General features: G+C 45.4%; 2 protein-coding genes across 11 annotated transcripts in view; one reads left to right on the forward strand and one right to left on the reverse strand.

Moving 5' to 3' along the window:
- Positions 1-5966: 5966 nt before the first annotated feature.
- Positions 5967-49425, reverse strand: LOC125431150 (trifunctional purine biosynthetic protein adenosine-3-like). Of its 4 annotated transcripts, XM_048493834.1 has the most exons (23): positions 49374-49425; positions 44856-44875; positions 42411-42555; positions 38018-38113; positions 35370-35544; positions 35131-35242; positions 33523-33591; positions 32570-32695; positions 30638-30725; positions 29795-29880; positions 29354-29522; positions 27305-27536; positions 24669-24763; positions 23587-23696; positions 18045-18243; positions 17071-17322; positions 16313-16465; positions 14928-15131; positions 14265-14378; positions 12439-12569; positions 11200-11341; positions 9340-9455; positions 5967-7228 (listed from the first exon to the last, which is right to left on the reverse strand). In XM_048493834.1, exons 3-23 carry the CDS (start codon positions 42553-42555, stop codon positions 7031-7033), a joined length of 3012 nt encoding a protein of 1003 aa, XP_048349791.1. In that variant the 5' UTR covers positions 44856-44875; positions 49374-49425; the 3' UTR covers positions 5967-7030. The 4 variants fall into 4 exon arrangements, with proteins under 4 accessions (XP_048349791.1, XP_048349792.1, XP_048349793.1 ...); XM_048493835.1 differs by lacking the exon at positions 44856-44875 and having other exon boundaries at positions 49374-49424; XM_048493836.1 differs by lacking the exons at positions 5967-7228; positions 9340-9455 and adding an exon at positions 10564-11065.
- A 4788-nt stretch (positions 49426-54213) lies between these two features.
- Positions 54214-71650, forward strand: part of SON (SON DNA and RNA binding protein) — a 40586-nt gene continuing 23149 nt past the window's right edge. For 5 of the 7 annotated variants that reach the window (XR_007244264.1, XR_007244265.1, XM_048493423.1 and 2 more), the window contains exons 1-3: positions 54214-54382; positions 61543-61706; positions 64797-71650. The exon at positions 64797-71650 is cut by the window's right edge and continues 1027 nt beyond it. Coding sequence is in view for 5 of the 7 variants with exons in the window: in XM_048493423.1 (XP_048349380.1) it covers positions 54303-54382; positions 61543-61706; positions 64797-71650 (7098 nt within the window). In the remaining 2 variants the exon portion in view is untranslated. The remainder of the gene's footprint in view (positions 54383-61542; positions 61707-64796) is intronic. The other 2 variants (XM_048493422.1, XM_048493421.1) reach the window with 2 other exon arrangements.

The raw sequence follows: 71650 nt of genomic DNA on the forward strand, positions 1-71650 counted from the left end.
CCTTTACTTACCATCATTTTCAGTTTTCATCAGGTGGCCTTTGCAACATGAATTGGCTGACTTTAGAACAGTGGTGTGCATGGCCTAGGCCATTGTTGGTACCACAGCACTGGCCAAAATAACAAGGGGTGGGAGTAAGGGTGTGTGGACTGTAAGGAGGTTCCCCTAAGCCAGTGGTGGCGAACCTATGGCATGGGTGACAGAGGTGGCACTCAGAGCCCCCCCCCCCCCCCCCCACCCTCCCCCCCCCCCCCCCCAACCCCCCCCCCCACCCCCCCCCCCCCCTACCCCCCCCCCCCCCCCCCCCCCCCCCCCCCCCCCCCCCCCCCCCCCCGCCCCCCCCCCCCCCCACCCCCCCCCCCCCCCACCCCCCCCCCCCCCCACCCCCCCCCCCCCCCACCCCCCCCCCCCCCCACCCCCCCCCCCCCCCACCCCCCCCCCCCCCCACCCCCCCCCCCCCCCACCCCCCCCCCCCCCCACCCCCCCCCCCCCCCACCCCCCCCCCCCCCCACCCCCCCCCCCCCCCACCCCCCCCCCCCCCCACCCCCCCCCCCCCCCACCCCCCCCCCCCCCCACCCCCCCCCCCCCCCACCCCCCCCCCCCCCCACCCCCCCCCCCCCCCACCCCCCCCCCCCCCCACCCCCCCCCCCCCCCACCCCCCCCCCCCCCCACCCCCCCCCCCCCCCACCCCCCCCCCCCCCCACCCCCCCCCCCCCCCACCCCCCCCCCCCCCCACCCCCCCCCCCCCCCACCCCCCCCCCCCCCCACCCCCCCCCCCCCCCACCCCCCCCCCCCCCCACCCCCCCCCCCCCCCACCCCCCCCCCCCCCCACCCCCCCCCCCCCCCACCCCCCCCCCCCCCCACCCCCCCCCCCCCCCACCCCCCCCCCCCCCCACCCCCCCCCCCCCCCACCCCCCCCCCCCCCCACCCCCCCCCCCCCCCACCCCCCCCCCCCCCCACCCCCCCCCCCCCCCACCCCCCCCCCCCCCCACCCCCCCCCCCCCCCACCCCCCCCCCCCCCCACCCCCCCCCCCCCCCACCCCCCCCCCCCCCCACCCCCCCCCCCCCCCACCCCCCCCCCCCCCCACCCCCCCCCCCCCCCACCCCCCCCCCCCCCCACCCCCCCCCCCCCCCACCCCCCCCCCCCCCCACCCCCCCCCCCCCCCACCCCCCCCCCCCCCCACCCCCCCCCCCCCCCACCCCCCCCCCCCCCCACCCCCCCCCCCCCCCACCCCCCCCCCCCCCCACCCCCCCCCCCCCCCACCCCCCCCCCCCCCCACCCCCCCCCCCCCCCACCCCCCCCCCCCCCCACCCCCCCCCCCCCCCACCCCCCCCCCCCCCCACCCCCCCCCCCCCCCACCCCCCCCCCCCCCCACCCCCCCCCCCCCCCACCCCCCCCCCCCCCCACCCCCCCCCCCCCCCACCCCCCCCCCCCCCCACCCCCCCCCCCCCCCACCCCCCCCCCCCCCCACCCCCCCCCCCCCCCACCCCCCCCCCCCCCCACCCCCCCCCCCCCCCACCCCCCCCCCCCCCCACCCCCCCCCCCCCCCACCCCCCCCCCCCCCCACCCCCCCCCCCCCCCACCCCCCCCCCCCCCCACCCCCCCCCCCCCCCACCCCCCCCCCCCCCCACCCCCCCCCCCCCCCACCCCCCCCCCCCCCCACCCCCCCCCCCCCCCACCCCCCCCCCCCCCCACCCCCCCCCCCCCCCACCCCCCCCCCCCCCCACCCCCCCCCCCCCCCACCCCCCCCCCCCCCCACCCCCCCCCCCCCCCACCCCCCCCCCCCCCCACCCCCCCCCCCCCCCACCCCCCCCCCCCCCCACCCCCCCCCCCCCCCACCCCCCCCCCCCCCCACCCCCCCCCCCCCCCACCCCCCCCCCCCCCCACCCCCCCCCCCCCCCACCCCCCCCCCCCCCCACCCCCCCCCCCCCCCACCCCCCCCCCCCCCCACCCCCCCCCCCCCCCACCCCCCCCCCCCCCCACCCCCCCCCCCCCCCACCCCCCCCCCCCCCCACCCCCCCCCCCCCCCACCCCCCCCCCCCCCCACCCCCCCCCCCCCCCACCCCCCCCCCCCCCCACCCCCCCCCCCCCCCACCCCCCCCCCCCCCCACCCCCCCCCCCCCCCACCCCCCCCCCCCCCCACCCCCCCCCCCCCCCACCCCCCCCCCCCCCCACCCCCCCCCCCCCCCACCCCCCCCCCCCCCCACCCCCCCCCCCCCCCACCCCCCCCCCCCCCCACCCCCCCCCCCCCCCACCCCCCCCCCCCCCCACCCCCCCCCCCCCCCACCCCCCCCCCCCCCCACCCCCCCCCCCCCCCACCCCCCCCCCCCCCCACCCCCCCCCCCCCCCACCCCCCCCCCCCCCCACCCCCCCCCCCCCCCACCCCCCCCCCCCCCCACCCCCCCCCCCCCCCACCCCCCCCCCCCCCCACCCCCCCCCCCCCCCACCCCCCCCCCCCCCCACCCCCCCCCCCCCCCACCCCCCCCCCCCCCCACCCCCCCCCCCCCCCACCCCCCCCCCCCCCCACCCCCCCCCCCCCCCACCCCCCCCCCCCCCCACCCCCCCCCCCCCCCACCCCCCCCCCCCCCCACCCCCCCCCCCCCCCACCCCCCCCCCCCCCCACCCCCCCCCCCCCCCACCCCCCCCCCCCCCCACCCCCCCCCCCCCCCACCCCCCCCCCCCCCCACCCCCCCCCCCCCCCACCCCCCCCCCCCCCCACCCCCCCCCCCCCCCACCCCCCCCCCCCCCCACCCCCCCCCCCCCCCACCCCCCCCCCCCCCCACCCCCCCCCCCCCCCACCCCCCCCCCCCCCCACCCCCCCCCCCCCCCACCCCCCCCCCCCCCCACCCCCCCCCCCCCCCACCCCCCCCCCCCCCCACCCCCCCCCCCCCCCACCCCCCCCCCCCCCCACCCCCCCCCCCCCCCACCCCCCCCCCCCCCCACCCCCCCCCCCCCCCACCCCCCCCCCCCCCCACCCCCCCCCCCCCCCACCCCCCCCCCCCCCCACCCCCCCCCCCCCCCACCCCCCCCCCCCCCCACCCCCCCCCCCCCCCACCCCCCCCCCCCCCCACCCCCCCCCCCCCCCACCCCCCCCCCCCCCCACCCCCCCCCCCCCCCACCCCCCCCCCCCCCCACCCCCCCCCCCCCCCACCCCCCCCCCCCCCCACCCCCCCCCCCCCCCACCCCCCCCCCCCCCCACCCCCCCCCCCCCCCACCCCCCCCCCCCCCCACCCCCCCCCCCCCCCACCCCCCCCCCCCCCCACCCCCCCCCCCCCCCACCCCCCCCCCCCCCCACCCCCCCCCCCCCCCACCCCCCCCCCCCCCCACCCCCCCCCCCCCCCACCCCCCCCCCCCCCCACCCCCCCCCCCCCCCACCCCCCCCCCCCCCCACCCCCCCCCCCCCCCACCCCCCCCCCCCCCCACCCCCCCCCCCCCCCACCCCCCCCCCCCCCCACCCCCCCCCCCCCCCACCCCCCCCCCCCCCCACCCCCCCCCCCCCCCACCCCCCCCCCCCCCCACCCCCCCCCCCCCCCACCCCCCCCCCCCCCCACCCCCCCCCCCCCCCACCCCCCCCCCCCCCCACCCCCCCCCCCCCCCACCCCCCCCCCCCCCCACCCCCCCCCCCCCCCACCCCCCCCCCCCCCCACCCCCCCCCCCCCCCACCCCCCCCCCCCCCCACCCCCCCCCCCCCCCACCCCCCCCCCCCCCCACCCCCCCCCCCCCCCACCCCCCCCCCCCCCCACCCCCCCCCCCCCCCACCCCCCCCCCCCCCCACCCCCCCCCCCCCCCACCCCCCCCCCCCCCCACCCCCCCCCCCCCCCACCCCCCCCCCCCCCCACCCCCCCCCCCCCCCACCCCCCCCCCCCCCCACCCCCCCCCCCCCCCACCCCCCCCCCCCCCCACCCCCCCCCCCCCCCACCCCCCCCCCCCCCCACCCCCCCCCCCCCCCACCCCCCCCCCCCCCCACCCCCCCCCCCCCCCACCCCCCCCCCCCCCCACCCCCCCCCCCCCCCACCCCCCCCCCCCCCCACCCCCCCCCCCCCCCACCCCCCCCCCCCCCCACCCCCCCCCCCCCCCACCCCCCCCCCCCCCCACCCCCCCCCCCCCCCACCCCCCCCCCCCCCCACCCCCCCCCCCCCCCACCCCCCCCCCCCCCCACCCCCCCCCCCCCCCACCCCCCCCCCCCCCCACCCCCCCCCCCCCCCACCCCCCCCCCCCCCCACCCCCCCCCCCCCCCACCCCCCCCCCCCCCCACCCCCCCCCCCCCCCACCCCCCCCCCCCCCCACCCCCCCCCCCCCCCACCCCCCCCCCCCCCCACCCCCCCCCCCCCCCACCCCCCCCCCCCCCCACCCCCCCCCCCCCCCACCCCCCCCCCCCCCCACCCCCCCCCCCCCCCACCCCCCCCCCCCCCCACCCCCCCCCCCCCCCACCCCCCCCCCCCCCCACCCCCCCCCCCCCCCACCCCCCCCCCCCCCCACCCCCCCCCCCCCCCACCCCCCCCCCCCCCCACCCCCCCCCCCCCCCACCCCCCCCCCCCCCCACCCCCCCCCCCCCCCACCCCCCCCCCCCCCCACCCCCCCCCCCCCCCACCCCCCCCCCCCCCCACCCCCCCCCCCCCCCACCCCCCCCCCCCCCCACCCCCCCCCCCCCCCACCCCCCCCCCCCCCCACCCCCCCCCCCCCCCACCCCCCCCCCCCCCCACCCCCCCCCCCCCCCACCCCCCCCCCCCCCCACCCCCCCCCCCCCCCACCCCCCCCCCCCCCCACCCCCCCCCCCCCCCACCCCCCCCCCCCCCCACCCCCCCCCCCCCCCACCCCCCCCCCCCCCCACCCCCCCCCCCCCCCACCCCCCCCCCCCCCCACCCCCCCCCCCCCCCACCCCCCCCCCCCCCCACCCCCCCCCCCCCCCACCCCCCCCCCCCCCCACCCCCCCCCCCCCCCACCCCCCCCCCCCCCCACCCCCCCCCCCCCCCACCCCCCCCCCCCCCCACCCCCCCCCCCCCCCACCCCCCCCCCCCCCCACCCCCCCCTCCCCCCACCCCCCCCCCCCCCCACCCCCCCCCCCCACCACCCCCCCCCCCCCCCACCCCCCCCCCGCCCCCCCCCCCCCCCCCCCCACCCCCCCCCCCCCCCACACCCCCCCCCCCCCCCCCCCCACCACCCCAGCCCCCCCCCCCCCCCCCCCCCCCCCACCGCCCCCCCCCACACCCCCCCCACCCCCCCAGCACTCCAGATGTTATGGACTACAATTCCCATCAGCCCCTTCCAGCATGGCCAATTGGCCATGCTGGTAGGGGCTGATGGGAATTGTAGTCCATAACATCTGGAGTGCCAAAGGTTCGCCACCACTGGCCTAGAGACCCCAGGTGCCAGTTGCCTCCGTCACATGGTGGGCACATTTGGCTGCCTGCCCTGCTTGCTCACCACTCACTTGCATGCACCAGTCCTGCTTAGTTACCGGTCCTGCTTGCTTGTACGGGGGCCAAGGAGGAAGGAAGAACTTCCTTTGGGCAGAGGTGGCCTGTTCCTGGGGATCTCATCTCTCTGTGGTAAAAGCGGGGGGGGGGGGGGCACAATGGCACATCTTTAATGGGGGGATGCAATTCATAACTTGCTCTGGCTACCATTTTCTGAAGGTTTGTCACCATGTTAGATCGTATAGCTGACCACAGTTTAGGTGCTGTATTATTTTCCCATGACAAAAACTCTGGCTGAAATCCAGGTACAACATGCAAGTTTGTCTCCTTATATAACCTTGTGAATCGGCTTAAGACTTTTGTTTAGAACCTGATTCTCAAAACCAGAAGCTTGCTGGCTTGTTTAGACACCTGCCACTCTTGCCAGCATCCAGTCTCTCATGAATGCCTTTTTCATAGACACCAACACACTTGGCAGGTCCTTTTCAATTGTTGCAAGGAGACAAATATTTTTAAACGTCTATAATTCTTTAAAAAGCATACTTTCATATGGATGAAATGTTTTATTAGAAGAGACATGAAATCATAGAACATTTAGATGTAAACATGGAACAGAAATGTATGTGTGGTTGGTGTCCAGCTTCGATTGGAGCTTGACAGCAATAGCAAAAAGTTCTGTGCAGCTTACATATCCATTAGTTCCTTTCACCAGACTGGGAAATGCTTCATGAATAACACAAGGAATATGTGATATCAAATTCTTTTTTGCTTTCAAGCAGGAATTAGACAAGTTTCTGAGAGTTCCAAGTTGCTTACTAGCCGTGATAAAATCAACACCAAGAAAATGTTTATATGCTTTCCCAAAGTGATCAATAACTGAAGTATTCATTCAAATGTGTCACAGCATTTAATATCACATATTTGGAAATGGGGGAGGGACTAGAAGTGCAATCCTTCGAAGAGTTACTAACTAAAGCACTATAGTTTTTTATAAAATTGCAGTGGGTTTTTAAAAATTCTTTCACAAGGAATTAACAATTACAAGAAGATTTTACAACACCACTATGGCCAAGAAAACAAATGGGGTTGATTTTGCACTGATTTGGCATTTAGTAGGAAAATAACATGGTGAGTGTTAATTTGTTAATACTACATGATCACAAATAGCTTAAATCTGGAGGTAATTTACAAATGATGCACTCAATCTGTCAAAACAGTGGTTATGAGGCCTGATTTAAGAACACATGGCTAACCACTAGAAGCAGAACCATGATGCCACACACCATGTAATCTGTGCTCTAGTATTTGAGTAAAGAGGTTTTCCCCTACCATTTAGAAAGGCATTTTATGCACAAACCATCAGAACAGCGTGGAGGAACTTGTACACTTTTCAGAAATAGATCCCTGTATGGAGATGCACCAGTACAGTTCTGTCTTAAGAAGCCAGAGCCTGACCTATGGATGGTACAAAATACATTTCCTTCTCAGTCTGGTTCTGTCAGCATTCTCATCTTGGCTTGGTCAAAATTATAAAATTTTGTCATAAGCTAAAAAAAATTAAACAACCCCTCCTCACCCTCTTGCTTCTTAACACCTTAAATCCTGCAGTGGGTTAGTTTTGTTTTTCCAAGGACCAGATTATTTTCCCATCTCCTCCTAACTGTATTGCTCCACTTGCCACTAGCTGCATAGCAGCAGGGAAGGCTCTGTGCTCTGCTTCCTTAACTCTTTCTGACAGGGTCTTCTCTGAATCTCCAATCTTCACCGGAACTGCCTCTTGAAAGATGATTGCTCCAGCATCAACTTCTTCCTGGAAAGAAAGCTCAAAAAGTTTAGAGAGATGTGCAGGCAGTAAATATACATTCTTATCCAGGATATTCATTGTGTGAACCTGTGCTCTGAGTTCTTTGCAGTAGTCTCTTTTTGTGGTGTCCTCCAATTAGACTGTTCACATATCCTCCACATCTTTTCTCCGGTGGCTCCAGAACTTTCGAAAGGATTGTCTGAAGTAACATGGAGGGTACCTTCTCTAGTAACTTTGTAAGAGCCAGCCATACAGCTTCATTTTGTATGGCATTTGTGGACATAAGAAAAGCCCTGCTGGATTTGACCAGTAATTCATCTACTCCAGCATCCCTTTGCATCCACCAGCCAACTAGTTATCCTGGAGGGCCAAAGTACAAGGGATGGAGGCCAAGGCTCCCCCCCCCCCCCTGATGTTACCTCCTAGAACTGGGCTTCAGAGGTTTTACTGCCTCTGAACATGGAGGAGGCCTTTCCCCACCTTAGTTAGAAGCCACCGATGGACCTGTTTAATCACCTTCTAAAGTAATCTATGCTCATGGCCATCACTGGCAGTGAATTCCACAGTTTAATCACTTGTTGATTAAGTATTTCTTTTTATCTATTCTGAACATATTGTTCATCAACTTCATTGGGTGCCCCTGAGTTCTAGTACTGTGAGAAAGGAAGAAAAAGCCTCTTCCATCAGTTTCTCCATCCCATGTGAAATCCTATAACCTCTATTGTGCCTTCCCTCCCATCCATCCCCCACCCCCGCTTTAGCCTTCTTTTTTGCTAAACCAAAAAGACTCTTGTTCCTTTCCGCATCGGCAAGGAGCTCCAGTCCCTTGATCACCTTGATTGTCCTTTGTATTTTTTCCAGTTCATAAATATCCAGAGTTGTACCCAGTGGTAGGATTCAAATAATTGAACAACTGGTTGTTTACAAGCACCATTTTAACAACCAGTTCTGCCGAAGTGGTGCGAACCTGCTGAATCCCACCCTGGTTGTACCCAGTATTTTAGATGAGACCACATCATGATTCTGTACAATAGCATTACGGTATTCATTGTTTTGTTCTGAATCCTTTTCCATCAATTCCAAGCACTGGGTTTACGTTTTTCACTACTGCCACACAATTAGTTGACATTTGATTGAACTATCCACTATAACCCCTGTTCAGATGTAATCAGCATATATTTAAAGTTAGGATAGATTCAGGTAAGTAGGCATGTTGGTCTGAAGCAGCAGAAAAAAGTCTGAGTCCAGTGGCACTTTAAGACCAACAAAATTTAATACTTGGTATTCTTAAGCCAAGAATCAAACTTTGTCAGTCCTAAAATTGCCACTGGAATAACATTTCTTTAAAGTTAGGAGTTGTTGTTCCAGTGTGTACCATCCTACACTTGCCAACACTGACTGTCATTTGCCACACTGTTGCCCACTCACCTAATTTTGATAGATCCTTCTGTAGTTCTTCACAAAACACTTTGGTTTTCACCATCCTGAATGATCGGCAAACTTGGCCACTACAGTGCTCATCCACAATTCTGTCATTTATAATGAATTGGTCCCAATACCAATCCAATGGGAGACTACTGCTTTCTTCTCACCATTGCTAGAACTGTCCATTTATTCCTACCCTCTGCTTCCTTTAACAAAACGTTTTAATCCATAAGTCATTCCATTCTCTTATCCCATGACAACTAAGCTTACACAGAAGTGTTCAGTGAGGTATCTGGTCAAAAGCCTTTTGGGAGTCCAAGTAAATAATGTCTACCAGATCACACTGATACACTACTTATAAAGGGCTAAAGATATTTTTAAAGCTGTATGACAATTTGTTACGTTATATTTTTGGATTGATGTGACATTCTATTTGGGTTTAACAGTGTTGAACTTTAAGCTGTTTTACACATAGGAAAAGCAGGGTAGACATGTTTAAATGAATTGTAATGTTTACATTTTCATGAACTCTTATCATGCGATTTCCTTGTCAAAGTTCCCTGCAGTAGTACAAAATGCTGAGATGACTTAATTATACTGATTTTAAAAAGAAAAATGTAGGTCATTTAGCAATTTGCAATGCCTTCAAACTGAACTTATTATTAACAAAGCAGTAGAAAAGGCAAACTTACAGCAACGAAGTGCACAGTGCAACCAGTGACTCGAACTCCAGCCTCCAATACCAGCCTGTGGGCATTGGCGCCTTTAAATGAAGGCAGCAAAGATGGGTGAATATTCAATATTTTTCCTAGGAAAAAAAGAATATATTTTTCTTAATTTTCACCCTTATTCCTACAGAACCATCGAGTTAATGCTGCATTTATCAAAACAAAGCAAGCAAAACTAATAGGATTTCTTTTTTCTTCTGCATCTTTAATTAAACAAATAGAAAGATAAACAACTCAAATGTTTTTGGATCTCTTTATCTTTCATATTCCTGCAAGAACTGATGGCAATTAAAAACACACTATAGGATCTTCTACTTGGCAGATTTCTTTCCTCTAAGCAAATTTAAGTCCAAATATCAATGAAGAAGTAAACACAAGCTTTTCATCTGGGCTGCTAGCATGCCACCAGCACTCATTCATCCTGTTTACCATGCAGTAGATACTTGAGTCAGTATCCAAACTGCTGTTCAGGTTCACTCACAGTGCTTGCACTAACCTCAAGGCATTTTTTACTTCTAGTCCTTACTTCATACTCCTCATTCCACAGTAAGTTTAGAAGCACTTTTCCATGAGGTACTGAGGGAAGAGAGATTGCTATTTGGGGAATATAAACCTAAAGTCCCTTGAGGTACACAGACTTGTTCTATTGTTCTTTGACTGCTTGCTTTGTTATTGGAGGAGACATGCTGGATCAAGCACAGTCACATCAAATCAGAAACATGCACAAAAATGTAGAGGTATTATTCCCATCTCAACAACTTAGTCATGCAAAATGGAATTAAGAGTTTTCTACAGACCATGTCAGCAATACATGCTTATTCTTTATTTACATCATATAAACACGCCCTTTCTCCTTAATTGGGACCCAACATGCCTTGTAACATTTTTCCCATCTTCATTTGTTCCTACCCTATCAGGTAGATTAGGCTGAGAATGTGTGACTAGCCCTAGGTCACCCAGCAAGAGCCAGAGGGGTAGAGAGGCTAAGAGTGGCAGACTTTGGAAAACCAGGTATGATTCCCTGATCTTCCACATGAAGCCTGCTGGGTGACCCTGGGCTAGACTCAGTTGTCTCAGAACTTTCTAAGCCTCACCTACCTTACAAAGTGCATGTTGTGGGGAGAGAAAAAGGACTGTGATTGTAAACTGTTTTGAGTCTCCTTAAGATAGACAAAAGCAGTGAATAAAAACCAAGTCTTCTTCTTCCATGGCAGAGTGTAAATTTGAACCTGGGTCTCCCAGATGAACAAACCATGTTATCAATGTGTGTTTGTTGTAGGATGGTACCGGCTTTTTACACACACACCACACACCCATTTGTCAGGAAAGCAAACATCAGATGAACTTTAAGGGGAAAAGCATTTGAAAGGTATGGTTCAACCGCAGAAACTGTCCTCTCTATTCACCAGCCACTTAACGTCTGAAGATAGGGGCATTGTCAGCAGGGTCTGGCAGGCAAACCTTAAGTGGCAGGCTGGGCAGATATGACACACACACACCCCACACACACACCTCTAACATGATCTGTAATGGTGCAACTGAAAACATTCATCACTATGTGATGGCATGCTACATTTTACCTGGTAGCCAAAAGGAGGCAAAGTTCTTTCCTCCCACCTGCAATGACTATTCTCACTATGTGGAAGGTTTTTCCTCTTTGATTTGCACAAAGATGTGCTTTTCATCACAGCTGTATTTTCCACAGAAGTAAAATTAAAAAAAGATTAAAAGTGACTCTATTATCTGCTTACGTCATATGCTATCCACAATGCTAAATCATACATATATTTAAAGATAACGTACAGTATATTCACATACACTTACCAGCCCACTTCCTGACAAAAGGACCAGATAAGATTCGCATAAAACCCGCAAGACATATAAGTTCAGCCGAGAATTCTTCAAGGACTTTGTCAACTGCGCTGTCAAACTCTGTACGACTGCTGTATAGCTTGTGGTCAATTACCTAAAACATGAGACAGGATAAAAGAGGATTTGCGGGAGGAATTAATTTAATCTTTTATTCACTAAGGTAAATAAATGCTAAGAATTTTGAGTAAACAGACTTAGACTTTTAGTATTCCATATGACTTTGAATCAAGATATTTCAATACCGCAAATGTACTCTGTTCAGATGCACAATCAATTGTGGCCCATTTACCATCGAAATAATAATATAGCAACCCACAAATTTTTATTTGTCTCAGTAGATGTGCTATGGAGCAGGCAGAGGCAGCATGACAGAATTCATTGCCTTATTGTTGACACTGATGATAAAATGAGGAAAAAAATAGAGCCACACCAACCAATGTGCCAGCAAGCCAGAAAAGAAAAAAAGCTGAGAAAGATTGAATGGACATAAATCTGATATAAAAGAACAAAACATCTTTTTAGACAATGTGGGTGAACATTTTTTGCTTCTCAGTTCATTTCACCATAGACTTCAGACCATCCCTTGTCAAACATTTTTATTTGGGAGGACGAATGAAATGCTACTAGTAGACAGGAATTTATTCAGAAATTTAAAGATCTCATTCAAGGCCAAAACAGGGATTACAGTTTCTTCTTATCATTATAAGAGCTGAGATTAACATTGTTTTGTACCCTCAGCTTCCCCCTCTGCAATCCTTATAGTTAAAATCTTTACTGAACATCTTCCAAAATTCACACACAAAATTCTGATAAACGAGTTTCCAGTGAACGTCTCATAGTCCCACCAATGCAGCAGAAATTCACTTATTAAAAACTCATCAATAGAAAAAAACTGTTTTAGTGGCATACCGGTAACCGGATTTTCTTAAAATTCAGCTTCACAACTTGGTTTCTGATTTTGATGAGCTGGCAAATCCCAAGCCTCGGCTTATCAATTTAGACATAAAACAAACCCATAATATAGTTTTATTATTATTAACCGTGGTTTGATGCCATGTCTTAATGAGCCAGTGTTAATGGTGCAGGATTGAAACAATAAGTTTAGAACTTACAACAAATACATCCTCTTTTTGTGACTACATTTGTTTCTTTCAGTCCAAAAGAAGTGCTCCTTAAACATGATTTTCTTACTTTGGTAGGAATGCCAGCTCTTTCAGCTTTCTTCAGTCCCTCTACACCAGCCTTGTTAGAAATGACAAGAACTATTTGTGCATAGCTGCTTGGCTTCTTAGCGCTGGTTATTAGAGCTTCCAGATTTGTACCTGAAGAATCCCAAACAATAAATGCAGATATACTGAAGATATATCTAAATGTTCTGAAAAATTTACCATGTGGTAAAATAACAGCCTTAGACAACTTAATAAGCACCTTAAAAAATGAATCCAACCTACCCGTATATACTCGTGTATAAGCTAAGGCACCTAATTTTACCATCAAAAACTGGGAAAACTTATTGACTTGGGTATAAGCCTAGGGGTGGTAACTCCAAAGTAGGTGGGGGCAGGGAAGAGCCAGGGCACCCGATCCCCACCGGATCGCTCCCACCCACCCCCGCCGCCTCCTGGATCCCTACAGCAGCCTTGGCTCCCCTTGGGGATCCCCACAGAGCATTCACCTGCTTTTGGAGTTTCCTTGCTTAAGTAATCTTTGGAGCATTGCCCTTTTAAGAGAATAATAGAGACACCCTGCCCGAGCAGCAGTTTCCCTGGAGCCAAGCCTTCAGAGCCGGCAGGGGAAAGGAAAAGACGAGTGGGTGAGTGAGGGGAATGACGGGCGGCAGCGGCAGGTGGGTGTCTTGCGTATAGGCCGAGGAGGGCTTTTTCGGCACAAAAATTGTGCTGAAAAAGTCGGCTTATACACGAGTATATACAGTACCCAGGATCTTCAGAAGGACATCCATCCCTACCTATGCTGTCATTAAAATCATAAAACAGCAGCGCAACCTTAAAAAAAACCCCTGGCTTCGATGGATGTAGACAGGTATAACTGTTTAGGATTACACTATTAATCTTCCAAAAGAAGATTACAAGCAGTTGATTCCAATGAATATTTTCTCAGAAGTGAGTCCTCCTGAGTTCAACAATGCATCATCCATGTAAGTATGCACAGGACTTCAAGCTTAGTATTTCTGGTGTGGTACGATAACATTTTGCAGTGTATTCCAAACATTTTTGCCAAGCTTTTCTCTTTCCTGAGGCATCCGTTTTTAATCAGCAGCACTTCCTTAATAATTGCAAACTCGTACATAATTTTAGACAATTTTGTCCTACTTTTCTTTCAAATCCACACACAAGAACATTTATTCCCCCTTGGGCTGCCTGCTCCACCTCACTCCTGACCCACAAGTGTCAGCTTGTTTATTTGGAAAGCCAGCACTTTGGCAAGGTGGGTTTAGGCAAATCGCTTACAAAAATAGATACCCAAAATGGAACCCAATTTTTTTGGGGGGGGGTATTGATCTGCCGTTGTTTATAATAACCATCATGATGACAAAACAGGGAGTCTTGTCCTGTTTAGCCTCAGCAGCCTATTTTACAGTTGCGCTGTAAGAATTATATCCAGCCTTTCTTACAGGCAGGCAATTAACATAATATAAAATATAAATAACATGTGAGTATAACCATTACATAAACCATGAACTGTTCTTAGCAACTCCATTCTGCTGACATCAGGGCTTCCCTCTGACAGGAGGTGCTTTCTATCAGGAGTGGAAATCTCCTTAGAATGGAGTCACTGGATATTCCTATATATCTCTTATTGTTTAGGTTCTTATTATATGATCTCACTTTGTTTCAGTTTGTCATTAATGCTTATTTTGTGTTTTACAACAAATCTTTAAAACTTTAAGTAAGAGTTTTTAAAAGTTCAACATTTTCAAAAAGATTCCCACAAGAAGATAATTGAACAGGCCCTTCAAGATGTCTTTCTCTGACCATCTTGCAATGAAGGTTTCTCACCTGTTCCAGAGATGAGGACAGCCACCCTTCTTTTGCTTAGTTGACGGTGCAGCATCTGTAACTTATTTGCATGTAAGGCTTGAAGCAAGTTATTGACTTCAACACGGGGAGACCCTTGAAATTACAGAAGAAATATTGGATGAAAACAAGAAGGCTGTACTACAATTATACAATAACGACTGGACTTCTAAAGTACCATATTTAAGTCAAAACACTTGGATAGATATGAAGTTTCACAGTACGAGGGGGATCCAAAAGGCCAATTATCTCAATCTCCTTCCTCAAACCCAAAACATTCTACACCTTTTGTGTCTCTAGCAAACACATATCCAACTATTTCTTGAAATCCTACAACAACAGTCTGCCACCTCCCTAAGTTAATTTCAAGTCAAATTGCTTTTATGGCTAAGTTGTTTTTAATTTTTATTCTGAATTTATCATCATGTCATCTGGGTAAGATTTACCTAGGACTAGGAAGTTGACAAATTTTACATAAACAGAGTTCAAATGAAATCTACTTCTTTTCAAGCCACATCTATCCACTGCATCTGACAATTACAGAATTCATGGCTGCTACCTTAGCACATCACAACCATCATATAACATCTTTGAACAAACAATCTTCCAAACAAACTGCAGGTAGATGCAGCTCAGCACAGTAACCTGATCGATGGGGTACAACTTTCCCAATCAACCATGCATCTTCATGCTTCTGGATGTCCTTCAAAATCTGTCCAGCAAACTCTTTCTGTACAACCAGGATGGCTCCAATTCCGCAATTAAATGTTCGAGCCATTTCCTCTTCTGATAAATTTCCTTCTTTTTGGAGCCAGGAAAAGATTTTAGGTATCTTCCAACTAAAGGCATCTGAAAATAGAGTTGCATTTTAACAAACATTTTTCAGTCATCAAGAGAGATAAATAGAGTTCATCATGCATCATTGGATTGGATTTTGCAAATCTAAAATCCATAAACCCAAGAGCAACATCAGCTTCAGTGGACAAGTGAGAGAGAAAATATTTCATTCCTAGCTTCTTTTTGTACCTGTCTTCACTCAGTCATATCTTAAGTGTGCAGGATAAGTCTCTCAGATATACCGGTAACTAATAAAATACAAGACATTTCTTGGGAAACGTTTTTGGTAATTTTTAGATTGCAGTCTGCAGAACAACCTGGGATGCAAATTCTCCTATTGAGGATTTTGATCTGAATTTATGCTGGCAAATGGCCTTTAAAAGCTTAGGGTCTTCTGCAGTCTGGGTTTGGCATATATGCAGAGAAGTAGATAATCAAATATTTTCAAATATCAGAAATGAAAGTGGCGCAAAAAAGCAGCAGAAAATTTTGTGGAATAGTCATTTATTATCTCCCTTAAATCATGACAACTGCCATCTATTGCAATAAAAATATACAATTTTTGTTTATGTTGAAAACTTGCATTGCTGACTTTTCATACTGCTGTTGAAAATCTCTTCCTGGGAAGGTGGGGGGCGGGCGGAGTGGCTTTAGAACCAGGAGGTGGGTGGGTGTTGTGGAGCTCTGAGGTGCCCAGCCCCTAAAAGCCTGCTGCCTGAAGAGCTGTGCTGGCCTAAACCTGGTTGCTGGTACAGCTGAGGGGCGGAGCAGGGGCATTCCTAGAGGTGGAGCCAACTTCAATTGGCTTCCACTGGGCTTTTGAGCCAGGAGTGCCCCCAGTGCAGGTTTTGGATTTATGCCACCCAAAAGAGTGGCAGAAATCTGTTTTGCCCTATGGAGGGCTTTTAGGAGGCTAGGGAGCTTCTGCTGTTTGCTGCCTTCCTGTGCCACTTGGAGACCCTTTGGAGGCAGAACAGTGGCGTAGCAGCTGGCATCATCCCCGGCTGCCGGAACCTTCTGTTTTGGACTGTTAGTTATATAAACAGCAGAAACGAACTATTTCTGAGAAAGCAAGTTACCATAAATGTGTCCCCTTTTCAATTAAAAAGTCCAATGCAGACAATAAAAGGAAAGTGCAGTATTTGAAAAGTAAATTTAATCATATTTACAGATGTCCCTTCAGATATCCTTACCTAAAGCTACTCCAAATGATTCTGGGAGGACGCGTGGAATGTTTTCCAGCAACCCTCCTCCAGTGATATGGGCATAGGCCTTCACATATCCTGATTGAAGGACTGGCAACAGAACCTTGCTGTAGATTTTAGTAGGGGTAAGCAGTTGTTCTCCTGTGAAGAAAGGTGGCTAGAGAATCACCACAGTACAATAAACACAAGCTGAAATAAGGCATGGTGGCCTTACATCAATCTTGTGGACAACGAAATATAAACAACATGGAGGTATATGACAGAGAAAAACAAACAGAAAGGGAAAATCACTCCAGCACAAAGTTGTTGACCTCCAGGTGGGGCCTGGGGATCTCCCAGAATTACAACTGATTTACAAATGACAGAGATCAATTCAGAGGAGAAAATGACTGTTTTGGAGGGTGATGAAGCCTACCTCCGCAACAAACCACACCATTCCCAAACTCTGCAATATCCCAACCTCGAATTTAAGTTAAGTTTATTTGAGTTTAGTAGTCCATAAGCCACATACCATAAAGTCATAGTAAAACAGAGGTCTCCCATGTCAGAAACATAATTGGCAACTCTACATGAACATATAGCATAAATACTCATTTTCACCTTTGCCAGAGCTTCATTCAAAGCAAAGCCTTTGATACAAGGCTCAAACAAAACAATTCCAGTAACTGTCAACAAATGATGACCATAATTAATCCTTATGTTCTATTCAGGGAATCAGAAGTTTGTACTATTTACACAATTCTTACCTAATGTCTGATCCCCAGAGCCATCCACTGAAGGAGAAGAAAAACTGAAAGGGGAATTTTCAACAATCTTCCTCACAAGGCTAAACCCATTGCTGTGAATGCCAGAGGAAGCAATTCCAATAACAGCATCCCCGTCAGCAACTCTGTCTAGTTGAGGAAGCATCTGTCCCCGCTCTACGGCACCAACTGCAAAGCCACCCAGGTCATATTCTCCAGGAGGGTACATGCCAGGCATTTCAGCAGTTTCTCCACCTGGGGTGGGATGAAGCAGCACATAAACGTTAGTATTTTTTCCTTAAACAAAGATACCTGTTGTGAATCACACTATGATAAAGTACCCAGTTTTTCAGTTCTACTTTAGAGAGAACAATAATCAGCTACAGGAAGGAAAGCTCCTTTCCCAGTACTGACCCTGCTTTGCTTCCAAGATCTGAACCATGCTGCTTTCCCATCCTAAAAAAAACAAATACCCACTTCTTTTCCCCTTCAGTTCAATGAGCACTTAAATCTGCCCCCCTTATTCTTTTAAAAGAATACAAGCTTTGATTGAATTGTTGCGAGCTGTTCCCCAAGGATTCCCACGTCATTTCAGAGAAGGATGTATATGTTGGTGTAAAATGCTGGACAAAGTGACTTACAGTGCTGTTTCAATAAAAAAAGCCTTGTAGGGAAAGTGGCATGGTTTAATATTCTCATGCAAGGAAATAACAAACAATTGGCTCCCATTTCTGTCTTCTTATAGAAAGCATGCCATGGGACAGGAATAAGGGGCTAACCTAGCCTGCTCCCCCTCAGCTGCTTTTCTCAGTTCCTTCTACCAACAATGCAGTACAGACTGTGATAATCCATCACATATTCAATTTGCAAGTGGTATTTAAGTTCATACTAATGCAGACATAACACATGCCTGTTGTAAACCATCAGCAAGTATAACGTTGTTGTTTTTAATCCAGAAAGAAAGTGAGTTATCATACCGAGAAGGGCACATCCTGCCAGTGTGCAGGCTTTGGAGATTCCAGCTATGACTGCCTGGGCTACCTCAACGTCTAGTTTCCCACAGGCAAAGTAATCAAGGAAGAAAAGGGGCTCAGCTCCCTGTGCTAAGATATCGTTGACACACATGGCAACCAAGTCCTGGCCAATTGTGTTGTGCTTGTTGCACAGTTGGGCAATCTAGAAGGAGAAAGGAAAAACAATTTCAGACAGCTGCAATGCGGGAGACTAAAGAAGTGAAAAATCATGCTCCCTGCCTCTTGCATCAGTGGAAGGCTTTTTGAGTTGGCAGAAAGAAGGTATAGGTAGGGCCCAATCTAGTATCTGAGAGGCTCCCTTTTAAATTGACAGCTAGAAGACAAGTGGGAACCTGCAAAGAACTCATAGGAGGCATTTCATCTCCCCTACCATTTTCTTTTTTCCTTTCCTGAAAGCCCCCCTTTTCCTGCTTCTTTCTATGCTTCCCACCCAACAGCAAACCTACATTTATTTATTTATTTTTGAGTTTTTTATACCGCCCTACCCCCGAAGGGCTCTGGGCGATGAACAACAAATTAAGCAACATACAATTAAAACCATTTAAAAGCACAACACTCGGCATATAAAACAGCATCATCAACAAACTCCTTATTAAAAAACCTTCCCAAAAAGAGGGGGAAGAGGGGTCCCATAGGTGGTAAAGGGACCTCAGCAAAGGAAACCAGAGTAAAGGAAGGGGGAAGGGGAGGGAAGGGGGAAGGGGGGGCACATCAGCGGCCGGACTCTCCAAAGGCCTGGTGGAACAGCTCCGTCTTACAGGCCCTGCGGAACTCACCAAGATCCCGCAGGGCCCGGACAGCTGGAGGTAGGGTGTTCCAACAGGCAGGGGCCAGGGCCGTAAAAGGCCTGGCCCGAGTGGAGGCCAGCCGCATCATGGAGGGGCCGGGGACTAGCAGCAAATTGGCCTCCGCTGAACGCAGAGGCCTAGAAGGGTCATATGGGGTAATGCGGTCCCGAAGGTACAAGGGTCCCAGACCGCGTAAGGCCTTAAAGGTCAACACCCATACCTTGAAGATGATCCGGAACTCAACTGGGAGCCAATGCAGGCGACGCAACACAGGTTGAATATGATCTCGAAAGGCACCCCCCGTGAGCAGGCGAGCCGCCGCATGTTGGACCAGCTGTAACTTCCGGTAGGCCCGCGTAGAGTGAGTTACAATAGTCCAACCTGGAGGTGACCGTTGCATGGATCACCGTGGCCAGGTCAGTGCGGGAGAGGAAGGGAGCCAGCCGGCGGGCCTGACGAAGATGGAAAAATGCAGCCCGGGTTGTATGGGCCACCTGGGTCTCCATTGAAAGAAACGAATCCAGGTGGACCCCCAGGCTGCAAGCGGAGGAGGTCGGCACCAATGAAACCCCCTCCCACACCGGTGGCTGGAAATTCCCAACCTCACCCCCACGGCCAAGCCAAAGGATCTCCGTCTTCGATGGATTACGTTTTAACCTGCTCTGCTGCAACCAACCAGCGACCGCCTCCAAACAATGCTGTAGAGCTGCAGGGGCAGCGACCGTTCCCCCCTCCATCAACAGAATGAGCTGAGTGTCATCAGCATATTGATGGCACATCAGCCCAAAGCTCCGTACCAGCTGAGCAAGGGGTCGCATAGAGATGTTAAATAATAGCGGGGACAGTAGCGCCCCCTGAGGCACACCACAACAAAGCGGATACCTCCGGGAGGCCTGGTCCCCGCACCACACGTGCTGACTCCGGTCCCGGAGAAACGAGACAATCCATTGAAGGACGGTGCCCCACACCCCGGAAACGGCCAGGCGGTGGGTCAAAAGATCGTGGTCGACCACATCAAACGCTGCGGTCAGATCTAACAATACCAACAGCGCCGATCCCCCTCGGTCAAGCTGCATACAGAGCGTATCTGTGATGGCGACAAGAACCGTCTCTGTCCCATGCCCAGCACCGAAGCCGGACTGGAAGGGATCGAAGGCCGATGTGTCATCCAGGAAACCCTGAAGCTGTTCCAACACCACTCTCTCAATTACCTTCCCCAGGAACAAAAGATTCGACACGGGGCGGTAATTGGCCAGATCTCCTGGATCTAACAATGGTATTTTCAAGAGTGGGCGGACCACTGCCTCCTTCAACCCACCTGGAAAGACTCCTTGCTCAAGAGAGCCATTGATGATGTTCAACAGGTGGGGTTGTAACTCCCCCCGGCAAGTTTTTATAAGCCAGGAGGGGCACGGATCCAGAGGGCAAGTAGTAGGTCTAACAGCAGCCAAGGCCCTGTCAACAGCGGCTTTGGAGAGCAGGGAAAACTGGGCCAAACAAGGGCCTGAAGATGGCAAGGGAGCCTCCAGTTCACTAATTGTAGACAAGGTGGAGGGAAGGTCCCGGCGGAACGACGCGATTTTATCTGCAAAAAAGGTCATGAATGCCTCAGGACTAACAGCCAATTGAGAATTTACTGAGCCCTCCGATAAGGAGGTTAAAGATCGAATCACTCGGAACAATTGTGCCAGGCGAGAACTAGCAGATGCGAGAGAAGAGGAGAAGAACGCCCTCTTCGCCTCCTTCGTCGCCATCTCATAGGCTTTCATAAACGTCCTATAAGATGTTGCGCAGCTTCGTCGCGAGATTTCCTCCACACTCGCTCTAGACATCTGAGTCCACACTTCATATGGCGGAGCTCCGCAGTATACCACGGGGCCCGCCGGGAGCGGGGGCGCAGAGGACGCCGGGGGGCAACAACTTCGATGGCATCGGAGAGCCGGGAGTTCCAATCCTCCACCTGCTCATCTAGTGTGCCGGCGGGTTCAGGATCCCGCAGAGCATTCAGGAAACCAATTGGATCCATAGGTCTCCGCAGGCGGGCATAAATCAGCCCGTCGCCTAGACAGGGTTGGTGCGGCAAGTCCATCCGGACCTTCAGGGCATAATGGTCGGACCATGACACTATCAACAGAGGATACGACCAGATCAACCCCCGACCCAAAGACCAAATCCAGCGTGTGGCCAGCCTCACATCTGCCCATTTGTCTTCAGGTTTCCTTCCCCTACCTCCCAGTAGCTTCTGCCTAGGAAAACTATGCACCAGTTGTATGGTGCTGGTCACTGGGCCAAACCCATTGTTATGGGAGGAAACACTAAAGGACCTGTGTGAGGACATCTCACTTTCCCCTATACCAGGGGTAGGGAACCTGCGGCTCTCCAGATGTTCAGGAACTACAATTCCCATCAGCCTCTGTCAGCATGGCCAATTGGCCATGCTGGTAGGGGCTGATGGGAATTGTAGTTCCTGAACATCTGGAGAGCCGCAGGTTCCCTACCCCTGCCCTATACTCTCTTCTTATACTATTTCCTCTTTCCCTCTGCTTGGCACCATACCCTCTCCCCTTTCCCAGCCTAATTTTTTCCTTCTCAGATGTTCACCAACCCACCTTTTATCTGCCTTCCATTTTCAGCTATTTTCCTATTTATTTGCTTCCTTTATAGCCTACCTTTCTCCTCTCATTTCTATCCTTACAACAACCCTGAGATGAAGGTTAGGCTGCACATATGCAACTGGTTCAAAATTACCCAATGAGTTTCAACAGTAAGAAAGGCATTTGAACCTGGGTCTCTCAGAGCCTGCTCTAAAGCCATACCACGTGGGATTGCACAAGGTGCCTGCTATTAATCAGTAACAAAAAGTCAGGCCTAGGTGAGTCATGCAAGTTGAAAAGTATTAAGTGGTTGCAACCAGGTGGGCCTGGTCCCAGTGATTCCTCCCTCAAAGACGAAAAGGAACCTTTCCCCTCCCCTGCCTTTTACTTGGAGAAACTAAGCCTAGAATTCTGTGGGACTTGGTTTCTGAAAGGTACAGGTGTTCCTTTTATCATTTCGTTTTTTTACCCCCCCATTCCTTTTCTTTTTTTTAGATTTCATTTTTTCTTTGCAAACCTGGGGTGTTTCTCAGGTGCGTAGAAAGATTTTGTCTTGCCCATTCACAGCTCCAATCATTGGACTTAAGTATCCTCAGATCTGGCCAACTTGGCTATTAGAATATACAAGTGGGGCCCCACAAGTCTTATGGGGGGGGATCCCCCCATCAATCTGAATCCAGTACTTTAGCCTTTATTGGCTACAGTCTCCGGATTGCTTTCTGAAACATACCTTGTAAGACTTTGGTGGCTCCTGCGGGACACTTTCTGATGCCAACACCACTGCAGCCAGCCTTGCAGGACAAACCAGAGTAGGCAAGGATGGGGGCAGAGGTGCCTTAATCCCCAGCACAGTAATACTGCTCTTTCACCCAAAGCCCTGCTGCCTTACCATTTTGGATGCAGATGAGGAGAGGGGACTATGGCAGTGCTCATTGTGTCAGCAGCATGAGCTCCTCCTCTCCTGCCAGCAGCACCTCCACCAATGGCTTCCCCAGAAGCTACTGAGAAGAAGAGGCAGAGCTGGCAGCAGTGGGAGTTGTGTGCAGGCCCTGACACCTTTGTTTACAAGGGAGCGGGAGGGATTAAAAGAAACTCATCCGTTTTCAGTAAGTTTTTAGATTTTTCTGCAAACTTGTGGGGAGCAGTCTACAAAGTTTGGAGAAAAACCTCCTTTCTCTCAGTATGAGCCTGATCTATGGATTTTGACATCTGTAGATCTGCTCACAAATAAGGAACAGGCCAATGAGAGCATTATTCCCAGGAGACTGGAATGTGCTCTTGTACAACTTTCATTTTTGGCAACCAGACTTGAGAAAGAGATTGTGAAAGTTTCTCCAAAGTCTTCCAGCAATTGTTTAGCAGCTAGTTCTCAAGGGGTTTGGGCTAGATGGCTCACATCAGATGACATCACTTCAGCAAGGGAGATGTCTAACTGTGAAGATGGAGCAGTGGTTCCGTGGGCGTGACTCGCAGGGAGTACTGAGCAGGCTATGGTTGAGACAGAAGTAGAGGGGAAGAGTGGCAAAGCCTCTTGGGAAGGGACACTGTTGTGCACTGGTCCCAGTTTAAGAATGTGACACCTGTAATGGAAGAACACCACAAGGCGGAGTGGTCCATCAGGCTTTCTCATGTAAGACTGCCGGTGATCTGAAGAAAAAACTTCCATTTTACTTCTTCTCCAAGACACTTAAGGAAACAAAAATGGTTTTCTCATTGCTGCCATATGATTCTCATAACCACCCTGTGAGGCCGATTAGGCCGAGCCAATGTCTTGTCCCAGGGCACCCTCTGAGCTTCATGCCCATATGAAAATATGAATCTGGCTCTCCCCAGTCCTAGACCTGCCTAGCCTACACACTACGCTGCCTCACAAGAAAACATAAGGGCATGTTAGAAACACAAGCCATGACTTCAGATTGTTTTTGGAAAAATTAAGCCAGCTGTGATTGTCAGTACTGCACTCTGCATATAGATATAAACATTAGAACAGCAGTAGTTTTCCTCATTTCTACTAATGTGTGAATTTGACGAGGAACTAAACATTCAGTTACTAAGCAAAGTGCCAGATGTAGCGTAATCCATTCGTGCCCTCTTCCTCTTTACCTTGAGCTTCGTTCCAACACCATCAGTTCCAGATACCAAAATTGGATCTTTGTACCCAGCTTCTTTCAAGTCAAAGAGGCCAGCAAACCCTCCAAGGTCAGCATTGCAGCCTACCAATTGAGGAAAGAAGGACTTGTTAACAACACAAGGTATTTGCTGAGCCTTATTTTCCAAATGTGATCTCAGGCTTGCTGTTTCATCAAATGATGTTATCAGATTAACTGTCCATCTGTCTAGCACTATTTGACACAGGGGTCCAAGAGAGGGGTCTCCAGAAGGGTTACAAGTTGGGCACTCCCCTTGTTGTGATCTTGAAAACTGGCATTTAAAGGGTTTCATTAAGTCAATTTCCCCTTTCCCCAGATCCTGAAATAACAACTGTAGAAAAGAGCACAAAGGGCACACAGAAAGACAAAATATCTTTTCACTATGCATCTCCTTCTGCTGGTCTCCCATGTGTGTAGTTGCCAACTGAAGGATTATTGCACAGTCACTCAGTCAGAAAATGGGAACAGCCCCCAATTTCCCAGGGTCTCTTATCTTCATTTTTATCTTATTAGATTTAGTAGTAGAAAGTGCCATCAATTTGCAGCCAACTTGTGGTGACCCCATAGGGTTTTCAAGGCAATGATCAGAGGTCGTTTGCCATTACTTGCTTCCGTGTAGCAACCCTGGACTTCCTTGGTGGTCTCCATCCAAATACTTACCAGGGCTGACCATACTTAGCTTGTGAAATCTGATGAGATTGGGCTAGCCTGGGCTATTTAGGTCAGGGCCTTATTGTATTAGCCTTTGGTAAAACACAAAATCAAAACTGATCCAGAGGTGAATTAAGCGATTGTTATCAAACACGGAATAGTTACGCCAAGGAAATACTTTCATTACATGTATATTTACAGTATAATTAAAAAAACCACTGAATGTGGATTCTTAACTTTGACCCCTCAGTGAAAGACACAATAATGCACATTTCACATTAATGCAATCCATTCATGAATATATTAAGACCTCAGCTGTGAATGAATTAATGACACCAATGTTTTTATTTTAATTTTGTTTTTAATGTATTCATTTTTTCTTACCTGGTCTGGACGTGGCGGCTGCTAAAGGCTTAATTTTCTGAACCAAGGTGTTACCAGCTGCAATGTCCACACCACTGTCTTTATAAGTCAAGCCCCTAAAAGGGCAGAATAGCTGATTATCAATGGATGCATATGCAGATTGATTTTATAGGGCAAACGCAAGGCTGTAAAGGATGACCTAGAACTCTAACAGGATAGCCTACTGGCCCTGCCCTGGCGTGAGGCCTATAGTGAATGAAGTGGATGTTCTGATAAAACCTGAGTTTAGAGATCAGTAGCTCTTTGCTAGCATCTATGATCCTTGTGCTCCTGCTTATGTGATAATGTAGTTGGGATCAGTTCCTGGAAGTTCAAACAAAGAATAGTGCAACTGATGGTGTCTGACTCTCCAGCTGCACTATGGTAAGAACAGCATGGGAAAACAGCTGCTGAATATGCCCTAATACGGGGACAGGAGGGTCCCCAAGGCACTAGAGCCTTAGGAAGTCAGTTGAGATTTGAACTCAGGATGCCTAAATACACTGGCTGATTCTAACATGAATACAATGGGGTGGGTGGGTTAAAATGCAGATAGATACATTGCATTTGCAAGTCTCTGAAAGTATTGTTAGTAAATGTTTTAAATACATGTATGATTTGCTCATTTACAGCGCAGCTCTAAGCAGTGTTACATAAAGCCCACTGACTTCAAGACAAACGTAACTCTGCATCAGATTGCACTGCTAAGTGACAAATCACTCAGCAGCTTCCTAAGGGAGATAAACATTGTTCAAAGCTGAATAATGGTGGAGTCCAATCCAGAGCTAATCATGTGGAAGCTGAGGCCTCTTGACACCTTTCTCAGCTATAGCTAACCATTTAGAATAGGAATCCCTAATGTAGTGCCCATGATTGACATGACACTTACCCACAAGTGCTTTTAGAAAGAGCAAGAGGCCAGGTGAAGTTTTTGAATGGCTGGATAGATTTTTTAAAAGTTGCTTTGGCAATGGCCAGCAGAACACAAGGATCTTAACTCCACAACAGAAGAAGTATGCCAGAATTTTTTTTAAAAAAAACTTACTTCAAAAGGCATTCTGTTAAACAGAACAACTGCCTGAAGTGTCTTGAAGATTTACTGTTAGAATTATGAATGACCTCACTTCCTGACTTTTTGTGGTTGCTACCACTTCCTGCAGTAGCATTTTGTGGTTGGCTCCACCTCCTGTGGCAGCCATTTTATGGTCACACCCACTATCCTGTGTCAAAATTCCAAAGGTGCCCATGGGCTCAAAAAAAATGTGGTCCTCTGACTTAGAAGCACATGCTAGATCACCTACAGCTGTTCAGGCACAATGTTTAACAGACATTAAGCCATATCTGATGTGATGATGAGTACACTGGAAAATATATCACACTACAAAAGTTATTGTCACTGACCGATACAATACATTCAGGAAATGTGCCAGTTTTAATTTACAAGTTTATTCAGTTTATTTCATTGTATATACCAGATTAACATGCAGTAAACTCGTGTGATGATTTTTCAAGCAAAGACAGCTTTATATCAATAGCCTTTCATATGTTATATAAGATTGTGTTTCCAAACAGCAGTACTATTATTATGGTTTAAAACTGGCAACACCAGCCAAAAGAGACTATTGAGTCTGGTTTTTAACCTGATGGAGGTATTGGATTAATTTGATTATGGTGGTGTGTTTGTGGAAGACAGTAATTAGTGCAATTGTACTGGAACAAATATCTTTTTCCCACTCAGTGTTTACAGGTATAGTCTCTGTAAATATTACAAGTACTTGTATTGATAAATATGTCCAATATTAGAACCACATTGTAATGTACAGACATGATTAAACAACTGCATGAAATGTAGTGAAACGCTGTCACGAACCAAGGATTTCTCTAACTCACAAACCCTGCTTCTTTGCAGCTACTTCAGAATTCAGTGGAAACTGAAATAATGCTCTTTGCCAACTGTTTGTTGTAGAGTGGAATCTTAAAACAAGAAATAGATTCCTCCAGTATTCTTCACCAGTTTGACTCACTTTAATCAAAATTAGCACTTTCTGCTGAAAAAAGTGTGGGTATATAACAACACATACTTGGCAAACCTCCCAGAATATCTGAAAAAGGGTAAAGACCAACTGTCCATTGGGGAAAGGAAACACCAATGGAGCAGCAATTGCAGTTTTGTATACTTCACACAGTTCTTCAGTATGTGTGTGTGTAAAGTGCTGTCAATTTGCATCTGACTTATGGCAACCTCTTGTGGGGTTTTCAAGGTAAGAGACTGAGGTGGTTTGCCATTTCAGAGCTGTAACTTTCTGATCCAATTTCTAGACTTTGTTAATACTGTGGTATAGCTACACTCTAAATATTTCTGAAATAATCTATCCTATGGCTGCTTGTCAGTGTTTTAAAGATATCCAGTAAAAGACCTAAGACTGAGGAATGAATTTAATCCTTAATTTCTGTTCTTGAAATCAGAAACAGGACAGTTATGAATTCATTAGAACATTAATATGCGCTATATAAAATCCAAGAACAGAATGATACTAAGTTATGCAATAATTATGCGATGAGATTAACGTAACATTAATGCAAATTCTTACAACAGATCTTCGGGTTCAGAGAGATACCTGGATTGCTTAAGGAAAGCTATAGCGCGATAGCCAATATCCTTTCTATAAATGGCCCCACTGAACTGAATGACTCCTGCTCCTTTGTTGGCTTCTTCCAATGCAGATACAAGGTCTTTTCTGATTGCTGTCACAGTGAGGACTCTGCCTCCACTGGTCACCACTTTGCCACCTTTTATGGTTGTCCCTGCATGGAATACCTCCAAGCCTAGCTCTTTAGCCTGAGAAAGTCCTGTAAGGGGTCAAGTGCAAAGTCAGAAATTATATTAAAAAATGTTGCTTATTACATAAGCAAACAAGGGTAATGATACATGGACAAAGAGACACACTATTTACATTTGTAAAGAGAATTAGTAAAGATCAGTGGCATACCTAGGCAAACTGGAGCCCTGGGCAAAACCTGAGTTTGATGCCCCCCACTCATGGGCAGCCACCCTCTCCCACCATGACCAAACAATGATTTTTTCCACCAGGTCGTTTCAAAGTCACTATCACGTTATAGAACATGCCCCAACTCACAAATCTGAACACTGCAATGGGCCATGCCACACAGCAGAAATTTTTTTTGAAAATATTTTCAAAATGCTTTCAAAATGTTTTATTACTGCTATGAAAACATTTTATGGTGTTGTATCCAGTCCCCCCAATTGTGGGAAACAGCATCACTTTCAATGTTATTTAAACTGGGGACCCCAGATTCTCCCTTTAAGGTGGATTTAAAAGGAGAATCTGGGTACCCTAGTTTAAACAAGTGATGCTGGAATCCACCCCCAAACAGCATTATTTTCAATGGTGTTTAAACTAGGGAGCCCAGATTCTCCTTTTAAATCTACCTTAAAGGGAGAATCTGGGGTCTCCAGTTTAAACAACACTGAAAGTGATGCTGTTTTGGGGTGGATTCTCCCCCACCCTGAAACAGCATCACTTTCAGTGTTTAAACTGCGGACCTCAGATTCTCCCTTTAAATCCATGCTGAAGGGGGTGGATTTAATAATAATAATAATAACCTTTATTAGGCATTGAGAGAATAAAAGAAAGAAAGAAAACAAGCATTGGCAGGAAGGGGTGGATTTAAAAGGAAAATCTGGGAAAATTTAGGGGGTGCCTGCTGTCAGGGGTGCAATTATTAAGATAGCAGCACCAAAATTTCAGAGTATCTTCATGAGATCTTACTGATGATACCACCCAGGTTTGGTGAAGTTTGGTTCAGGGGGTCCAAAGTTATGGACACTCAAAGGTGTAGCCCCCATCTCCTATTAGCTCCCATTGGAAACAATGGGGGACGGGGGCACTCCCTTTGGGAGTCCATAACTTTGGACTTCCCAAACCAAAACTCACCAAAAATCCCACAAAAAAACCTGCAGTTTTTGCACCCCCCAGAAGGGGGCGCTCCGGGCAACTGCCCACTTTGCCCAATGGGAGGAACGCCTCTGGTACAGATGCATATGTCTCAAATCTGTTTATGAAATCACATATCGAAAGCTAAGAAGCCAGGATGATGGACATGACAGCCCACAGAAATCCACACAGAAACTATGGTAAAGGTTATTGATGAATTACAATGTACTCTTGTGTAATTTTTTTTTGCTTGATAGCACTGGATCAATGTAGATCTTCTGAACTCTTGTCCCTTAAGCCACATGACTGCTTTGCTAGTATTCCTGTCAAAAGAAAATCATATGCACAAATGCACACACACACACATCCTTGTTTTCTGCTGCACCAGAGACTAGGACAAGGAGTAATGGGTGGTTTGATTGTGTATTTCTGTATGGCAGGGGGTTGGACTTGATGGCCCTTGTGGTCTCTTCCAACTCTTTGATTCTGTGATCCTTACTCTCCCCCACCTTATTTGGCCCTGGTGCCTAAGCTTACTTGCATTCTTGTTCTCTGTGTGAAAACCATCAGTGGTTTTTCAATGATTAAAACACAAACCTCTGTCACTTTAGTTCAACAGCCAGGCTCAAAGAAACTCATAATCATACAAAGGAGGAAATATATTACATGCTGATCAACTGGCAATATAATTAGGTTCTATATTTTAGTTACCTGTTATTTCCAGACCCTTGGCATAGCTTCCTGGGTAGCCTTCACTAGCCATGACCACCGTTACAGCTGCACAGTCTTCATGCCAAATAGGCATGTGACTAGATAACTTTCTGTCAATGATTGCTTGAACAGTCTCATAAAGATCACTCTTGAGTAGTGGGAGAATTACCTGTGCAAGGATAAGCACAAGATAGGTGGCCAGGAATCACGAAATAAATTTGTAATAAAGCTAGGAAATGAACCCCTAGTGAAATAAAAGGAAGATCATGAGAATACAGAGGAGTCTATCTGAATTTATACTACATTGTTTACAAGTCCTTATACAATTTACTTAGAAGTACTGTATTTTCTTTTAATATCTAGGCAATCAGTTGGCTTTGAGAAAGGAGTTAACAGACTGAAGTTTTAGCAGTAAGATTTTTTTTGCTTATAGCCACTCACCTGACATTCAGGGTCACCAAATCTACAGTTGAACTCTAAAACTTTAGGTCCATCCTTGGTTAACATCAATCCAGCGTAGAGCACACCTAATTCAAAAGTCACAATATACTGAGGACCTTCATGACTGGGGAGCACATTTAAAATTGAATGACTAGTATTTCAACTATCTAGTGGTAACAGAGGCGTAGCAAGGGGGAAAAGCGCCCGGTTCACTGGTGCATCCTCCACCCCCACCCCGGAACGCCCCCACAGGGAAATGCATCTGGGTGTGTCGCGCAACCCCCATCTCCCTTGGAGCTACGCCTCTGAGTGGCAATTATATAAAGGGTCCATATAACTTTGCCCACAACACTTTGTATTTACAATTTCTGGAAGATTGTCACAGAGAAGAAAACAGACCTCACCATAAGCAGCACATGTTTACACTGTATAGAGATACAAATTCTATAATATGGCCGATTGGCTGAATACTTAAGGAGCGATCAGGGAGAAAAACTGGCTAGAAATATCATGTTGTATCTGAATGGCATAGAGTTGCCTTCTTAAGGTTCCTGCTTTTGCTGGTTGCATCATGGGAGAAGAGGCTGAACTGGGCTCATGTGTATTCAGGTTTTCCCCAAAAGAAAAAAGAATCTGTGGGATCTATTTCCCCAGTCCAGGAAAAAAAGATCTGCATGCAGTTCAGTAAAAGCTGGAAATACACATACTGATGAATTTCTTCACAGCTTTTTCAGTTGCAGGAGACACCACACCAATCGCAGCTGCAGTCCCATGTCACCACTGCTTGTGTTGTTAATGGAAGGATATGATAGCACAGGATATGAGGGTATATCTTGCACTTACCAACATAAGGAACACCTTCTCTTCTCATGCCATCAATTGTTTTCTGAAGAATAGAATTTCTGATTTTCAGAAGCAGGTCCTTGGACAGCTAGTGAGATATTTAAAAATAGCATATTTAATATTGTTTATTATTTATTTGATTTAATATACCACTCTATACCCAAAGGGCTCAAGTGATGTTTAATTGGTGTTTCTCTCTTTTTTTGCATTTTTCATAGAACTGCAGGGCAATATTGTAAGGGTATCTGTTCACAGGGTAAGGGTATCTGTTCACAGATTCAAGGTTGATCTAAAAAAAAAAAATCATGGGGATGGGCAAGATCTCCGGCCTTCCTTTCTGCAATCTGGTGGGACAAATGTCTCCTGGTGATATCGGCGTATGAACTATTTGTGGGAGAAATCACAGTTTAGTCCCATATACTCCCAGGTTCAGTCCCAGGAATTGCCTTGGAAAGATTTCTCTCCAAGACCCTGGAGAGTCAGAAGAATAGACAATACTGGCCTAAATAGATTAACATTTTGGATTGCGTATATGATTATATAGCACGTGGAATGGTATAGTGTAGCCTGATCATGTCAGTACTTGGAAGGCAGACCTTCAAGGAAGACTCTGCAGAGGAAGGCAATGACAAACCACTTCTGTTTCTCACTTGCCCTGAAAGCCCCACAAGGGGCCGCTATAAGTCAGCTGTGACTTGTCAGCACTTTACATGCATGAATGCACACGAACACACAGATTAGCTTTCCATAAGCTTTAAAGACCAAGGGTCCTGCAACAACAGTGAGCCCTGCCAACCCTAGACCTCTCTCCCAAGGCTTGCTGCACCAGACTTCCCCCCTGCCTCCCAGGAGGCTGTTGCAACTCCTGTGGGCCCTCCGTGTCACTGCCAGGGTGCAGAGACACAGCACTGAGAGCCCCACATACTTCCTGAGACAAGGAAGGAGGGTTTTCCTGGGAGGAGAAAAAGCCAGTAGTGACAGGCGAGGACAGGTGCAGCAGGATGGGGATCACAAGACAACAGGTGGCAGCAACAAAGCCCAGGAGGGAAGGGTCGTCACACCAAGCCAGGAGGGTGGGGCAGCTCAGGCAGCTAGAAATGTGGTGGTGGGAGTAGGGAACAGAGGAGAGTCAAGGGGGAGGTGAGGCCAACCAGAGTCAAACAAGGATAGGAGCCAATGAGGTCAGTGAAGGACAGGCTTGGCCCCAATTATGAGGCCCTGATTGGGGTCAAGGTAGATGGAGGTGGGAGGCAGGGAGGATAAAAGGCAGGCAGGGGATGCCCGATGAGGAGAATGCTGGCAGAGGTTCCTAGAGGTGGGGAAACACCTGTGCCAGGAGGGGAGACAGCACCTGAGACCTCCTCCCATGATTCTGAGGCCAAACCTACCCCTGGGAAGCTGGCAGAGGCAGCAGGAGGCGGTAGCAGCAAGGAGGCCCTTGCACCAGAGTGTGCCACACCAAGATTACCATTAAGCAAGTCTTCTTTGATAAAGAAAATATTTATATAACAATTCATTCTCCTTTGCTCCACCTTTACCTCCTCCCCATCACCTGTTATGCTTGTGGAGTATTAAGTGGGAAAAGTAGTTAAAGTTAACTAGTTAAACAACTGTGGAGACAACTTTGCAATATCTTTTTTAAAAATCAAGGCGAAAGGATATAGATGCTAGATATTATTAGTCTAAGTGTGCAGCATCACACTAAAGTATAATTGTATGATACTATTCATTCTTCTTAAAGATTAAGGCATACTTGAGTAAGTATGAAGAAGGTATGAAATTTCACTGGGTCTAACAAGAAAAATAACTCTAGCTTGTTTGTTTATTTCCGTTGGCACAGTGCTGTTTTTCTACTCCTTCATTCTCACAGCAGAGCACATCAGCTTTAGGAATACGCACTGCCAAGGAAACATAGTCCAAAGCGCATTTTACCTGAGGTGCTGGAGAGTAAGCTCCCATGCCACCAGTGTTTGGACCATGATCCCCATCCATTAACCGTTTGTGATCCTGGGCAGGTGGCATGGGAGCAATAGTGACACCATCTGTGAAGCACAAGCACTATAAGAAAAGCAGAAATAATGGACAATTTACAGAACTGTACTCAACAGATACACAGGAAATGCATTTGTTTTTCAGGCTCCTTAAGCTGGCTATGAATAAGCCTGTCATTATGAACAATACACTCCTCACAATGAAAGATAGAAGACCTTGGTGTATTAGGCTTTTTAATCCCATTAAAAGAATTTTTAAAAAAAACTTTGGATGGCAGCAGAAATTTCTGGTACAACTTCGGAGCACCAGACAGATTCTATTAGCATAGGGCAAATACTTTATTGAAACCACTGTTATTACAGAAATGTTATGCCAATCCAACTCTCCCCCCCCCCAAAAAAAGACAAATTCTACATTTTAAAACAGAAGTGTCCTTAGAACTCTTTTCTGCTACTTGCAAATTACTGTTATTACTCCTTTGACTATGATCTATAGCAACTTTTTAAATGGTTATGGCTGCTTAATCACATTTAGCAAGGACCATGGAAATATTCAGGCCCCACAATAGTAGGTAACTTAGAAAACACTGTTTATAGGGCAACATAACAGTCTAATAATCAGAACAGAATATAGAACCTTTTGGTCTGGTAAGTCATATTAAGAAGAGCTTGAAATAGTACCTCCATTGTCTTCCCCAATTAGCACTAATTTATTAGGTGTAAGAAGCTTGTACTTAATGTACAGAATGGTCATGACACAACCAATGTTAAATGCATTTAGGTTTCAATAATTTGAATAGGGAAGGTTCAAGCACATGCTAAGTATTCCCACTGAAATAACTGAACCATAAAAAAGATTAACTGGATTGCATGTTCTGGACATTATGCACTTACTGAAACCTCTTCTCCTTCAAGAAGTTCTTCAACAACAACAGTTTCTCCAGCAGCTCCAAAAGTTTTATCCTGCAATAGAGGTAAACAGGTCTTATTTATAGACTTGTCATTTATAACAGTATTCTGACAAATCAATCAAGCAGAGAAGATAGAAGAAAATCTTTTAAACATGTTCTTGATCCATCACCCAAGTCACAGTAGAGAATTTTCTTGAATTACTTTTATTTTTAAATGCTAACAGTTATGGTCTCTGTCACATTGTGGGGCAACACTAACCATTGTTTTGCCCACCTTTAATGCTGCCACCACCACTTTGAGTAAACTCCTGTTCCCTTCTCTCTCACAGGGGTATTGCCCTAAAACACACCAAGTAGCCAGGCCAGTAGACAAAGACTTGGTGCCGACTTTCTCAAGTTAAACCGACTTTATTTGCACAAGGCACACATTCAGGGTACTGCAAAGTACAGAATCTAGATACACTAATAAAATAAAACAAAAGGACAGTTGATAAATACTCAGGCCGCTTTCTTGCATCTAGTATCTTCCATATGCCTGGAGACGGTAAAACATCGCTCCAGGCCGCCATTCGCGAGACGGGGCGAAGCCAACGCGAGCCGCTACCGGGCCTCGCCACCTGCCGGTGGCGTGAAGGGCGGCGCTTCCAGAGCCAGCTTCCCAGCGCTTCTTTGTGGGGAACGCCGCATGAAGCCGCTTGCCGAAGCGAACGGCAGCGGCTTCATGTCAGCCTCCCCACTGGCATCTCACACTTTCCCTAGGTTTTCCATGCTGCCGCCGAGGTTTGGGATGCGCCTTCTTGGCCCCGCGCGCTTCGCTGCTTCAGGCAAGAGGCCATGCGGTCTCTCAGGCTCGGCGACACGCCGGAGGCCCGGGACAGGCCGGGTCGGTTGGGCCACGCTGGGCGCCGCTGCCCAGCAGCTCAAGGACCGCCCCATGCGGACGGTCCTTAGGCTTCAGGTCGGGCGCCAATGCCGACCTCGCTTCACTGCAAGCGGAAACGGCCTCAATTCATGTTATGTCTGATCTTTGGCAGCTGCAGGATGCCTCCATCCCTAGTGCATCTGCAACTCTCTTTTGCATCATTCTCCTGCACCATCCTTCATGGTAAAATCCACACTTCAAAAAGTTCTCACACAAAGAGCCCGCAAAGAAAGGAACAGCTTTTCAGACCCCACCCCACATGTAGTCTTGGTGTCTCAGCCAATCTGGGTGCTAAGCCTTGCAGCTCAAACCTGGACTCTCCAATCAAGAAGTGTTAATACATCAAAGGACTAACGTGTTTTCCTCCCCATTGAACAAGGATGTTCTGAGTCAGGAAAAAGCACTTTCTCCCCTTCTCCTTTTCATCATCATAACTATCAAGGTATCTTTTGCCCCACTGCTCCTCATCTCATCACACTGACATTAATGGAATCTGGCATGAAAACACTGGGGATACCCTATCACTTCTTATATGTTCACAATCTCATATTATTCTATCATGTTCACAAAGAAACAGGAGCATTCTCAGAGTGAAGCTCATTACTTCACACATTAATGGAAAATGCAAGCATTCAGATGTTTGTAAGTCTTAGGATATCGTCAGCTCACCTGCATTATTTCATGAACAGCTTTGCAAGCTTCTTCTTTATTGGGAGCTACAATCACACCTTTTCCAGCAGCCAGACCACTAGCCTTTACCACAAGGGCACTGAAGTCTGCGCTTGAAAGAAAGAAAACAGAAAAGAAAGTCACTAACAGAGACTGCATGCAAACGTTAAGCTGTGGATATGTTTTCAAAGACAGGGATGAACAAACACAATTTTTAATAATTCCGAGAGAAGATTTACCTAGTAATAAAGGAACAAGCTTCTTCTGCCCTAGTGAAAGCTTTCCATCTTGCCGTTGGGATACCGTTCCTATCCAGAAAAGCTTTGGAAAAGCTCTTGCTGGATTCTAGTTGAGCTGCCTTTGCTGTAGGACCAAAGCATCTCACACCAGCAGCTGTCAAATCATCAACAATTCCTAGCAAGAAAAATATCTCAAAGTTATACATTTCATCAAATAATTATTAAAATTAAAGTTATACATTTCATCAAATAATTATTAAATAATTCCTAAGGCTGAGATTTTCTATAATTTATAACAGTAATAAAGTAAGATTTACACATGTTGGACATCCATAACTATTGCTGGAGCTAGCAACTAAAGACGTTCAAGGCTTGAAATACAGCCCTTAACTGCATCAACTCTTGGGTAGATATGGAATAGCCACAAGTAAATTCAGTGACTTAGTCCCATCCAGAGGTCTAGGTGGCCGGCCATGCCACCACAATTGTGCTACCCTGCCGCTCCCAAAGGGGCTCCCCAGAGGCATGTGAGGGCTGCACAAGTGTGACTGCCTCCCCACCAGTGAAAAAACCCCATTGGGCTTCATAGACTTAGCGCTATCTAAAAGGATAGTGCACGTTCCAATCCCAGCATAGTACACTAAATGGTCGGGAGGAAGCCAACTAACATCAGCTCCTCCCCCTGGCCATGATCCTGGCCTGACCCCTCTACACTGGCTGCGGGGACAAAAGTGCTGGTGCTGTGTTTGGGGGCTGTGGCAGCTGCATGCTGCCAGATTCTCCCCTCTGCCGGGGTAAGTGCACTATATATACTAAGAAATTCTTAGGTCCAACTTGGTTGGTCAAATACCAAGGCTAAAAATGTGTTTCCTAACTAATAGCTGTAGTCAGTGGCGTAGTGCCCACGGGACAGGTGGGATGGAGGGTGCAACGCCCTGGGCGAAGCTGTGGCAGAGGCGTGGCCGGGCTGTGGAGTGCAGAGGCGTTCCTCCCATTGGGCAAAGTGGGCAGTTGCCCAGGGCACCCCCTTGTGGGGGGCACAAAAACTGCAGGTTCATTTGTGGGATTTTTTGTATTTTCAGTGTTTTTCCGTTTTTGGCCTGCAGAGGGCGCAGGTTTTAGGCTAGCAACACCAAAATTTCAGGGATTTTTCAGGAGACTCTCCTGATAATATCACCCAGGTTTGGTGAGGTTTGGTTTAGGGAGTCCAAAGTTATGGACTCCCAAAGGGAGTGCCCCCATCCCCCATTGTTTCCAATGGGAGATAATAGGAGATGGGGGCTACAAACTCAAGTTTTGCCCAGGGCTCCAGTTTGCCTAGGTACACCACTGGTGGAGTGGGTATGGTGGGGCGGCCGCCGCCACAACAGAAGCACAGGACGTGTCCGCGCCCCAGTCGCAGTTTCACCTCGCTCCGCCTCTGGCTGTAGTATTCTGTTCGGCACACACTTTATCATCCATGTAGCTTTTGAAACATTCACTAATAACTATTTGCTACATATTTGCAATACTTATTTAAAATCAATGAACGAATGAATACTTTCTATGAGAAATAGGAACTGGTGTAACAAGGGGAAACATTCAAGGACTTGCAGAAGGCATCTCATTTTGTCCTCCCTCACTATTTCCTCTTTCCTTTTCCTGAAAGCCCCCATGGCCCCTCCCCTTTGCCCCACTTTCTTCTCTCATGTTAGGATAGCCAACTTCCAGATGGTGCTGGGAAATCTCCTAAAATCACAACAGATTCCCCTAAATACAGAGATGTGTTTCCCCTACATAAAATTCTAGGAGCTTTAGGAGAGGAGCCTTTGGAGGGCAGCAACTTCAGCAGGATATAAAGCCATATAGTCTACCCTCCAAAGCAGCTGTTTTCTCCAGGGGCATTGATCTCTATCATCTGAAGAGCAGTTGTAATTCTATTACACCCCCGCACAATGGAGGTTGGCAACTCTAGTTCCTCTGGAGGAAATGGCTGCTTTGGAGTGTGAGGTCTATGGCATTATACCCTTCTGAGATCCCTCCCCGCCTCAACCCCTCCCCTCCCCTCTCCTCCCCAGTCTCTACCTCCAGATACTTCCTAGAATAGAGGTGGTAACCCTATCTCCTTTCCACCCAACAGCCAAACTGTCTTAAGCTTTCCCTCTCTCCCACACAGCAGCCTCTATCTAAAAAAAAAGTGGCCCAGTGGGCAAGGCAGTGGCTGGTAGGGAACAATCAAGGGCTTGGGGGTGGGGGGGGGGGAAGGAATCTTATTTTCCACATATCCCCTTCCACATACTATTTCTCTTTCCTAATTCTGTATCATGCCTGGCCCCAATGAATTCTCCCTCAAAGGCCAAAATAGGCTGGAAAGGGCCCTTCCCCTTCCTCTATTTTTAATTGCAGGATCAGCCCTGGAATCTATGGTTGCCTATCAATGGTCACTGAGGGAAACTATTCCTTAAAGCTACAGGCACTCATTTTATAATTGTTGGGTTTTTTTAAAGATTTCACTTTTTCTGCAAAAAATCTGGGATGCTTCTCAGATTTGTAGAAAATCTGTCTTCTCTGTTCACGTTTCCAGTCACTGGATTTTAGTATCCTCAGATTTGGCAGACTTCACTATTAGTAAATAGGTGAAATACTTTAATAATTTAGTGTAGTTATACCTTTAGCGAGAGGAACTTCAGGACCAACCACTACTAGTCCAATCTTCTGGTCTTTGCAATACTTTGCAAGGGCAGCATGATCATTGATAGAGATAGCTAACAGGAGATACAAAGCATAACTTAGTTGTAACCAACTGTAAAGTCTATTTCTTACATTTGTTTCCAAGGGATTCAGACTAGAACTTTGACCACAAAGCAGCCCACTGAGGTAGGTTAAGCTAAGAGACAAAGTCTCAGTGGTATGTGGTGAACTAAGAACTACACCGAATTGGAATCTGAACCCAGTCATACAGCTTGTACTTCCTTCCTCATTAGAAATTAACAGAAAATAATGGGCAGTTACCTATAGCTTATGGCTGTGCTGCTCAAGAAAGAGTTCACACTTTGCTTGGTAAAGTATTAGGATATCAGCCAATATCCCATAATAACAGGCTAACAGCCCACCCAGGGGGGGAAGGGGGCAAAACATCTCTTAGAGCTGGCATGGGGCCACACCAGCATATATGCCCGCCTGGTTGGCATAAGTGCCACTTACATTGGCGGGGAGGGAAAACTGGGAGGTGGGTGGGCACTGTGGAGCTCCATGGTGCCTGACCCAAAAGAGCCTGTGCCCCACAGGGATGTGTTGGCACAAAGGTGTAAGCCTGTGTGGCTGGAGGTGTCCCTGGGGGTGAAGCCAACTTTAGTCAGCTTCTACCAGGCTTTCGCTCTGGGAACACCCTTGGTAAAGCCCTCAGACTTACACCTTGATAACAGTGGTGTAAGTCTGTTTCCTCTACAGGTCTCTTTGGGTGGAAGGAGGGCTTTTGAATTTCCCCCCTGCCTGAGCCACCTGGAGCCCCTTTGGAGGCGATACAGAACTGCCTTTGCCATGCTGTCTGGATGCAGCACAGCTCCCCCCACATCTGGATTACTCTGATAATTACCACTCTAGAAAGGTATAAACAAGAAATGTTACGATTTTGCTTATACACAGCAATATTTCAAATTATACTGTACTCAGAATGCTACATGCCTTCACTGATTCCTTCAGGTCTAGGCCATTGGCCAGGAACCACGGAACATTAACTCTTTGTGCTACATAAAATATGGGAGAATGCGCATAGAAAAAAGGAGACTGTATTGTGAATACAATTGTGGAGATCCACCGTTCTCTTTGTAAAGAGGAATTGGAACATATTAATTTTAATAAACAGTGTTGACAGACATTTCAAAGTTTCATTGTATGGGAGATCAAATAAATACAGAAGGGCAACATTACTTTCTGACTTTTATCAACAGCAAATAAATCCAAAGTCTAAAGTGAACAGATTCTTGTAAGCTAATAGGCCAGGACAAAGTCCTGCCCCTCAATGTGTACGAGTATTGGCTTGATGTAGGGGGCAGAAACTGCATCTTTCTTGCCAAAAATGAGGCAATACATCTTACTAACCAAGAGCATTTGCTTCATTACCTGGGTTGGCTTCAGATGTTACAATTCAGTGGAAAACAAAGAAGCGCAAATGGCCTATGCATCCACTTTTTGCCTTTGGGAGCAACATTTGAAAAACAATGAAGCAGTATTTACTCCTAATGAGATGTAACACTGCATCTGGATTGTTACCAAACTCTGCACACTACTCTTAAAACACAAAAAATAGATGAACAAATGAATCATATTGCACATATCTGCTTTTACTGTTGGATCATAGTGTTCAACAGTCTCTTGAAATGACCTTCACAAGTGATCTATCATTTTTACTGACCTTCACAAGTGATCTATCATTTTTACTGACCTTCACAAGTGATCTATCATTTTTATCATTGCCAATAAGCTTTTAAAATATGAATACGGTTAATACACTATGCAATGCAAAAGGCTGTTGTTCTACATTCTTAGAACAGCATAAATTATGTAATGAATGCACATTTGCCTATTTCTGTTGAACAAATCCAGCTTGATAAACTTTTTTATGGTATCTTCCAAACAATAAACTGGGCTGGAAAGGTATTTGGAAGAATATCAACCCACTGGATTCTTGAAGATGCATAACGTGCTGCCACAATAAGTTCACAATTTAAAAAGACCCTGTAGCATTCCCACGTTTAAATGAAATCAACTGAATGCTTTTCAAGGTGCTGTTATGCATATGAATCATGTGTTTTAACAAGTCACATAATCAGAAAGTCAAGTTCTGTTTTATATATGTGTGTGAGAGAGAGAGAGACTGTTTATGCATATATAAACCAGCTTCTTTAAGAATTAAGGCTGTCAATGAAAAAACTGAAATTGTTAAAGATTTTCTATTCCTTGGCTCCATTATCAACCAGAAGGGAGACCACGATCAAGAAATCAGAAGGCCACTGTGACCAGGAAGGGCAACCATTAAGATGCTTAAAGTGATCCTTAAATGTAAGGATGGATCACTGGCGACCAAATAATGATTCATACTGTAATATTCCCCATTACTATGTCCTGCTGTGAAAGCTGAACAGTGAAGAAAGCTGGCGTGAAGATACTAGATTAATTTGAAGTGTGGTGTTGCAGGAGAGTTTTACAGATACCATGGACTGCCAAAAAGACAAGTGAATTCTAGATCAAATCAAGCCTGAATTCTCCCTAGAAGTGAAAATGACCAAACTGAGGCTATTGTAGTTTGGTCACATTGTGAGAAGACAAAACTCACAGGAAAAGACAATAATGCTAGCAAACATTGAAGGCAGCAGCAAAAGATGGGATGGCATGGCTCCATAAAAGAAGCCATGGCCCTCGGTTTGGAAGATCAGAGTAAGGCTGTGAATGATAGGATATTGTGGAGGTCATTAATTTATAGCATTGCCATATGTTGGAAGTGACTTGATGTCACTTACACACACATGAAATGTTGGCTTCTCTTTTCATCGAGATAGCAACAGAAAAATGAAGCACTTTAAAAATGGTATTTTCCAAAGAAAAATGTAATAAGTGGCTTTCTCATATGAGAGAAAAGATTACTTGAAGATGAAACTAACATTAACACAATTAAATACGGAAAGAATTTTGCTTGATGCTTTGAATCATATGATTGTCTCGTGGTTATATTTGGAATTACACATGGTTGCATTTACTGTGCATATCAAAATTAAGGATTTAACTTTTGCCTGAAGACTTCAATGCATAGAAGGAGATCTGAGTGTGGAAGAAGACTTTACTATGTTGGTCTGTTTCTTTGAATCAAGGAAAGCAGGGAAAAATTAGACATGCATCCACAAATGGATATTAGGCCTGCATTTCTTTCAAAGGAATGTACACCTTGATGCACAACCACATTCACGTTTTGAGGTAACTAGAGCGGGACCAGGTTTAAAATGTGCAAAACTGAACAGATGTAGGCTATAGTCACATTTAAATGCTTATTTAACACATTATATGTTTAAGCCCGTCAGATGTATTTGCATAAAACCTGGAAGGTAATTATTAAATATCCACAATAGTTTTGTCAAAATTTGCATGGGTTCTCTATGGCCCCTCCTGCATATGCAGAATAATGCACTTTCAATCCACTTTCAATGCACATTGCAGCTGTGCAGAATAGCAAAATCCACTTGCAAACAATTGTGAAAGTGGATTGAAAATGCATTATTCTGCATGTGCGGAAGGGGCCTATGTATCCCAAGAATAGCAAAAACATGAATAGTCAAACAATGACACCTACCACTTAATATGAAACTGGATCAGGAAGCCAATTTTATTTTCAAATCATAACACATGACAAGGAACAAAATGAGGGAGGAAGGCAGCATATTACTTTCACTTAAAATACTGGCTTGTATTGTCTAAAAGTTCCACAGTGGAAGAGAGAGGCAGAGGCAACTTGCCCATGTCGCTCCTTACTGCAGCACCTCCATTCCATGAGACATCAGTGGGGTTCTGAACTCAACTCACAGCAGTGCCTTTTCATCAGGCAGCCACTGGAGAAAGATTTGCTTCTGCCAGTGGGTACAAAACAATGTTCAATTGTCTGAGATGCCCAGGCAAGGTCTGTATGGAAAATATGGAGAGCAGCTCTTCCAGATAATTCTTCCTTTCAGGTATGAGGCAACTCAAGGTCACTGAAAAGCTAATTTCCACCATAAGAGTCCACAGGAGTCAATGTGAATAACTGCATTCTCTTCCAAGTGGGAGAGGTCAGGAAAAGGTGTACTATATATGCAGAATGAGTTTGTGCAGAGTTCAAAATGAATGAGTGTGAAATGAGCGTCACCTAAACAATGGAACAATCAATTATAGAATTCTACTGTATTTTAATTGCTTCAGCAAACCCATGAGGTACAGCGTAGAGGAAAACAAATCTAAAATGTACTGATGGAAAAGCCTGAAATATTCATCCCTCTATTGTATGCATTTGAACTTATTTCACTTTTTAAAAATTACCTGAATTAGAGATTTTCCCACTATTAGCTGTTCCGGCATTTCCTGGAGCAACCAATACCTGCTTCACACAAGGTGACTGAGCCAGTTTCCAAGCGAGAGCATGTTCTCTGCCACCACTACCAACCACAAGTACTTGATCAGCCATCTGGATGTGCAAAAGCAGGACAGACACAATGTTAAACGTTATACTGAGCAACAGAACAATATGCCACTCTGCCCTGCTGTCCTGAGACTTGCAGTTTAATTGTAAGAACATGAGAGGAAGCCCAATTTGATAGAAAGTAGAATTCTGAGCAGACCTGTTGTCTTGGTTTGTTTTGTTTATTTTCATATGATAATGTTGATTTTTATATCAAGCTTGCACAGAGAAGCTGCTGTTGAAATTCACATGCAGATTTTAACTTATTTATTAAGTTAAGTCTTGTAAGTCACCATGAGACCCTGTGGGTGAGTGACAATTAAAGAAATCTAATAAATAAAAAAACTTTATTCTAGCCCATTTGGACATAATAATGTTTAATACATTATAAAAAAAATCTTTCTCATAAGTTTTGCCCACTATTCAGATTCATCCCGTTTTGCCAATTCATCAGTAGTTGAATGGTACTGACTGAATTGTTTATTCTGCCACCTTTTGCAATTTTTACCTTTGGATATAAATCTCTCTGCCAGCTAAAGATGACCCTTCATGCCTCTGATGAAATGAATTTGACGAACAAAGGCTTTATGTCCTAATGGATTCTGTAGTCATTAAGGCACCACAAGAGTCTTAACTATTCTAACTACAGGAGTCAGCGTTTCACTGCATCAAGCAGCCCCTCATGTTGCAATCTTTGCAAACATTACATTTACCTTCCCCACCCCTACAGAGTCATCCTTAAAAAAACTGGTTGTTGACTTTCCAATGTCAGGCATAGATAGGCAGGATTTGTGTTTTTTTTTTAAAGCTACTGAGACATACATTTACAGAATGACAAAGGTTACATTTTATTAGTATCATGGGCTGGCAGTTACCCTTCCAAAGACTCTTTTTGAAACTAAACTTGAAGTTTTTCACAGATAAAACTGAGGCCTTTGACCAATAAGCAGTAGCAAGAATTTACCAAATCCTAGCTATGTCCCAACTTTTCATACTGGAACAGTCCAACTTCCAAGGATGTTTTGCTTACCCAATCCTAAATTTCCACAATGACGACTGGTAACTACAACTGGGGGAGGGGGGGGGGGGGGAGAGCAAGCAGGACAACCTTCTAGCTATTGATATATTGTTGAAGGCTTTCACGTCTGGATTCAACTCATTGTGGCGGGTTTTCTGGGCTGTGTGGCTGTGGTCTGGTGGATCTTGTTCCTAACATTTCACCTGCATCTGTGGCTGGCATCTTCAGAGGTGCATCACAGAGGGAAGTCTGTTATACTAGACACAGTGTGTAACAGACTTCTCTCTGTGATACATCTCTGAAGATGCCAGCCACAGATGCAGGTGAAACGTTGGGAATAAGATCTACTAGACCACGGCCACACAGCCTGGAAAACCCACCACAACCACTTCTAGCTATTAGTAGTTCTGATGTTTGTTGCAGTTTTAGATCAGTAGATGCTTGTCTAACTCCTCTTTTAAGCAGAAATTAATTCTTCAAAATCTTAGGCAAATGTACATAACTTAAAAAGATCTCTTGAAATTACGTGTTTATTATTAAGATCCCAATCACACAGCTCCTCTGACAGAACAGCATTTACGTTTGTGGAGGTGGTCATTGCAATGTCTGCAGATTCAGCTGTCCAACTGCAAATGTACCCTTTGCCTGTTATACTGTTCCAGAGGGTTTACTGACTCTCAGGAACAAAATATGGGGTATCTTAGAAGGCTGGGGGGAAAAGGGGGGGGGCGTAAAAATCCTGCTCTGTGATCTCTGTGGATAGTTAGATACACACATGGATACAAGAAATGTAAGTGAAAGTAATTATCATCCAGAATTTTTTCTTCTTAGAAGGATGTTAAGAGGCTTTTAATTAGGATTTGAGAGATAGTACAATAACTGTACCAACTGGCATTCTTGAGTTCTGCTGCACATTGTGCTGTGAGGCTCAATGGGAGAACCCAAGCTAGGCAACCACAATAATATTGCTTGCTTTCAAACCCTGGTTTCTGTCAGTAAAAAGCAGAGGAGATACACTTCAGTATCAGAAATAATTCTATCAGCTACTATCCTGCTCTCAATTAAGTTCATGAATTACATTACAGAGTAACATGCATTAGCTCCACTGTTGTAAATACTTTTATTTGGTACCAAATCCAGCAAATTTATATTGAAGATATTTTGTACAGCATATGCTTAGTATTGCAGCAAATCAATGGAACCCTTCCAGGCACAGATTGGTCTACAACGATAAAAAGCATCAGACATATGAATAGACTGGTTTAAAAGATTAGAAGCAACAACATACCTGAAATGGAGCGTGGCAAACTGGATTTTCAGTAGGCAGATACAAAAAAGAGAGAGAAAGCAATATCCAGCTGGTAAGCCAATTAGAACTTTAGTGATGACACAATTCAACTAGCCAATGAACAGGAGAGCATGGTTAAAAAAACTGAATATAAGCGTAGGGTTCATTTATTTGTATTTTCTAAGCTTGATGAGATCTTTATCTTTACCAGGGAAATCAAATTGTAGCTAATGGATAAGCTGTGTTGTGCAGTGGGACTAGTAACACCTGGGATCAAATTGCCATGAAGTTCAGAGTGTGACCTTGGGTTAGTTACTTTTTCTTTGGGTTAGTTACCTAACCTACCACTCAGGGCTGTTGTAAGGATAAAATGGGGAAAGGGAGAATAAGGCATGCCATTCTGACCTTCCTGTAGTAAGGATTGGATAAAAGAGTTACAGATAAATGACTTTTCTTCTAATTTGGAAAACAATGGAATTTAAAGAAACATACAACTAGCTCTGCACATATAAAGTAGCTTTGGACTGGTGTTTCTCAAAAATCCATATATCTGCACTCTGACCATGTTCTAAATACATAAATAAAACAGTAAAAATTTTTTAAAGATCTTTCAACAGTACTTTGACACACAAACACAGACTCATTAAACAGCCTTATATATATTCCAGGATATCTGTGCAGGAAGTAAACTCTGCTATCTAATTTCTTCTAACCTATTCTAAAGATTCCAGTACTGTATATTATTTGGAAATGAAATAACACCCTTTACAACATTGGAAACATTCCTTAGCACCAGCCACATCAAAAATATTTTAATTTCACTGCTTCTGACTAATATTCTGAAAAACAATATGGTCACATAAAGTTTTAGAAAGAATAACGAAACAACAGGCAACACTCTTAATGATACTATGTTGAAACAAACAAAACTTATGTAACACACCAGAAGTCTGAGAAAATGTGCAACAATCATAGTTTATTTATTTATTTATTTATCAGTCTTATAGACCGCCCAACCCCCGAAGGGCTCTGTATAGTGCAAGTATTTGTGGGATTGGCAACCATATGGGTAGCAATCAGCTGGCTAGCCTATCTAGCAATACAGACATTGGCCTGAAGAAGGCAGTAAGAATTTTCCCTTGAGGGCAATAAGGAGAAAGGAAGACTAAGAAATGCAGAAAAGGCTTGGAGTCAGAGTTTTAGCCAGGATTCCATTATAGATCAAGTCCCATCACATAAATGAGCCCAATATCACAACGTGCTAGGGCTCCTTTGATAGACAATCATCCACCAATTCCTGTTGTTTCCTGCTGCCCCTCAGCTGGTCAGCGGGTGGAAGAAGGCCAGCAGAAGGGGTGGGTGGGTGTGAGCAATCCACATGCCAGTTGTGCTATAGATTTTGGGAAGAGTGCTAGAGCATCCCGGGCATGGTGCCAATGCTTCCATGTCAACCTGGAAGTGATGTCATTCAGCTGGACGTGCAGATGGCCACCCCCAACCCCACCTCTATGAAGCTCCTGCTGGTTGCTAGAAGGAACTGGCAACCCTTCAAACATGCAGGAATGCTATAATACTCCACACACACCCCATGTAAATATGATTTGGAAATGGGAAAAGTTATAAACTGCTCCTGCACTTGATTTATATTCCCATATTTGATTATGATGGCAAGGACTATTCCAATGTTCAGATCTAGCCTTCACCAGTACATCTGCGACCAGATGTGCCAAGGTGAAGTCACTCTTTTTGCTAATAATCTTTCCTACTCAGAAGTAGCAGATACATTTCTCTTCATCCTGTCTCTCTTCGGTGTAAAAAGAAAGACAGGCAACACAGACAGAAGGACAATCTTAACAAGCTCAGAGAACCCAGAGGTCCTTCTAAAAAGGTGAGAAAATGCAGGAAAAGTAAGGTATAGCAACTTTTTTATTTTCAGGATGCAGCCATGCTGGTCTGCAGTAGAACAGCTAGATCTGAGTCCAGCAGCCCATCAGAGATCAAAAAGAGTTTTTGTAGAGCCAAAGCACAATTTGTCAGACACAGCAGAAGTGGAGATCTGAGTCCTTTAATCCTAGTCAGAAGGTGGGAGGGGTGCTGTATAGAATGCTTATAAAGAATGCAAAGGTACAATGCCTCAGGCATTTCTCTTCTGCTCTTATCTAGCTGATTACAATATAATTTTTCCGACTAAAAAATACCTAAGAAAATTATTTAAAACAGTTTATGCCACTGTTCCATTGATTAGGATCCCCAAGGCAGCAAACATAAAAACATCTGAACAGTTAAAACGTTTCAAATATTACCCTGTATAATTCCCTTAGTGGTGACCAATTGCCGCCTTCGAAACAATGAACTCCCCATCAGTTAGCATGCAGAACTCAGTCCTGCCCGCCCATCTGTGGGACATCCATCCCTTGCTTCCTTCCCCCAGCCCCGCAGCAAGCCCACACTCCCCGCAACAACCCTTCTACCTCCCCCCTGCTCTCCCACCAGCCCCACAAGGCACCCACAGCCACCAGTGTCTATGGGAAAGTGCTGCCAGCCTGGTCAATCCCTGCCTCCCCAACTGCCCGAAAGATTCCTTTGTGTTTATTTGTGGGGGTGGCTGGGTGGTGGAAAGTAACTGAGAGGGTTGGCAGCTGAGCAAATGAGCTGCCAGGTAGGGGGGAGGCCTTGGGGAAAGGCCAATATGGGGAAATGGTCTTCCTCACCCCCCCTTTCCTAAAGCCCATTTCATTTCCATATGAAATGAGCTTTGGTATTAGTTAAACAATAATTAATAAAAACACATAAACAAACAGAATCAGGCAGGAGAACCAATAACCATTATTGGAAGTGTGCCAGATGAAACAAAAAAGTCTTCACTCCCTGACAAAAATAAGAGGGAGACACATGAATCTCCCTGAGGAGGGCATTCCAATGTTTTGGTGACACAGGTTTCTCAGGCTGTCACCCATATAGACACAGAATGGGGAGCAACTGAAGCAGGGCCTCCAAAGATGACTGAATTGAACAAAGAGAATATGGGAGATGGCAGTCCTTAAAGTACACTACTGCTAGGCTGTACAGGGTTTTAAAGTTTAAGCCCAGTACTTTGAACTGAGCCCAGAAGCAAACCGGAAGCCAGTGCAGATGAAAGAAGAATTGAGTGATATAGTTCCTACAACCCACTCCAGTCAACATTCTGGCTGTAGCATTCTGTACTAACTATAACTTCAGTACAGTCTTCAAGGGCAACCCCAAGTATAATGCATTGCAGTAATCTAATCTAGATGTTACCAGGCATGGGCCACAGTGGCAACATCTTTCCCACTCAGGAATGGCTGCAGCTAGCTCACCAGCCAAAGCTAGTGAAAAGCACTGGTAGCCATTCAGAATTGTATTTTATTACCAAATACTTACTGATAGCATCTCTTCCCTGCAAACAACATTACCTCAAAGGACACATGACAAGTTCACACTTGCATTATTTTTTAAAATAAGGACTCAGGACAATACATGTAATTCCAGTGGTCCAAGTGTAACCTCAGCTTGTGGGTTCTGTGGGGCAGTACTTGGAAGGAGTTGCAAAGAACCAATTTTTAAACAACAAAATGGTTTACTTTTCTTTACAATTAACACTTGTAAAACATCAACATTTAACGTTACAATTCAAGGTCCTGTTCAGGTTGCATTTCAAGTCCTTCTATTTACAGTCTACTGATATTGCCAAGTCCAAATTCTTCTTTGCTGGTGGTTGGTTTTGAAGACTCCAAGGGCTTGATGAACAGGTTGCAACATGATGAAGGTTTCCAGGAGAACTCTCACCCATTACAACCACACAAGAAAACCCTTAACAAGGTGTTAAGGGCTTATAGAAATCAAGGTCCAAGTCTGGTAGCCTTGCTTCTTCTGCAAAAGAGCTCTTGCAGCCTCTCTGCTGCTCCGAGTCTCCACCCCCTTACTGGGTCAACCCATTCTGGGCATGGGGGTTACACAAGCATACACACATATATAATACGCTGGGTATAAGGGCAACTGCAGAATAAGAGACTCCAATGTTGGCAGAAATATGCATATTTCCTTTTAAATGTGCACACATACAATCTAAACACAATTACAAATCACGCTGAACTAACTTTAAATACTTCACTATAAACTTTAATTAAAAATACAAAACTATATTTATACCAACATTTACATTTATTTTTAATCTGCAGTTGCCACTCTGAACATATATTTTGCCCTCCAAGCAACTCGTGAGAAAGATAAACACTATTTTCTATTCAAAACACAGATCATGGGACTGGTGCACAGAAACAGCCATTTAAAATTTCAGAGAAACAACGAGGCACTCTAAGCTCTGAGCACATGGCCACCTAAAACTTGGAAAAGGAAAAAAACTCCCCTTTCACAGAGAAATATTAAAGGAAATGTCAGAGCAAGTACTTTGCTACATATTCTTTAAAAACACACAAGAATCATGCATTAGGTTCAATACCTTCCTCCACCCCCAGCGCCGTGAGAGCAAAAACTTACTTTTTGGTCAGGCAGCTTCTAAAGAATAGTCATAGCGTTCTACAGAGTACATGCTAAGAACTACATTTCCCAGAATGCTGCAGTTTTACCGCTCCTTAACCCTTTACAGGAAAGACGAAAAAGTAAAAAATGGGATTTATTGTACCGCCGAATATGGCTGAAAATCGACCGATGCGTATGTAAAATCTAACCTTATGACTGTAACACATCGAGTAATTTATGAAAGCAAAACATGAAGATGTGAAACGTATGATCATTAATTATGTACATTCTGTACAAATCACATAGATTTGTGGAGGTCAAGTCCAAGGTTCTAGACTGCAAACGCAATAACTGGGTAACACAAGTCAAGTGACGATCGTCTTTCTTTAACACATGTATAATCTGGGACTACACAGGCAAAGTCAAAATAATTAAAAACAAGTGACTTGAGTGCTGCGTGGCAAGATACGGGCATAACATTTTATCTTTGACCTTACAGACATTCCATTCCTCTGTAAATTTATTCCCTTCTGTGTTGCGTTCACTTTTACAGGCTCAAACAATATAACTTATATTTTAAAAGAATTAAAATATGAATTTCACACCAGTTTTCTCTGACTTTTGTTAATAGCTCAGCACAAAGCATGCTGCAATCCTATAGATATTTTCTTTGGCATGAACCCATAGCTTGCTTTATTTATTTATTTGCTTATTTATTTATTTTAGACTTGTATCCTACCCCTCCCGAAAGTTACAAGACTGGGGTACTTCTCAACATTCAATAAAATAATCTATAAATAGAGATAAAACATAGTTACAAAATATTAAATTACAATCCATAAAACAGCATCCTAGCTCAGGCACCAGAATAAAATATGATCCTTTGACATCCAACAACCAACATCCCAGACTGTTGTCAAAAACAGACAGCACTGCTAATAGATGGTAGAAAATTGGCCTTGATCATCCCCAACAGAATCCTTGGCATAACAAAAGGGCCTGGATGTTATGTGGGAGATAGTTCCTCCAGGAAGGAGCCATTGCTGAAAAAGCTCTTGCACTCGCAGAGGATGGTCAAGTCACCTGTGGTGGGCCAGACACCACCAGCAGACCAAAGTGCTCTTGAGGGGACATATAGGGAGAGGTGGTAGGTATGACAGACTCAGACTGTTTAGGGCTTTAAATGTGAGAACAAGCACCTTGACTCAGAACCCAATAGGCAACTAGTAAAGCTGTTTAAGTGCAGATTAAATATGGGATGTTCACAATGTATCAGTCAACGGTCTAGCAGCACCATTCCGTATAATGTGAAATTTTCAAAGCAGGCTCAAAGGCATCCCCGAATATAGCCAGTTGCAACAGTCCAACCCAAAAGTGACTGTGGCATCTAGCTCTGTGACCAGGTCTGACTGAGACAGCTAGGTGGACAAGCCTGGTCAAGACAGAAAAATACCAATCTTGCTACTGAAGATACCTGTTTCTCCAGGGCAAGAGAGGCATTCAGCCAAACCCCCGGGCTCTTCATGGAATCCACCAGCAATAACTGGATTGCACCAACAGCTGAGAGCCTGGTGACAAAGCAACCCTTCCCAAGCACATAACTTCTGTTTTCACTAGATTTAACTTCAGCCAGCTCTGTTTCAGTCATCCAACCACCCAATCCAGCCACAGGGTAGGGCTGAGAGATCTGAGAGATCTGCCTCACTAACCCTGCAATCAGCGTCCAGGGAGTTTCTTAAAAGCGAGATCTTGAAGGCACAGTTTCAAACTCTTCCAATGAGGAGGAAAAATGGGAGGTGTCTAAGGAAACCAGTATGGATGTCTAAAGAACTTTTCAACTGAGCTGAGATTTAAAAGGGACATGTACAAGAAATGGAAAAGGGGAGAAATCACCAAAGAGGAATTCAAACAAATAGCCAGGACATATAGGGAGAAAGTCAGAAAAGCTAAAGCTTAGAGTGAGCTCAGGCTTTCCAGAGAAGTTAAAACCAATTTTAAAAGGCTTTTTTTGTTTATGTCCGTAGCATAAGGATGAAAAAGGATCTGACATGGTCACTGCATGGAGAAGATGGCAAAATGCTAATAGGGGACAGAGAAAAGGCAGAACTACTCAACACCTTCTTTGCCTCGGTCTTTTTCCAAAAGGAAAACAGTGTTCAATCAGGGGGAAATCAAACAAAAGATACAATAGGGGAAATTCAGCACAGAATAAAGAAGTAGTACAAGAATACCTGGCTACTTTAAAGGAATGTTTGCATTGGTTTCTAATTTTGTAATCCTAGTCCCATTGAATTTTTAGAGATTTCTGCTGTTTATTTTATATTTTGTAAGCTGTTTTTGCCCTAGCCTAGATATCCTCAGAAGTTAAGAAGGATCAGCCCTAGTTAGTATTTGGATGAAAAACTTCCAAGGAATACCAGGGTTAAGAGAAGTGCAGGCAGGCAATGGCAAACCACCTCTGAATGTCTCTTGTCTTGAAAAAACCTACAGGGTCACAATAAGTCATCGTTGACTTAATGGCAAAAAATCCAAATCCTTGAATCTCAGCAAGAAAGGTGGACTATAAATAACAGGAAGGATGGGAGGAAGGACAAATGAATGAACAGGAGGGGTGAAATGTAGGGGGTTGGGTTTCCAAATTGTTGTCCTGTCCCGATTCCACTGGGTCTCCAGGATCCTGGACAGAATCCTGACTATATTTGTTCAGAAACACTTACATTGACTGTATGAGGATATATTAATTCAGAAAAACATATGAGAAGTATTCCTCAGTAAATGTCTAAGACTGCAAATTTCTGTGTCTGAATGTGTGTGTACACAGCTGTTAATTCACAACTGACATGGCTACCACATAGGACTTTCAAAGTAAGAAATGTTCAGAGGCAGTTTACCATTGCCTGTCTAACTTCCTTTGTGGTCTCCCACAAAGTTGACCCTGCTTAGCTTCTGACATCTGATGTGAGCAATCCTGTGTTAGGTGACAGCTTATAATGATTTGATCAAAAATACCACTGTGTTCAATATGGTTTAGTAACAATCTCAAATTAACAGTGCAACCCTACACCATGTTCATTCAGTCTAAACCTACTGAGATTTAGGTTGCACTATAAGTGTGCATAGGATAGCATTGACTTAAAAATGCATGGGATGGGATTACACAGAGCATACTTTAATTCAGGAGTCCCCAACATAGGCCTATGGGCACCATGGCACACTATATTTTCTGGGCCTGTCAATTGTTTTTAGAAAGTGGGTGGCACCAAGTGGGGCTTTTGCCCAGCAAGGTTTCTTGATGACCATTGGAAATTTGATTGGATGTACAGTCTTTTTAAAAAATTACCTTGACAGCAGCTGCCACTGCAGCACAAGGATCTTCACAGTGTAATTGAAGGCAATCTGCCATTTTGTGGCTATCTCTACCTCCTGCCGCAGCCGTTTTGTGGCTACACTAACCAAAGGTGCCCATAGGCTCAAAAAAGTTGGGGAGCCCTGATTTAATTAATGTATATTTTGCTTTTCTTCAATGGCAAACCAAAGTGGCCTACATAGTTCTCCTTTTCATTTTATCCTCACAACTATACTGATAATTAGGATGGCTGAAGGCCATCCAGCAAGCTTCCCCCAGATCATGGCCAGATATTTTAACCACTACACCACACACTGGCTTTCAATTTAATAAAGAGATTTAGATCTGTAAAGGCTCTTAAGTCCCATATCACACATGAATAAGATCTTCTCAGAATACTACTTTTTGGCTATTTACTGGAATTTGTATTATATTGGCTTTTTTATGTTTTATGGATGGTCTATGTGATAAAGTCCTGTAAATGCTCCAAATATACATTTAATTAGGTTTTGATCATTATGGGATGTAACGTATATGTATTTGGAGGACATCTGTTTGCTAACAGAGGCAAATACTATACAGTACATACACTTATTTGTGAGTCAGCTCCTGCTTTATGTAGATTTAGTTCCGAGTAAATAGGTATGGTATACAACTTACTATTGGAAAATCGTTTTTAGATAGGAAACAAGTAGAATTGTATACTAGCCCATATGACCTTAGTTCTAGAAGAGGCTGTCACACAATAAGTTTTTTCGTTGGTGTTTATATCACAATTTTATACCATTCTTCGTTCTGGTACTTTGTGGCTCTGGAAAGATTATTCAAATAACTGGATGAACACCTTTTGTCCGCAAACTCTGGAACCTCTCGAGGCTTCCCTAAGAGAATTTATAGGGCAGACAGCATAAGCGTAGCAGAAGCCCACATGTCATGTCATATGCCAAGGAAATCCGCCTCCACACAGTCCCGGAGCTGAAACGACCATTGCGGCCGCAGCAGCCTGGCCATCGTGAATGCGTTGGGCGAAGGAAGAACGGGCTTCTCGCCGCTCAAACAGCCAGCAGCTGTTTCCTTGAACCTTTCGGTTCGGTTTTGTGTGCATGCACATCAGTTGTGGCGGCACACGGAAGACAGCGGCTGCCGCCGTTAACGTGGTGGAGAAAACCACAGCTTCTTCCGCTTCCCTTTTTAAAAATGGAAAACGAATCCATTTATGACGATTGGAACTTGTTATAAATATGCCGTGCGGAATCCACATAACCAATTAAATTTCCGCTACATTCTTGCAAATGTCTCCCCCGCCCCCGACTCCACACGGCTAACGCGCCAGCGGGGGGGGGGGGGAGAGCACTCAGTCACTGCTGTCACGTGTTTAACAACGTCCATTTCGGAATCGAGAAGGCTGAGACTGTACTCGGTGGTTCCTTTCGATGGCCGACTCAGGCTCCACCCCTTACTAACCCTGCAATCAGCGTCCAGGGAACATGACGGAAGTGGAGGGGGGTTGTGTCCGCGTCTAGTTCCGCCGTTGTATTGTAGAGCGCAGGCGGATCTGCGTCTCGGAGGGAAGGAGGGGGTCGGTGCTGCGCGAGGCTGTCATGGCGACTAATATCGAGCAGATTTTTCGGTCCTTTGTGGTTAGCAAGTTCCGGGAGATTCAGCAGCAGCAATTGGGCAGGTAATGGGGGAGGGAGCGACACTGGCCGGGGGGGGGGGAGCGCGCGGAGGATTTGGTGATCTGTGAGGAGTAACGGGCGAAGCGGGTGGGGTGGGGGAGGGGCAGACCGGAAGGGCCCCGGAGTGCGGGAAAAGGAGGCACAACGGTGCGGGGACGGGGAGTTCGGTTCTAGGTGGGAGGTTTGTGTAATAGCGAAATAGAAACCCACAGAGAGGCGGCTCAGGAAAAGCAGAAGGAGAGGTCAAGGCCTCGGAGAGGGGCACGAGGCTAGGAAGTGATAGGAGCAGTATTTGGCGAAGGCGGCTAGAAGCTCCTTGTTCGTAAAGTCGTTCTTGGACTTCACTGAGATATCCAGATATTGAATCCAGATATTCGTAGGAGTTCTCATGTAAGACTTGGGCCCTGTCTACACATGCAGAATAATGCACTTTCAATCCACTTTCACAATTGTATGCAAGTGGTCTTTGCTAGTCCGCACAGTAAAATCCAGCTGCTAAAGTGATTTGAAAGTGCATTAATCCGCATATGCGGAAGGGGCCTTGTAGAACCAATTTTAGAACTTTTGGAAGCAGTTCATTTACCTACGGGATGCACATCTGGAGCCTGAACTTAGAATTATTCTTCTGATTCGACTGGTATAACACTAGCATTCTTACGAGGAGATGATTTTAAAAAATGGGTGCCTGTCCCTCAAAGCTGTGAAGAGCTGTATTTTGAGGAAGTAGTCTGAGTAGTAATAGAGTTCTTTTGCAGCAGTCTCAAGTGGAGGCAATTTAAAAAACTGAGGCTCAAGGAGAATGGCAAAATTTTTAAAAAGAGCAACAGTGGAATTAGAGACCTCCAGTAAATAATTCTGTGTGACTACAATGACAGATGTTTGTAAACCGTGCAGTTGATTTTATAAAATTGACAAAAACAAGATTGAAAGGGAGTAAAATGCATAGGCATAATATGCTATACTGCAGAAAGTGGTTACAACAGTAGAATGCAGTGGAAGGAAGGTAATGCAAACAATAAACATGTTAACTCATTTGTGTTAGTGAATAAGCCATCTTGATGGCCCTAACTGGGTAGAAAGCAGGATATTAATTTTGAGATTAAATACAACAACAACAGGAGAAGAGTATAGATAGATGTTTCTTAATGGTTGATTGAAAATTTTTTTTTGGTCAGATTAAATTCTCAGGCAGTTCTGTAGGCTTAACAGTCTTGTTAAGAATTAAATAACAGTCTTGAAATGTTACATTATGGATTTTGGTGGGGATTCCTGGTGAATTATTCAAGGATCTAAAAGTCTTGGAATATGTATTGTAAAGCACCTTAAACTGTAACTGTTAAAACTGGCAGTTTATCCATGTTATTTTGTTTTTTGTTATTAGGATTTTAGTCATAGGTAAAAATAAGTTACAGAATGTTGACCATTTAGTTGTTTACTGTTTAGTTCTTTCATTCACTGCAAAAATATTTAGATTTTGGGAATGATGAGAAGTGATGCTTATTAAAGTATCTGAAGTTTGACTACCCAGATAACATGCAGCACCCAAGGAAAAAATGGGCAGTGCTTACTGGCAGTATCTGGTAGCCATACAGACTTTCCAGTTTGTATCCTATTCCCTAGAAAAAATAGATCAATGCTGTAATTATTTAAATTATATTTATATTATGTCACAGCAGATTTGTAAAGTTCAACCAGCATTTACAATCTGTAGTCTGACATTAACTGTAAGGTACAGTTGCTGAGCCAAGCTGAGTCCAAAGTATATATGCAAAGAGCAAAAAACCTGTAAGATAAACTCCTGCATTGGTGTGTATGTTAAATTGTCAATTAATAATATGAAAGGTTCTTTAATATTAATACAAGAAGGTGCCTATGGAATGTTTTGAAAATCTTTAAAATAGTTTCTGATGCCTTATAGCATGCTGTCTTCATCTACAAATTATTATAAGATGCTTTTGTGGAACAGCATGGTAATTCTTATTTGTTCACATGCCATCATAGAAATACTGTTTCAATACATTTTGGTGCTATGGGAAGAAATCTTTAAATATGTCCACTGTGCTTTACCCATCTACACACACTTTACGCCAGGCATGGCCAACCTATGGCCATGCTGCCAGGGTCTGATGGGAATTGTAGTCCATGAACATCTGGAGTGCCATAGGTTGGCCACCCCTGCTTTAGGCTTTGCCAGCTGCAAGGTAGGAAAAAAGTTGGACAGAAGTAATCTGGTACAGTTATACTAGCAATATATTTGGATATTAAACTCAATTTTTATAATACTTTGAATTCTTTAGTCACTTATAAAATCAATCACACTTAAACAATATATCCTTGAAAATGTTATGTGTCTACAGTATACTCAGCTTTTGTCATTTTAGAATGGTCTTGCATAAGTATCTTCATGCACCATGTTTGTTTAGTAACTAAAAAAAATTCTCTGATTCCAAAATAGAAAATATTTAGTGCATCCCCTCAAAAGTCTGTAGAAACCCTCTGAAAAAACCACTTTAATTGCTATTTTTAATTTATTTTTCTCAAGTATTTAATCTCTGCTTGCATTATAATTAAAGCAAATATTTAGGGGTTGACTATACTGTATAGATTTAAAAGAATACAAAATAACTTTTCTCACCTTGTTTATTTCCTTCATTTATACCCCGTCTTTCTCCCCAGTGGAGATCCAATAGAATTAGCATCATTCTTCTCTCCTCCATTTTATCTCCACAACAATGCTGTGAGGTGGCTTAAATTGATATAGTGTGACTGGCCCAAGGTCACCCAGCAAGCTTTCATAGCGGAGTGGCAGATTTGAACCTTGGTAACCCAGACCCTACTCTGGCACTCTCAGCACTATACTACCCTTTCTCATGTGACCTAATAAATGTCTTAGGAGATAAAATGGCCTTGCAGAACCTTCTGAGTACTTCTTGAGTTGGTTGACCTCAGGTAGCTATTTCGATAGAGTGAGAATTATGATGGAAAAACTATGGTTGACATCATGTGGGCTACCCTAAAAGAGGGAGTAGCTAATTGACGGCTGTCCAAGAACTACACTTGGCACATGGGAACATATATGTTTGGTATGGGGGTTCAGAGCCATGAAAGACTTTAAAGGTCTTAACCATCACCTTGAATTGGATTTGGAGATAAATTGGTAGCCAATATTTCAGTTTTAAAATAGTCAACGTACGTTTTATAAACTCGCCCTGACAATAATTGGGCTACCATATTTTGAACCAACTGCAGTTTCCAGATTGTCTTCAAGGGCAAGTCAGCGTGTTAACACGTTGGAGTAATTCTGTCATGGGGTTTTAAAAAATCAAACATTAGGATGGCCGCTGTGCTATATTAAGAATTTAAATTTCCTTAAACTAAGAATGAATAAAATATAATTATACAAAGGCTTCTTTTATTCCTGCTGCAACTTTATTTGATAGGATAGTTTTGATGCTGTCACTCAAAAGCATCTACTATGCAAAGGTATGTTGCAAAGGAGTCAGCATTTCTGTATGGCATCAAATCTAAAATACTTTGAATGCTGACAAATGATACTTATCTGGTGATAATCCACATACATCTGAGATAATTAGATGACTTGAGTGAGCTCAGCGGCGCGCTTTTGATGAAGCTAAACTATCATCTTATAGGATGGTTTTGAGATCATATGAAAAGGCAGTGAACACCGCAGAGAATAATTATGCATCCTACATTGCATCTGCTTTCTTACACCCAGCTCAGTTATTCAGAATAATTCAATTTCTTGCCTAAGAACTGAATATTTGATACTGGGCAGTGGTTAGTGAGATCCATAGGATCTAAAGATGGCTTCTTCAAGAGCCGTCCTTACCACTGCCTCCTTCAATTTATGCAGCAAAAATTCCGAGGTAAGGAATAAGTTGATTATGTCCCTTAAAGGGGCCTGTACCCCTCCAACTGGCTTTAACAATCCAGGACTGGCACGGGTCCAGGAGGTAAGTAGTCAGCTTCGCAACAGTCATTATTCAGCCTGAGCAAGCTGGCTGAATTGGTTCAGTATAGTGCTAGTAGATGGCCAAGGGACCTTCAGTTCACTTACTTACGGTGGAGCAACAACACTTTATTCACAAAATGGCATGCAAAAGCCTCACAGCTAATGGTAGAATCGCTATTTCTTAGGCAAAATAGTTGAGAGGGCAGTGGCAGGCTAGCTACCAACTTTTCTGGAAGAAACATTGGTTCTGGACCCATTTCATTTCGGCTTCAGGCCTGGTCATGGGGGAGACAGTGCTGGTTACCCTCCTAGATGAAGTCCATAGAAAGCTGGATCAACAGGGTTCAGCACCGCTATTGCCAGTGCTGGGATACATGGGACAGCCCTTCAGTGGATGATCTCCACTGGAGACAGAGGGTAGTGCTCGGGGAAAGGGGGTCTACATGACACACACTGATATGTGAAGTCCTCCAGGGGATGGTCCTCTCCCAAATGCTCTTTAACATCTATACACACCCTATTGGAGTTTCAAGATGTGGTGTCATCAGTATGCAGATGACATCCAGCTATACTTGTTGATGAGTGACCAGCCAAGCATTGTTCCAGAAACACTGGCCATGTGCCTAGGAGCTGAGGTGAAGTGGTTGAAGCAGAGTTGACTGAAACTAAATCCACCCAAAACATAGGTCCTGTGGTTGGGTCTGGGAGGTCCATAGCATGAGATCCAGCTGCCAGCTCTTGACAAGGTTCAGTTAGTACCAGCTTCCTCCCTCGGGAGCCTAGGTGTGGACCTGGATGCCTTTTTTACAGTAAAGGCCCAAGTCCTGGATACTGCCTGGATATTGTCAAGAGGGTTTTTTCACTGCCAAATTTGGCAGCTGGTCCCCTGCCTATCCTGCCCTGATCTAGCCATAGTGATCCATTCAACAGTCACCTCCATGTTCAACTACTGTAACTCACTGTACGTAGGACGACCCCCTCAAGATTTCTTTGGAAGCTACAGCTGACCCATAACACAGTGGTGAGGGTCCTTACAGCGATTCTGGGGAGGGTGCACATTAAACCTCCAGTCTTTGTGCAGTGCCCTTCTATCTTTAATATTTGGCTGTTAGTCACTTTTGTAAAGCAGAAATGGGAGATGCTATCTTTTAAGTACTGTGTATTTTAAATATTAATTTTAGGTTTAGGGTTTTTTTGTATTGGCTGGATTCTTGTTGATCCAATGTTAACCGTTCTGAACCTTCCTTTGGTGGGGAAAATGGGGTAGAAAATCAAAGCACTAACTTTTAAAGATCAGCTACAATTACTATTTAAATCTTGAGGAAACATCGCTTTCAACTTTTTATCCAGATATTTGCAGTTTGGTAGCAATTGTACCATAGAACTATCATAGTAGCAGCCATCCCGCCCCAAGGATGTTGGAATAATGTTGTTAACAATGTTGTGCTAAAGGTGCAGTTTTATAGTTCTAATTTTGCTGTTACGCTATGGAGTTATGATTAATTATCCTGATTACATCACATCAATCCATAATTTCTTGGTACTATGTTAAAACATAGTTGCTGTGACATATTTTAATATGATTTTATACCTATGTTGTCAGTTGGTTTAGGGGAAAAATCTCAAAAGAAAGCCTGTAGAGAACAATGTAAAAATGTCTGAGGACACTTATAATGGTTTCCAGTTTTCTAGTTCTGTCCCCTTTTGTATCCGAACATATGATAACAGCTGCTGATTATCTTAGTTTAAACAAAAATAGAAATGATGGGCAGCATTGTCACTCTGACTGTAGATATAAAAAGGATGCTCATTGTGACTTCTACAGATGTGTCAACTGATGTCAGGTGTGTAATTTCACGGTTCATGTATTTTGCTGGATTTTTCCACAGTGATTAGTAGCAGAATTTTATGCGGTATGAAACCTTTGATACAGAGGACTCTGTAATACAATTTAGCCTGACCTGGGTGGTGCAGTGTAGAGATTCCTCTGGTCTTTTTTCTATCAGGCCACTCACAGAAGGTTCCAGTGGATGCAACTAAAAGCGAGTTGATATATGGGGGTGGGGGAATAGCGGACAGACCACAAGACTCCAATGTTGTTTAATATCTATTTAAGGTCCCTTAGTGAGATCATCTGAGATTTTGGAGTTGGTTGTTATCAATTTTTTGCTGCAACCCGGCTATACAATAGTCTGAATAAGTTGCAAGCCCATCATCTGAGTGTGGTGGTTAAGTGGTTGAGGGGGAACAATGTGAAGCTGTATTATAAGACTGAAATGATGGTTGCGGAAACTACACATTCTTCCCACCATTTATTGTTTCCTGTTTCTGGCTGAAAAGCTGTTAAAAGTTTGGGAGTCTTGCTGAATCAGGTTTCCTGCTGGAGAAATGGTGTCTATGATAGTGAAAAATACTTTTTATCCCAGCTACGTGTTGTTAGTAAGCAGGATTCTTTTGAAAATTTCTTGTCTGACCATGGTGATCTCATATTTCAGTAATTGCAAGTCTAGAGTACTGTAACACACTGTACATGGGGTTACCGTAGACAATGAGCTGGAAATTGCAACTGGTGGAAGACATGGCAGACTTTATTATCTGGAACCAGCCGGTGGGAGCATATCACTTCTATTATGAAGTTCCTTCATTGGATGCAAATTAGTTTTGGGGTCCAACTGAACATCTGTGATAATCTTTGAAGCCCTTCATAATCCACATACTCTCCATCAATGTTCTCATTCACAGTTTGCTCTTTTAAAGGGACTACTGTCAGTACCCCTTGTCTAAAGCATGTTCAGCAACAGTCCAGGCATAATCCTTTGCAGTGGCAGGCCCTTGCCCTGACTAGTATTTCAGAAGTGCTCCTGACCCTGGTTTTCCAGTGAATCTGCAAGGCAGCTGTTGTTGAGATCAACGTTATATGTGGTGGTAGGAGGGGCAGCTAGAAGGAAGTCAGCAGAATTCTCACCCAACTATTGTGCAAGTTCTTCATAGCACTTTATTCCCGAAGTTTGACAGGATCCAATTCATTATTTTATTTAGGAAATGAATGTATGCAAATAAATCTGAAAGTTTTATATTTGCCAAATAACACAGTTTGCTTTTTTTTTTACACTTTAGCATATATGTTAAAATATATTTGTTCTTATTAGGTTTCTTAAACAAGGATCCTTGTGTATTTTTCTTTATTAGTGGAAAGTTAGGTCAACCGAATGGTGAAATAGATTCATCTGAGCAAGTAAAGTCTGCTGATGATACGATTGCATCAATTGGCGTTCTTCAGAATGACCCACTGGTACAGAAGATAGAGCAAGTGTTGTCAGAAGTCTTGGGTGCTGAGCCACAGTACAAACCAGGTAAAGGAGACATTTGATTTCAGTTTTAGATCCATTTAAAAAAGATTAGCTCTGCTTTCTTATAGTTATGTCCTTGCAAAAGGTTTTATTACTGTCTTCCAAAAAAGGATTACACTGACAGGTTTACTATTTAGGTAAATTGGCTGCACATCGAATCTTACATTCCCTATGTAAAATTAACTAGTAATAAATATTTTTTCCTAGTAACAAGAACACAAATATGGTCTCTTAGCTTTCACAAGCTGAATTGTGAAAGCAGTTGTATAGTTGTGTTGAGATGGTAGCTCTAATCAGATTCTGACTAACAGTGCAACCCTATGGTGAGTTACTCTAGTCTAAACCCACTGAAGTAAATGGGCATAGACTGGAATAGCTTTCTGTAGGATTGCACTGTAAGTTGTCTAACAGATAAGACAAATGAAAACCAGGAAAACTTGAGGAAGGCATTTCATTTCCCCTTCCCCCGCTATATTTTCTTTCTCATTCCTTAAAGCCCCCACAGCCTCTCCCCCTTTTCCTCACTTTCTTATCTCCTAGGGTTGCTAACCTCCAGGGTTACAGCAGATTCCCCCAATTACAGAGATCACTTTCCCCTTTAGGACTATCAGTTCTAGGTGGGGAAATTCCTAGAGATTTGCTGTGTGGAACCTTTAGAGGTCAAAGTTTGGGGAGGGAAGCAACCTCAGCATGGTATGATGCCATAGAGTCTATCTTCCAAATCAGCCATTTTCTCCAGGGGAACTGATCTGTGTTATCTGGAGAAAAGCTGTAATTCCAGGTGATCTCTAGACCTGCCACCCCCCAAAAGTAGGTTGACAACCCTAGTTCCCATGGAGGAAATAACTGCTTTGGAGTCAATGGTCCCACCCTTTCCAGGCTCCACCCTCTCAATCACTGTATTTCCTAACCTGTAGTTGGCAGCGCTTATCTCCTTCCCACCCAACAGTCAACCTAGCTTTATCTGCCCATTGTCTTAAGCTCCACCGTGACCCCTGACAGCCTCTATCTAGGAAAAATGTGGCATGGTTTTGTGGTATCAGCCTCTGGGCCTGCTTGTGCAGTAGGGAATAATCAAGGACTTGGGGGATATCTCACTTTCCTTGTATTTTCTTCCAAATATTATTTATTCTTTCACTGATGCCTAGCATCAGCCACTGAGGGAAATCAGTTGCTTCAAGCTACTGGCTCTCCTTTTGTCATTTAAGGTTTTTAAACTACTCTCAATGTAAACTATTCTCCCATTGTGGCTCCAGGTCTACCTTCCCTTCCAGCCCTGCTCTGTTGTTGACTTGCCTGGTGCTGCGCTGGGGAAAAGTGGCTAGGCCTTCTCCTCCTCTTCTCCCCCCAGCCCTAGTTCTTTGAAGGGTAAGTTTGGCCAGGCCTCCTCCCATCCCAGCCCTGCTTTTTTGCTGCAGCACCAGGCAAGTGCAGCATGGCCAGTCTTTCTCCTCCTTCCCCATCCAGCTCTGCTTTTTCACTGGCTGTCACATTGTTGTGTCAGGCGAGCATGGCTAGGCTTTCTCCTCATCTCCCTTCACCCACTTACCTAAAAGCTTGGAGCAGCCACAGGTACCCACTGCAGCTGCAACGCAGATCGGAAGCCACTCCTAGTGTCTGCTGCCAACGCTGCTTGGCCCAGTTGCCTGTTGCAGCATCAGCTGAAGACTGTTGTTTGCTCATGTGCAGATACACTCTTTTTAAAAAGCATGGGAATTTAAATCCCTCTTTTCTTTTCAAATCACAGTTTCTTTGCAGACTGAGGGCAAAATTTCAATGGAAAATAGGTGTCCTCCCCAGTGCTGTGGTCTCAGTTTAATGACGATCCCCTTCACTGATATCGATAGAATGTAAAGAGGAGAGATCTGATGACCAGGCCTTTTGTTTACTATTTCTATAAAATGACTAATGAAAGTAAAAGAAATTAAAGTAATGAAAGTAAAGATTGTTATGTTATGACCTAGTAAATCAGACTGAATTTGACCTGTCCCAGTGAACACTTTTGAGTGAATAAAACCTAATTATGATCCATTCCAACAAGAGTGATGTAAAATGGAACTGTGCTGGATTGCTGACAGACTACAACATGTAGTTTGTGATTCTGATTCAGCTTATATGTCCATTTGGTCAATACTTACTCTGATTTTTTATTACATGTAGATAATCTGGTTTATTACTTTTGCTTTGTGCCTTATGACTTAGCAGCCATTTTGCTGTTTAGAAATAATTACAATTTTATGTTCCTAAATATTTTTCTACCTATGGAGGAAAATACTATTGTGTGATTTGTACACTGCAAATAGTGATCCCAACAAATTGACGGAATGCAGCTTCTCATTTAGCCTTGCAAAATCTAATCTTTTGCATAGATTTTCATATACCATATATACTCGTGTATAAGCCAACCCGTGTATAAGCCGAGGCACTTAATTTTACCACCAAAAACTGGGAAAACGTATTGACTTGTGTATAAGCCTAGGGTGGTAACTCCAAAGCAGGTGGGGCAGGGAAGAGCCGGGCGCCCGCTCCCCACTGGATCGCTCCCACCCCCCGCTGCCTCCTGGATCCCCACAGCAGCCTTGGCTCCCCTTCTCTGCTCTGGCGTTTCCTTGCTTGCAAGCAAGACAGAGGATTCACCTGCTTTTTGGGTTTCCTTCCTTGCAATCTTTGGAGCATTGCCCTTTTAAGAGAATGATAGAGACACCCTGCCCGAGCGGCAGCTTCCCTGGAGCCAAGCCTTCAGAGCTGGCCGGGGAAAGGAAAAGACGAGTGGGTGAGTGAGGGGAATGACGGGTGGCGGCGGCGGCAGTGGGTGGGTGGCTCGTGTATAAGCCGAGGAGGGCTTTTTCGGCACAAAAACTGCTGAAAAAGTCGGCTTATACGTAAGTATATACAGTAGCTTGTTATGTTACTTGATATTATTTGGGTTGTAACCTGTTAGTCTCTTCCATTAGTGTAACAAACATTAAGCTGCAAAGGGCATCTTCTGACAGAAAGCTCTTTCTGTAGAATTGTAAGCAGAATTGAGGAACAGGACACAACACTTTGAATTTTTATGTTTTACTGATTTTAACAAAAATGATATTTTTTTAGATGCTGGACAGGATACAGTGAAAAACAAGTCTCGTTCCGCTAAAAGAGGCATACCTGATGAAGTACAAGATGAAATTCCAAGGAAAAAGTCTAAAAAGGACAAAAAACACAAAGACAAAAAGAAGAAGAAAAGAAAGAAGGAGAAAAAAGAGAAAAAATATAAGAAGCAGTCCAAGGAATCAAAGTTAAACTATGACCACAAAGGGTGTGAAGATATTCAGCCTGCTTCTTGTTTGAATTCAAAAAGCTTAGTTTTGAGCGCAGAGAATATGGATGTAGGATCTACATCTCCCTTGAAACATGATTCTGAATGGTTTATGGAAAAAACTGTGTATGAAAACGTAAACTCATCATTGTCAAATTCACATGATGCGTCTAATTCAGATACCAGCAAACTGTATGCATCGGAAGAAGATTCTGTTTTAATCAATATCCAGGAACTCTGTGAAGTACAGGTAACTAATGAGAAAGAATTGGAGACTGATATCTGCCAGCATACTAACCTGGTTGTGAATATCCCTGTAGAGGATGAATTCTTAAATACTGCTATTGAGGGAGATAATACCTGTGTAAAAGAAGTGGAACAGGCTGAGACTGGTTCAGCATTGCGAACAGCAGAAAATATAAATGTTCCTGAGAATAGTCCAAAGTTCATGACTGTGGAGCTTGAAGACTTGGAAACCAGGGTGGAGTTTCATTCAGTGGAGGTAAAAGAGTTGGACTCTCTCTCAGAATCTTTGGATCCAGAAGTCTTGGCACAGCCAGAATCCATTTCATTGGAAAAGACTGAGTGTAAATTAATGAAAACTCATTTGGAGACAATTGTGGAAGCGAAAGATTCAGTAACAACTTTGGGTTTTTTGGCTATGGTAGTAGGGAAAGATTTTGAAGCAACTTCAGAATTTTTGAACAAAGCAAAGGTGAAAGTTTCTGGAAGCAGTTCAAAGGATGATGCCAAAGGTATGAGAGATGAATTAGAGCAAGATTCTGAGAGGATTGCCATGATGAAAGAGTTGGAAAAAACTCTACGGACTGAGTCAAGATTAGAAAAGAAAGATTTGGAGGAAAATTCAGCTACTGAAAAAGAAGATTCAGAAAGCATTTCAGAATCTGATGAACGTAAATCCATTGATGCATCTGTTGAACCTGAAACGATAAGAATGGGAGAACTAAAAGAAACTCAAACTCCTGCAATAGTGATAAAACTAAAAGATCCACTGAAATACCAGAAATCTGTGGAACCAGAGATGAGAGATTTCAGAAGAATGTCAGAATTGGAGGTTATGAAGAGGGCTGATTCTAGAGCACATATTTTGGATAAAAAAGTAGAAACAAAAAATGTAGACACTGCTGCAGAATCGGAGGAAATGGATGTGAGATGCTTGAGTGGAACAACAGTATGTGAATCAGAAAAAGAAAAATGGGACAATATTCCAGAGAGAATGGGACTGAAGAATCTCCGTTCTCCAGAATTTGCAGGAGCAGTTCGAGTTAATTATTTGGAAGCATCTTTAGAAACTGCAGTGGAAAAGAAGGATGATATGGTTGTTAGTGAAGATTCTGAAATGGCAGTTGAAGTGAAAGTCTCTGCAAGCACCCCCAGATCTGAAATGACTCCAGAAACTCTGAAAATCACAAAAACACAATATCTGGATTTTTCAAAGCAGGGAACTGTAACAGATATAGGAGGAGAGACTGATATAAATTTGAAGGATTTGAAAAAAGTTCCAGAGCAACCTTCAGTTACTTTAAAAAATTTAGAAACTGTTTCAGAAATGCAGTACCTGACAGGAATGAAACATGTGAAAAATGTGTTACAGTCTGATGTGACAACACAGGGAAAAGATTTAGAAAGTAATCTAAAACCTGAAGGGCAGAGAGAAGATAAAGATTTAGATGCTGCTTCAGAATCACTGCATATGATATTTACAAACTATTCAGAACACAGTCTTGAGCTTTATACAGAACCTGAAGCTACGATGGAGGTGAAGAATTCAGAAAAAGTTCCAGAATTGCTGCCCATGGAGGATGTGAACAATTCTGAAGCATTGTCTCCAATGGAAGTCAAAGGCTTAAAAACTATAGAATCCACAACTGTAGTAAAGTTGAATGATTTAGAAAAAAAAATAGAATATCTGCACAGAGGTGTGAAAAATAGGGGAACAGAATCCAAGGCGTTGACAGATGTAAAATATTTGGAAACATACGTACAATCTGAACCTGGGACCAAAGAGAGAGATAAGAAAGTACCTTCTTATTCTGTGACAGGAGTAAAGCAGAAGGCATTGGATACTGCAGAGTCCTTGGGGAAGGGTCAGTATGATGCTGAGACAGCAGATTGGAAAATTAAATCAGGATGCCTGAGCATGAAAGACACAACAGAAAAAGAGCCATCTGCTGAAATTAAAAGGCCCTTATTCATTTCAGAATCTTTTCAAGAAGTGAGTATTTTAAATTCAGAAACAGCTCCAGAAGTGGATGCCATACCAGGGATGCAAGAACTAAAAGAAACTGGACGATATATACCTATTTTGGAAGTAGACAGCCCTGATACATCGGCTGGACTGGGGATGTCAGCACTAATTGATCCAAAAGATGCTTCCAAACTTCTGAATACTGCAGAAGATTTTGAATCAATTTCAGGCTACCAGGTGGTAGAAAATCTTGATTCTTTGCAGTTTGCAAATGACCAAGCAATAAACTTTGATTCACAGCGTGCTTTGCAAGTTAAATACACAGTGTCCAGTCCAAAACTCCTGTTTTCAGACGAATTAACTAATTTGCAAGAAAAACAGAAATTAGAAGAAAGCACAGAGGCAGCAAGTTTTACAACAGCCCCAGAATCTCCAGATACATCAGGAACAGAACTGATTGTGGCTTCAGAATCTGGTGAGGTTCATGAAGTTATTGATGCAGAACATTGTTCCAAAACTATATATATGGAACAGGCAAATTCAGATAACTTCCTGAAATCTTTGTACACGATGCACTTGAAAGGTTCAAAAACAATTTCAGAATCTAAAATAATGGATGCAAAGAACTTGGAGATAGAACCAGAATATTCCCACAGAGAAGGTATAGAAACTGAACATTTCTCAGAGTATGAATCGGTAGCCTCATCACAGGTCTTGGAAATTAGTGAAGAATCTCCAAAGAAAAATGAAATGCAAGAATCAAATACAGCATTTGGAAGTAAAACACTGACTGTTTTGGGTTTGGAAGTGAATTCAGAAACTTTGTGTGCTATAAATATTGATAATTTGGAAGTTGTGAAGAAAGCACATGTAGCACCAACATCACTTGGAATGATAAGTACGGAAGGAACTCGTATTCCTGTAAGTGCAATGGAAGATAAAGACATAAAAGCATCTGAAACAGTGAAAACAAAAGTAGAAATAAAACACTTGTTAGCATCAACAACACCTGTAGGCATAGCAAGAGAAACTTTTCACCCTATTCATGTAACAGATTCAAAAGTCTCAGAAGCAAGTCAGATGCTGGAAACAAATCTAGAATCAGTGCACAAAAAAGAGGTAAATACTAAACTGGATCATGAAGCAGTTCTAAGTGGTTCAGAAACCTTTAAGAAGCCTAAACCAGTTGTAGGTACAAGCACTACAGAAGGCATGTTGCCAGTTATAAACATAGCAGAAGAGAATAAATCTGGAACAGATCTAAAGCCAAAAGCAGCACTGGTAGAAAAATACTCTGAATCAGTCTCTGAGTCTAATAAAGTTTCAGCCACAAAAGATTGTGATTCAGCACTGTCTCTGTTTATGGTGGATGTTAAAGATTCAGAATTGAGGTCTGACTTTTTAGATGCTGGGCAGGTAAAAACTTTAAACACAACAGTGCAGTTTGAAACAACTCCAGAACCTCTGTGTGTGTTAGAACTGGGGAATTCAGATGATGTTGTGGAACCTGTGCTTACAACAGAGATGAAAGAATTAGGAGAAACATTAAATTGTGAAGTAGTATTGGAAGCAAAACATTCAGGGCCTACTGCAACAAATGTAATCACATCAGAATTAAAGCCTTCAGAGTCTCTGTGTGTGCTTGAAATTTCAAATTCCGAAGGAATAATAGAGTTAACTACACCAACATATCTCAGCTCAGCACATTTGAAGCCTTCTGACAAAACCACAGAAATTGAAACATTAGATAGTAATTCTGAGGCTCCTCTAAAATCAGGAATGGACGTTAAATATTTTGAATCAGTTTCAAAATCAGATTGTGTCCTGGAGCAGTTTCACTACAAAACTGTTCCGGAATCTGAATATGTTTTAGAGGAAAAAGTTTCAGAAACTTCAGAGCTTGTTTCCATGAAACATATGGAAGCAATACCAGAGCTTGTTTCCATGAAACATATGGAAGCAATACCAGAACCTAAACATGCTCAAGAAACAAAAGATTTAGAACCTTTAGCTCAGTCTGTGTGTGTTGCACAGGCAACATGTGTGGAAAAAAATATTGTATATGCAGAAGTGCGGGATGTTTCAGAAACTACTCCAAAGTTCTCAGGCATCATAGAAATAAAAGATTTGGGAGCTACGATGTCATCGGTACTTGCAGAAATGGAAAAGAAGTCAGATGAAAACTTACTTCTGTATTTTGAGGAAAAATGTTCAGAAACAGCTACAGAATGTGTACAGATGCCAGATTTAATGGAAACTTCTGCGGATGTGGAGTCAGTCTGCAGAATAGAGGGAAACTATGCAGAAATGGCATGTGTGATAGATAATGAAAATTCAAAGGCAAATTCAGGGTTAACGGGTGTGACAGAGTTGAAAGATACAGCATTTGTAAAATCTAAAACTGGTCCTGAACCTGGACACTTAAAAGATCTTGAAGCAGTTCCTAACTCTGAATCTCTTGGAAAAGTGAAAGATATGCAAATTGCCCAGTCTTCTATTGATAAAAAGGAAGGAATGTATTTTGAGGGAAGCTCAGAATCTGTGTTAATTTTGGAGAGACAGGATTTGGAAAGAGATTCAACTTCTGTACTTGGGTCAGAAGTAGTCTCTGAAGAATCTCTGAAATCTGTTCCTGCTGTGAAAGCAAAAGACTCTGAAGTGGCACTTAAATACATTGATGCCAAGGGTGTAGAAATTTCAGAGCAAAATGCAAAATATGTATGTATGGGAGAGATGAAAGATCTGCCATCAGTTCTAGAACATGTAGAATTAGCCCAAGCGAAGAGTTCTGAAACGTTCTCAGAAGGCACGTTGGAGGTGAAAAATTTGGAAGCAGCTATGTGCTTGGCAAAGGAAAAAAAATCAGAAGCAACTGTACTGGCTTCTTTGGAGGAGCAAATATTAAAAGCATCACTGGAACCTATATGTGGAGCAGAAAAAAACAATTTGGTAGTAAGTCAGCAAGTAATGAGGGAGATGAAAGATTCAGAAGCTGCTTCTGAGTCTGTGAACATGTTGGAGAAGGAAGCATCTTCATGCATCTCTTTGAAGGATCAGCATTCAGAAGCTGTTCCAGAGTCTTCAGAGATAACAAAGAAAAATGATGAAAGTATTTCAAAAGACAGGAAAAGTGAAAAAGTAAGCAGCAAAAGTAAAGATAAAAGTAAGAGTGGGAAAAAAACCAAAAAGAGTAGATCAAAATCTCCTTCTAAGTCAAAAAAGCGTAAAAAAAAGTCTAGATCACGTTCCACTTCTAGGCAGATGTCATCAAGAAGAGCACGTTCTAGAAGCAAGAATGATTCTGATTCCCGGAAAAAGCATTCTACCTCACGTCGTAGGTCTAGATCAAACTCGGCTGAGAAAAAAGAGAGCAAAGAAAAATCACTAAGAACTAGACGAAGACGTTCTCGGACTTCTGATCGTCATAAATCTAGATCCAAGTCAGTTGATAAAAGAGAAACTTCACTATGGTCAAGGCGGAGACATTCCAGATCTTCTGATCGTCGGAAGTCTAGATCCAGATCTATTGACAGGAGAGAATCAATCAGGACAAGACGAAGATTGTCCAGATCCTCTGATAATCGCAAGTCTAGATCTAAATCTTATGATAGAAGGGAAATTTTGATAAGATCGAGACGGAGACTGTCCAGATCTTCTGATCGTCATAAGTCTAGGTCACGATCCACTGACAAAAGAGAAACATCAATAAGGACAAGGAGGAGACGATCCAGATCCTCCGAGTATCACAAATCTAGATCCAGATCAGTTGAAAAAAGAGAGACTTCAGTGAGGAGAAGACGAAGGCGATCTAGATCTTCTGATAATTACAAATCAAGATCGAAATCTGTTGACAGAAGGGAGTCTTCAGTAAGATCAAGGCGAAGACGGTCCAGGTCCTCTGATCATCATAAGTCTAGATCCAGATCAGTTGATGACAAAAGAGAAATTTCAGTGAGAACAAGGCGAAAACGGTCCAGGTCTTCTGAAAATCGCAGATCTCAATCAAAATCAGTGGAAAAAAGAGAGTCTTTGAGACCAAGGCGAAGACGATCCAGGTCTTCTGATAACCGGAAATCTAGATCCAAGTCAGGAGACAAGGAGACACCAAGGACAAGGCGAAGACGGTCCAGATCCTCTGATAATCGGAAAACCAGATCTGAATCTGTTGACAAAAGGGAGTCTTCAGTGAGAGCAAGAAGAAGGCGATCTAGATCCTCTGATCGCAAATCTAGATCTAAATCTGTTGACAAACGGGAGTCTTCTGTGAGGGCAAAAAGGAGGCGATCTAGATCCTCTGATAATAAATCTAGATCTAAATCAGTTGATAGAAGAGAGACTTCAACAAGAGCAAAAGATAGACGATCTAGATCCTCTGATAATCGCAAATCTAGGTCTAAATCTGTTGATAAAAGAGAGACTTCAACAAGAGCAAAAAGGAGA

The sequence above is a fragment of the Sphaerodactylus townsendi genome, linkage group LG04, assembly GCF_021028975.2.
Source record: "Sphaerodactylus townsendi isolate TG3544 linkage group LG04, MPM_Stown_v2.3, whole genome shotgun sequence".
Lineage (NCBI taxonomy): Eukaryota > Metazoa > Chordata > Lepidosauria > Squamata > Sphaerodactylidae > Sphaerodactylus > Sphaerodactylus townsendi.

What these genes read in the sequence shown, in the direction of transcription:
- LOC125431150 (XM_048493834.1), bottom strand. Translation starts at nt 42,555, where the DNA reads ATGGCTGATCAAGTACTTGTGGTTGGTAGTGGTGGCAGAGAACATGCT. An exon ending in TTGAAGGAGAAGAGGTTTCA is followed by an intron (nt 32,696 to 33,522) that starts GTAAGTGCATAA and finishes CTTTTCTTATAG; the next exon opens with TGCTTGTGCTTCACAGATGG. An exon ending in AGTTGTACCCCATCGATCAG is followed by an intron (nt 14,379 to 14,927) that starts GTTACTGTGCTG and finishes TGTAATTTCAAG; the next exon opens with GGTCTCCCCGTGTTGAAGTC.